The 70,645-nt window shown below is 49.7% G+C and overlaps 1 protein-coding gene across 1 annotated transcript; it reads right to left on the reverse strand.

Moving 5' to 3' along the window:
* Nucleotides 1-20,293: 20,293 nt before the first annotated feature.
* Nucleotides 20,294-28,457, reverse strand: CXCL14 (C-X-C motif chemokine ligand 14). Its single transcript, XM_060143656.1, has 4 exons — nt 28,194-28,457; nt 27,914-28,019; nt 24,045-24,158; nt 20,294-21,485 (listed from the first exon to the last, which is right to left on the reverse strand). The coding sequence occupies exons 1-4, from the start codon at nt 28,255-28,257 to the stop codon at nt 21,470-21,472; spliced, it is 300 nt and encodes a 99-aa protein (XP_059999639.1). The 5' UTR covers nt 28,258-28,457; the 3' UTR covers nt 20,294-21,469.
* Between the last annotated feature and the right edge of the window lie 42,188 nt (nt 28,458-70,645).

Consider the following 70,645-nt stretch of genomic DNA (forward strand, 5'->3'; position numbering starts at 1 on the left):
GGGGGCGGGAAAGAGGAGGGACTCCTCAAAGCAGAGTGGGGGCTGAGCGGTTGCTGGGGACAAGGCACACCTGGGTGGGTGACCATCAGCAGAAAGAGACCTGGGACTGGTTCCAGGGAAAGCCATTTGCAGTAACAGAGGCCAGAAGTGCACCTCCATTGTTCCCAGGAAATGACCCACGTGGCATGTTTAGGGTGGGAATGTGAGGGCCCCTGCCCTCCTCTCAGACCCTCAGCAGCCCTCTCAGTTGCTCCCCGCCATCCCCTAAGTCCTGACTCTGCCCACTGAGCACTGGCAGTGGGTCTAGCTGAGGGTTGGGTGTAGAAGAAGACCCCATTCCTGCCCTCAAAGAACTGGTAGTCTGTCCGGGAGTCGGAACAGAAGCATGCAGAGCAGCCAGCGGTCTGCATTTGCATGCAACTCTGCCTGTATGCGCTCACCCGCTCAGCCAATCACCCGCCAGTCGTTTCCGGAGAGCCTCGTAGGTGCAGGGGTCGCTGTATGTAGTGCTGGAAAACCCAACGGAGCTGCTCTTCTGGAACTTTCCAACAGGAAAACAGACCACAGTCACAAAAATGAAGAAACATTTAAGATGACAGCAGGGGGTAACGAGTGCTAAATAAACAGGGTGCCATTGTGAGGAAGAACAGGAGAAACCTACTCCAGCTGAGGTGGCAGAGATCTTTGAGGAGACGTGGAAGCTGAGACTTGAAGGATGAGAAGGAGCCAGCCATGGAGAGAGCTAGAGGGAGAGCATTCCAGGCAGAGGCCCGAGCAAGTGCTGACTCGGGGGCAGGAACAAGCTTGTATTGTGTGAAGAACTGATGGAAGACCAGGGTATGTTAAGAAAGCCTTCAGGAGTGAGGTGCAAACCTTGGACAAACAATGCATCTCAGCATAACATGAGTAAGAACAGGCGTCTACTGATCGCTCACCGGGTGCCGAACACTGTGCTCATGTTACACCTGATTTACTCCTCACACCAGCTGGATGAGGTGTGCACTGTCATACTCCTAGTCATGCAGAGGTCAGACAGGTGAAGTCAGTTGCCAAAGGTCGTGGAGCAAGTCAGCGGTGTAACTGGGTTTTGAGCATAAGTCTGATTCAGGACCCCAGGTTCATAACCATTAGGTGATTCTGTCTCCCAATATGTAGTACAAACTGCGCACACCTGCTACATGGAAAGGACAGAGAAGGGAGGAACCAGAGAAAATTGTAGTCACGGCCTACAGTGTAGGCTGTTGGGAAGATCATGTAGAGAGAAGTGTGGACAATCATATACTGAAAAGTCATTATTAAAGCTATACCGCATCCTAAGAAGTTTATTATTCTTTGATGAGCAGGGCTTCCTTTAGAGCATCTTAGCTGTCTAAAGGTGGAAAACAGCGCTACCTGTTGGTGAAAAAGGGTGGTGGTTGTACGACAACTCGAGAACACTTGGATCCATCCCTGGTGAAGCGTTTCTCGGTCACCCCCAGGATGTGCAGGCTTGCACTGGGCTGGTGTGTGAGGATGTGGCAAGAGGAGTGGGCTGAGGGCTGGAGGGAATGCAGGAGAACTCGGAGGCACATCTTTGCCTCCAGAATAGAGAGGGCTGAGTCGGGAGTTTGGGCTCCCCACTCTGTCTTCCTCATGGGCACACCAGGGGATCTCAGAAAATAAAAATGGGGATGTGGAAAATGTGAGAGATCTAGGAAGTCTCGAGAAGCTGGGAGAGGCTCCAGCAAAGAGGCAAAACCTGAGCAAGCAAGTATTTGTGCATAACTGTGAAATGTTGTAAGTTCTTCACTGCAGTATTGTTTGAAATTTAAAAGGTGGAAACGACCCATGTGTCCATCAGTAGAGGGTTGGTAAATATGTTGCATGCATATCACGGAATGCTACACAGCTGTAAGAAAATAATGAGCAAGCTCTTTATACAGTGATATGGAAAAGTCCCCAAGGTGTATAAAGAGAGCAAAACAAAACAACAGCAAAGATTAAGGTGTAGAACAGTGTGCACAGTATGCCATGGTTTATGTAAAAGGAAGAGGGGATATAAAATATTTATCTTGTTTGTCTGAGCCAAAGGAAACTCTGGAACATGCACAGGAAACTGTTAACACAGCGGTTGCCTGAGTGAGTGGGTGGGAGACAGGAATGGGAGGGAGAACAATCATCTTATATCTTCTTATTTTTTTAATTTTTAAATTAAGTGTATAAATCCCACATTCGGGTTAACTTTTTTTAAAATAAATTTATTTATTTTATTTATTTATTTTTTGGCTGTGCTCGGTCTTCGTTGCTGTGCGCGGGCTGTCTCTAGCTGTGGTGAGCGGGGCTACTCTTCGTAGCGGTGCACAGGCTTCTCATTGCAGTGGCTTCTCTTGTTGTGGAGCACAGGCTGTAGGTGCGAGGCCTTCAGTAGTTGTGGCACGTGGGCTCAGTAGTTGTGGCTTGCGGGCTCTAGAGCGCAGGCTCAGTAGTTGTGGTGCACAGGCTTAGTTGCTCCACGGCATGTGGGATCTTCCCGGGCCAGGGCTTGAACCCATATCCCCTGCACTGGCCGGTGGATTCTTAACCACTGCACCCCCAGGGAAGTCCTCAGGTTAATGGTTTTAAAAAGGAAAATTATAAACAAACAAAAAATAAAATGGAATTCTGATCGCATTGCGGCTTAACACCACTTCTCCTCCCCTGGGTCTTTGCTTCCTTGGGTCCGGAGCTGGTAAGCCCTTGTGGGCCACGTGCAGCCCAGAGTTGTAGAATCTGAGAGAGGAGACCTTTTATCCGATGAACTGGAAACCTGTAAACCTTGTATGTGTGAGACAACTTGTCCCTTGAAGGATTGTTGTTAGACTTTGTTCATCCGTGTTTTCCGATTCCCACGAGATTCACAAAGTTGCATGCATGAGCTTTCTGTGCTTTATTATAATTAGTGATGAGTCCAGGTAGCTGTTCATTTGGTTGGTCTCTATTATTGACTGAATTCCTACTAGGTTTGGGTGCTGGGCTGAGCCCTGGGAGTGTCCCAGAGAAGCCTTGGCCCCAGGTTCTGCCCCTGGGGGGGCTCACCATCTGGTGAGGAGATGGGAATGTGACCAGCGCCACGGTGGCAGAGAGCAGGGGGCTAGTGGGTGTCCCCCACTTGAGGGAATCACTCAGATCTGCCTGGCAGAACTAGGATGAAGGCTTCAGGGCGAAGGGAGTACTTACGTGGAGACTCAGAGCATGAGTGGTGAGCAAATGCACCCCTAACACAGAGAATCAAGGAGAAATGGCTGTTTGTTTTTAATGTTCAGCATAAGCATGTGTTATTTTTCAAGGGCTCTATGTTCATTTTAAAAAAAGAAAGATGTGCCTTCTGTTTCTTCCTCGTAGTCTCCATTAAAATTAGTGTAAGAAACCGTTTTCTCTGCACCCTGGTTGTTGCTTCCGGGTTTTACGGTGCAGGGGTGTGGGTGGCGTCAGACATGGCCCTGATCTTCCTGCCTGCACTCTACCCCCTCAGCCCCTGCCCGTGTCCCAGGCCTAGCTCTGTCCACCAGAGCAGATCTGACATATACGACCCTGTGGGGCCTCGGTCACTGGGGACTCAACTTCCTGTTGTTACATAGGGTGCTCCTAGGCTGCTGTCCCCCAGCCCCCGCTGAGGCCTCATAACTAGGCTGTGTACCCTTTGTGACCTCAGTTGACCTGTTTGTGAAATAAGAAGGCTGGACAAGGTGAACTACTGGAGGCCTTCCAGAACTCAGCCCCTATGACCATGATGCTGAACACGGGAAAGCTCACATCATTTCCCAGGGAATGGGGTCCAGTATAGTCAGGCGGCCATGGCCTCCCTCCACCTTTCTGTCACAATAAAGATGATCTTTCTCTGAGGCTCAACCAGAGACAGCATAGCTCCACAAAAGAACATTCAAGGGAGCTGGGGACCATTATGGGTCTAGGCTGAGACCTGTCCCCTTTCTGGGCCTCAGTTCCTGGCTGGGGTCACCAGGAGGCTGATGGGTCAGGCCCTTTCCAGCTCCAGCTTTACCAGAAGCATCCCTGGTCCCTCGGTGGCAGGTGTGGAATCTGGGTCCTCTAGGCTGGCCTCTCCCCTCGGCCTCCCGCATGTGCTTTCTCAGACATCTTGTGTGAGTGAATTAGAGCTGTGTGCGTCCCAGTTCTCTGTGCAAGCCTCTAATCAGTGCTGCAAAGAGAGGAGCTGGGGAGTCGGTTGGCCCTGCCTCCCATTCAGGGAGGGGCTGCCATTTAAATTTGAACGTTGTCTCCAATGAGTTTACAATTACAAACAACTGGCTGAAGAGAAGACGTGTAGCATACAACTTTGAACTTGCCTTTGTTTCTAGATCACAGCGTTATTACAGTATGAATTAATGTTTTTAAAAGTCTGCCCCAAATCTTATGGGTCCTGTGACAAAACTTCATTAAGTATCTTGGCAGAGGTTCAAAGCATTGGCTTATTAAATGTAGAACAGAGATGCTATAGCGTCTGTTTCGGTATTTTGTCCTGTTGAGGACCTCAGCCGGTGGATGTGGCTTTGTCTGAGGGCCGCCGAGAGGTTCCCTCCTGACCAGCCGAGGGGCTTTTAGGAGTTGACGTGCAGCCACGGTCCTGGGCGGGACCTGGGCTAAGCTTCGCAAGGTGACTCTTCCTCTGTAGGCACAGGTGATGAAAGGGAGTGAGCGTGGAGGAGGCGAAGGTGTCGAAGGTGCTGGGTGAATTTGTGAGTGAAGTCTGCGTTTGGAGCCCTGCGTTCACTTGGGGAATCCTTTGCCACCTCCAGGGAGCTGTTGGAGCAGCCACAAGGTGGAGCTCTTCGCCCGCCTCCCAAAGGCATCTGCTCCCTCCTGGAAGGCTTTTCCAGATGGGAAGGCCCAGGGGGTCCAGAGGTGGGTGCAAAGGACTTGGAAAGAAAAGCGCTTAGAGGGCACCTCCCCAGTCCCTTGACAGGGATTGCAGTGTCTCTGCCTTGAAGGAAATCCCCTCCTTGGCACACAAACCAGCCCCATTCTGCCCCAATAAGTTAGTGGTGGTTTATTCCATCTCAGTCCAGGGCCGTGAAGCTCAGCGGGGTGGCAGGGTTCCCAGAGCCAATCGGAGGCAGAGTCCAACTCCCAAGTCCATGTCTTCCCCTGATGCAGATCCTTCCCTGTATCATGGGGACTTGAGCATCGTCCCCAGCAGGTCGCTGCATTTCATTATTCAGGGAGGAATCTCTCCTTAGCAGTTGGTGTTCCCTGAAATCATGCACTGTGGCAGCCAGTTCCTGTCCCATGAAATAGAGAGCTCTAGAAAACCAAATGTGTAAAGCATTGCCCTTTAAAAGAACTTGCTCCTTTTAAAAAAGATAATATATGCACAGGAATTAAAACTAAACAATATGAAAGGGAGTCTAATGAAAAGAAAGTCTCTGTTGGTTGACCCCAGTTGCTCAGCATCCTTCCCTGGAGGTAACCATTGTTACCAGTTCCTTGGGGGCTCTTCTGGAAATATACATATGTACTTGTGCTTAGAATATATTCTTTTTTAAAACAATTGGGGGTGTATTGTTCTGGATAGAGGGTGCCCCCAGATCTGCTCTACCTCTCATTCTTCTGCATGGTGCCCCCCAGAGGCTGATCATTATGGACTTCACTGGGGCCCCCGTCACCCTCTGCTTTCAGGTGGGCTCAGTCAATGGCAGGAACCAGCCAGAAATGGTAAAGTGAGAATAGGGTGAGATTGGGGTATTTCTTTCCCGTCTCCTATCCTCCTGGCTGGTCTCTCTCCAAGGCTCTGTGGATAGCCCTCCCCTCCAGCTACACTGTCTGGGTTTGGTAACCATTCCTCTCTCACTCCTTCAGGGCTCAGTTGCTAACAGCTCTGCACTGTTGCTAAACCCAGGGGACTGCATTATCCCATTTGACTTTCCTAAACTTTGTCCACTTTTTTTTTTTTTTTTTTTTACAAATTCTCTCTGGGGTATGCTGGTAAATGTTTAATAAAAGTGGCTCTTTGGGAAAATCAAACCAAACCAAACCCTGATTTGTAGCATTTCCTGATTTCTGTGGTGTAAATTCTCCCACTATCCAGTTACCAACAATTTAATAATCAGCTCACAAAAATTCTGAACATGTAGCAATCCATTGGTTCCCATGCTGGTAGAGCTGGCCCCAGCACACCACTGACTCTCCTTTGTTAAATTATCGTTGTTATCAAACCAAACTTGGGTCTGCTCACCTGGATGAAGTAAAGCCAATCTACTGACACCGGGTTGTGGTGAAGGAAAGTGCAGTGTTTATTGCAGGGCAATAAGCAAGTGCAGCTCGTGTTCAAAACACCCAAACTCCCCAGTGGGTTTCAGGGAAGCATTTTTAAAGGCCAGGTGAGGGAGAGGGGTCCCAGGGTCTGTGATCAGCTCGTGCACAATTCTCTGATTGGTTGATGGTGAGATAACAGGGTGGTTAATTTAACATTATCAATCCTCAGGTGCCAGGAGGTCTGTGGGATGTGTGCTCATGGTCATCAAGTAGTTAATTTCTTCCATTTGGTGGGGGTTTTAGGATCTGTAAAACAACTCTGGAAATGTCCCTCGGATACTATTATCTAGGTACTTCAGAGAGGAACTAAAGCAGAGGATATGGGGGAGGGATCTGTCCCAGGAAGGCCCCATAGGGTCCTGGTCGATTACATCTGTAATTGCCCCATTTGAGTGTGCCATTCATTTAAGGAGCGCTGATCAGATATTTTGTAGGGTGCCAGAAATGGGCTTTTTTTTAAAAAAATTATTTTATATTGGAGTATAGTTGATTAACAATGTCATGTTAGTTTCAGGTGTACAGCAAAGTGATTCAGTTATACATATACATGTAGCAATTCTTTTTCAAATAGAAATGGGCATTATTTTTTCAAGGCTTTGATGTCTAGCCTTTTTAAAAATTTATTAAAATTTATTATTAATTAATTAATTAATTGGCTGCATTGGGTCTTAGTTGAGGCACATGGGATCTTCGTTGAGGCACACAGGATCTTTTGTTGTGGTGCGCGGGCTTCTCTCTAGTTGTGGCACGCGGGCTCCAGGGCGAGTGGGCTCAGTAGTTGTGGTACGCAGGCTTAGCTGCCCCGTGGCATATGGGATCTTAGTTCCCCAATGAGGGATCGAACCTGCATCCCCTGCATTGGAAGGTGGATTCTTTACCACTGGACCACCAGGGAAGTCCCGAAATGGACTTTTTTTTTTTAAAGAAGATGTTGGGGGTAGGAGTTTATTAATTAATTAATTTATTTTTGCTGTGTTGGGTCTTCGTTTCTGTGCGAGGGCTTTCTCTAGTTGTGGCAAGTGGGGGCCACTCTTCATCGCGGTGTGCGGGCCTCTCACTATCGCGGCCTCTCTTGTTGCGGAGCACAGGCTCCAGACACGCAGGCTCAGTAGTTGTGGCTCATGGGCCTAGTTGCTCCACGGCATGTGGGGTCCTCCCAGACCAGGGCTCGAACCTGTGTCCCCTGCATTAGCAGGCAGATTCTCAACCACTGTGCCATCAGGGAAGCCCCCCGAAATGGGCATTTTTGATGAAACTATTCTGTTGACTCTTCTCTCAAATGGCTGAACCACTGCCATCTTTGGATCCCAGGATCCTTGAGCTGGGCTTTTGTGTGCAGTTGGTTGGCTGATGGGAGTGATAAAGAAGAGAGTCTGGAGGACCACTTTGGGGAGAGAGGTCGTAGGACATTTGTATGGGAACAGCTTGTTTGGGTGGCTCAATGGAAAGAAAGCCTCTTGAAGAGAAGGAGCAAAATCTCCCATGTCAGCACCACAGTCTAACCTATGCGCCTGCAGATCTTTTCCTCTACTGAGCAGGGTTTGGAGAGGGGCAGGGGTCAGGACGCTGGGGCAGAAAGAACTCAGACTGTAGTCTGATGGTGTTGGCTCAGCTCCGACTTTGCCACTTGCTGGCTGCACGGTTCTTTACCGTCTCCAAGCTCCAGGTTCACATCTGCAGAGTGGGGATAAGCTTTCCTCTTCTCCAGGAAGATTGAGGATTTGCTGGAATCCTCAGGCGGGACCCCGCACATTTTAGCTGCTCTGGAAGTGATTGTTTTGATGATGATGATTGGCCCAGAGAGGAATTCGCGACCCAGAAAAGGCATGAGGTCTTTGCCCTTAGAAACTGTTTATTCTTCATGGAGTTGGAAACAGCTCCTTTCCTACCTGGGAGCGGGTATTTGGAGAACCCAGGCACCTAAACCTGCTTTTGGCTTTTCTTTCAGGATAAATATGCCATTCTAGGACAAGTACAATACATTAAGCCAAAGCGTCCACTGAGTGACTCCTTCAGAAACATGCCTGGCACCTTATTGTCAAGGAATGCAGTTAAGGCTTGTTTGTAAAACTACAATGCATGTATTTCTTTGTATTTAGAAACCTGAATTTAGCAATCTATGTATCTATATCTATCACTTTTTCCTGAGTGTATTGAGCTTTTTCAAAAATGAAGGTTTCAAGTTTCTGAAAACCAAGCTGATTCTACCAGAATGGGGTAGAAAACGGGGACCGCCCAACTCATGAAAATCTTCCACCGACCGTTTCTGAACTTGCAGGAACAGTGTTGCGATGTGGAGGAGAAAAGGGATCCAACGTTTCTTCCGGGGATTAAAAGTGAGTCCAAAATTGCAAGAACTTAGGAGAAAAAGGCTCTTGTTGAGTTTCCCTTTGAATGACCGAGCTGCTTTCTCTCTGAGCGCTAAGTGTTGAGATGCAGCGTCCTTACTGCCTAGAAACCCAACAAAGACTGGCTTGGTGGCTGCTTTGAGGTTCCTGTTCCATGTAGAATTTTAACCATGAAAAGACACAAAGATTGGTTTCTTCTGAGTCCTTAACTGAATACCACAAAGGGGGACAATTAGTGGGGAGCTGGGCTACTATCTCCCACCGGCTGTGCTGCTGCCATTTGGAACCTTGGGCCCCACATCCCAGAGCCATGTGGGGTACACCCCAGCCCTTCTCCATCTCCAGGGTTTAGAAATGTGCCACAGATGTAGCCGTCCAGGTGTGGAGAGTGCTGGGCTCCAGAGAGACCATGTGCCGTGGAGTGGAGAGAATGGATTGTTATTTAGTTTTGTAGCTGCTTTTACTTGCTAGAGGTCCTAATATGTAAAATGGGATAATACTTCCTGGATTGAAGACCTGCCATTAGGATAAGGTGAGATAATCATAGATAGTGTTGGCATGGAGTAAGGGTGCAATCATGGTAGTCATTTATGCAATACTGTTATCCCCATTCCAGGCTTTATGGCACAGATACCCTCTGCCCGACTTTCAAAGCCCCCCAGACCATTCCCAGCTCTGTATCCTCTGATTTGACTGAGCAGGTTTCCATGATTTCTCCTGTTCATCTTCCTGTTACCTGTGTGGATAAGGGGCCATGTCCCTGACTGGAAGCACACCTCTTAATCTCTCAGAGCCCAGCTTTCATAGAAATAAAGGACTGTAACATCTGCCCCTGGGGATCACTGTAAGGGCTAATGTAGACAATGGAAACAGTACCTAACACAGTGCCTGATCCCTGGTAGGTGCTGAATAAAGGCTCTTTCCTTTGCCACCACCTGGAACATGAGCTGGAAAGGACAGTTAACTGTACAAAGCAGCTCCGACACAGGCTATGTGCTGCCCATACATGTGACTCAGGTGAACTTCTCAATGCCTCATCTGTTCATGGAGTGTGACATAGTGGGTATGTGTGTGGACTTTGGACTTGGACTCCAGGGTTCAAATCCTTCGTCTGTCACTTTTACTAAAAAGTTACACATTCCTCCAAGCTTTCGATAACTCACCTTTAAAAGGGTTTGCAAAAAAGTATCTAGGGGTTCCCTGTTGGCGCAGTGGTTGAGAGTCCGCCTGCCGATGCAGGGGACACAGGTTCGTGTCCCGGTCCGGGAAGATCCCACATGCCATGGAGCGGCTGGGCCCGTGAGCCATGGCCACTGAGCCTGCGCGTCCGGAGCCTGTGCTCCGCAACGGGAGAGGTCACAACAGTGAGAGGCCCGCGTACCGAAAGAAAAAAAGAAAAAAAAGTACCTAACATTTAAATTGTTTTAGGATTAAATTACATGAAGTATGTATAATACATAGCCCATAATAAGAACCGAATAAATTATTGTTGGTCTTCAATGAATGTTTGAATAAATATTTCTAGAGTTGGCATATGAATAGCTTGTCTAGCTATGTATATTTAGTGAAATCAATGTACCATAACATACTCAATTGTATCTTAACCTTTTGAGTATGCTTTCACTTTTACTTCTTTACTTTCACCTGTAGTAAATAAAGCTGCAGTGAACATCTCCATGCAAATATTAATTTCCTTGACCGGAATTCTTCTCTTAGAAATGGGATTATTGGCTTAAAGGGTTTATTCAACAGTTCCAGAGGATATTTTCATTTTGCCATACAGGCTGCAAAGAGATATTTAACAATACAAAATGCTCAGGAAATGTATATTATACTCAGCAGTCACGTCTTTTTGATCTTTTGGTGGGCATCTTTCTTCCATGTTAGCTTTTCATTTTAGCTAGGTTGAAAAATCCATGGCTTTAAAATTTATTATAGTATGTAATTATTTCAGTTTTTAATTCAATAGAGCTATTCATAGTTATTTGTAATTTTAAGACTTATCACGTGCAAAATTAATGTAAGCGTTATTTATTTTATGCAACTGGACCTTGTTTTTTTTTTTTCCCTTTTTGCCCTTATTAACGTGTTATGTCTCTTGATACAAGTGACAGAGACTTGACTCTTAACTAGATTAAGCAAAACCAGAATAAGTTGGCTCCCATAACTGGGAAGGGAGGGCGGGTACAATTTCAGGCAAAGCTGGACGCAGGGGCTAACCCATGTGGTCGTAGTCCTGTTCCTCTGTTTCTCTGCTTTGATTCCTTCTGTGTGTTGGCTGTATTCTCAGGCAGGTTTTCTTCAGAGGATCCCAAAGATGACCTCTGATGCCGTGAGACCACATCCTTATGACTTGTGATCAAAGAGAAGAGAAGCCTGTTTCTTCACCTTCCACCTAGTAAATCTTGTTAAGGCCCCGATTGGCTTTCTTGGGTCTTGTGTTCATATCTCAGCCAATCAGTGTGCTGGGGAGGAGAATGCTGGGCTCTGATTGGCCATTCTGCGTCATTTACACCCATTCCCTACTCCTGGGGTCAGGTGGGGGTGGGTATCATGATGTGCAGGCCCTCAGGCTTTACAGGTTGGGGAAGGGGCTTCCGAAGGAAAAGAGCAGGACGCTGTTACTGAGCAAGTGCTTACGTTAAGCAGCATGCAAGGTGTGAAGTAACCACAAGATGGCGCTTTCGATCTTTCGCCTTCACGTGGCCGTTGGGCCCAGACGGTCCTTCCCTGGGTCTTTCTTCCTGTCGCTTAACCCACAGAGATATGGGTTCCACAGTGGAACTCCTGCTTGATGGTTTTCAGAAGAATTGAGGCGTTGCCGCCCGTAGGAAAAGGAATGGGCCTAGTAGGGGTTGTATGCCATGAGGTGGGGGGAAAAGTGGTGCGGTGTGGACGGAACTGATCCAACACCCAGGTGGGGGGTTGGCTCCAGTGGTGGTGTTTGGTTATTTTCTACTAAGCTTCTTGTCTTTAACCAGACTCCTCAGTACAAAAGTTCTGTGAGTTCGCTTGAGAATCTGTTTTATGAAAAAGACTGAGTTAGTTAGGAATTTGGCTATCCTCTCAACAGCACGTGAGAAATCTCAAGCTAGAGGCTTCCTGAACCTTCTCCGTCCCAACACGCAGCCCCCTGCATTGAGGAGGCCAGCTGTGCGGTGGGAGAGTGGGGGCACACTGGGAGGGCCCACTGCTGGGCTCAGGGGTGGATAGGGGCATGGGGAGACGCAGGGGCATGGGGAGACGCAGGGCCATTCCTCCCAGTCTGCTTTCCCATGACTTGGGTGAGTGAATGTCCCGATCTTAGGGCCAGCATGGTCCTGGGGGCTAGGGACCCAGAACTTTCTGGTCATGTGTGGACATTATATCCTATATAATGGATATATAGGATATAATGAGGGCTCGGCTCCAAGAAGCATTCTCTGTCACGCTAGCCCCCAGGAACCACGGTGACCCTTTCCCTTGTTTTCCCTCCCCTATTAGTCATAAAGCACCTCCTCAGTGCCAGGTACTTGCTGGGGGCTGGGGATTCAGAGACAAAACCTATTCACTATTGTCACAGATCCCACAGCCTAGTTGGAGAGACGGCCGTTCAGTGTGGAAATGCGGAGGGTGTAGTGAGATAGTGCGGCTCAGAGACGCCTAGGTTGAAATCCTGGCTTGGCTGTTTGGTAAGTGGATAATGTAAGGCAGGTGATGGAGTTCCCACCAGGCTTTTCTTGTTTGTAAAGTGGGGATGATTGTATAGACATCAATGCCTATTTCATAGAGTTGGTGTGAAGAGTGAGTGAGAACACGTGTAAGGCACCTTGCCCTGAGCTTCAGACGGGGAGATGCGCTGATCTCTTTGATTTTCTTATCTTGAATGGGACGTGCAAATGTTTCAAAGTTGAGAGGCAGAATTAACGCACTGGGTGATAAAATGTGAGCCAGACTCTCCCCGAAGGTTTGGAGTGCTAGGGAAGAAATCGGTGAGACTAAATAGTTAATTGGGACAGATGTAAAGTGGTGGGCTCGGGTTCGAAAGATCAGTTGTCCAAACCCGAGGATGGAATGCGGTTCTGTGTGGCTTGACACTCTGCTCTTGTATGATGAGGCCTTGGGGATTATTTAAATGCCTGCCTAACGGATGTGATGACGTGGCTAAGAACAGTAGCACAAATACGACGTCCTGACAAAGGAAATGAGCCACAGTCATGCAGGAAGTGGTTTGGGGAGGGTGGGTGCCCTGGATGGCAAAGGACCCAAAAGCCATCACCTGGAATGACTGAGTGGACAGACAACTTTAGCCCGGAGAGGGTCAGATGTGTCACAGCGTGGGCCCTGCTTTCCAAAAACATCAAGTGTTGGCATCTGAAAAAGGTCTTGTGCTTCCTCTGTGTTGCTCCAGAGACAGAAGCCTCTTTTAGGGTCCTGATTTAAGGATGAATTTTAAAACTTTTTAGCACTTGGACTTTTCCAACCATAGAGTGAGCTGCTTTACGAGTTGTGAGGCTCCTGTTACTAAAACGTTCAAGCAGCCTCTGGAGGCCCTATCTGGGATGATCTAAGGCAGGAATTACTCACACAGGTCCAAGGAACCATAGGATTACTTCAGAGGAATATAAGAATTTCCTGAAATTGTTTGCAAGATAGTCCATGCATTTCTTTCAGGGAAAAGTAGACAGAGCATTCATCAGCTTTTTAAGGGGACCCAGTGTCCAAAAGCACTTAAAAAATTCACAACTTCAAAGAAGTTTGGATACAAGGTTAGAATAGATTCTAAGGTGTTTTCCCTCCGGGATTTGAGAGTCTTTGGATTGTTAAATATGTTCTTGTAACATGAAATTGTTGTTATTATTATTGGCTGTCATTTATTATGTGCTTTGTATGTGCCACACGAAGTTTTACATATTCTACTTGAATTATCTCATCTAGTATTTTTTTAGAATTCTTTGAGATTACACACTGTTATTACATCTATTTTACAAGTGACGAAACTGAGGCATGGGAATTTGCCCAGGCTCACAGAAGGTTCCAACTTCCCTGGATAGATATGTGCCCCAAGTTTGGCCCTTTTATGCCTCATAGATGTGATGTTACTCCAAGTAGGTCCACACAGGGTACAAAACTACAGTGTTCCCTTGGATATTTTAAAGGCGGGATGATAATAGTAAGCAGCTATTGATACCATGTATCAACTGCTTACTTTCTGTGTTGAGACATTTATCTCATTTAATGCTCACAGTAGCCCTATAAAGTTGGGACTAAGATAAATTAAGGGGTTGGGAGAATGAAGTATGGTCACTCAGCTTTTAAGGAGAGGAGCCAGGGTTTGAAAGAGCCTGTATGGCTCACAGCCTGCATTCTCAGCTCTGTAGATATCGGGGATGGACACTGGGCTGGGGCCTGGGCCTCTTCTGTGTATCTGTCCCAGGAAGAGCTCTTTGAATACACTTGGGGGAAGTGCAGAAAATCCCTTAGTAGCTGAGGTGAGTCAGCTCACATAGAGTGGCAGCTGGACATATCCTGAAACCTCAGAGCAGGAAGCCAGCCCAAGGGCTGAACATGGAGAAGACAACAGTCAGTGAGCCTCAAGAGCTCAGGTGCCCCCCCAGAGCTGCCCAGGCTCCAGGTGGCTCAGTGAGGCTGAGGCTTTAGCATGTCCTGCGTCTTGGGACTCTGCCCTCTCTCCCACCCTAGCTCCTCCCAGGTTCAGGGAAGGGAGCAAGTCAGCAGCCTTGTGGTGGGAAAGCATTCCAGACTTGCCCAAAGCCGGCATTCGAAGGGGTCATGTGTTTGGGACTGACATAGGGGGAGGGAGTTGCACCTTTGGGTCTCCATGGCTTTCCCCAATCTTCCTGATGTGCTTCGGCCCTCCCCAGGCTCCCAGGAGAATAAGATGTCAAAGGTCCATATCCCATTACTACTCCTCTGATGTAGCTAATCCCCCCCACCCCCAACTTATAGCACATGCCAACCAAATTGCCAAGGAAAGGTATTCCTCAGTCCTCTGGGAAGTGCAGCTGCTTGGTTGACTTTTGTTCTCCTGAAACCAGAATCTGATACTTTAATTGTCTGGGGAATACCATGTGGATAGACACACAGAGAGGGGGACAAGGATTTTTATTTGGGGCTTTATTCAACAGATGGGACTCCAAAGTGCCATGTGCCCCCCAGTAAACAGTCCATGGGCGTAAGCTCCAAGCTTTGTCTAGTAGGGGAGGGAGGCCAGGGTGGAACAGGGAAACCAGGAGATGGCCCAGGAAGATTCTATACAGTGCTCTGTGGACTTCAAGGGTCACCATTACTTCCGAAAGGCCCACACTCAGATTGTCCAAGGGGAGAAGTTGACTAATCATTTCTTAGACGCCACACAGTCCTGCACCCTAGCACTCTCCTGCTAGGCCTGTAAGTGGGGTGATCATATAATTTATTAACCACACTAGAACTCTTTTAAGAGCATGGAAGGGAACCCTCTTCATAGTTACCCTGGGACAACTGTCCTAGACCTGGATTATCCCAGGAAACCAGGACATATGGTCACCCTACCTAGGAGTGTCCAAACCAAGACTTAACCCTGCCCGAGACCACTTGGCCACTCTGTGACCTTGGACAAGTTACTCAGCTTCAGTAAGCCTGAGGTTCTTTATCTGTAAAATGGGACTCACCACAGAGTTTGTTGAGAAAGCACTCAATAAATATTGGTTGTGGTGGTGGTTATTATTTTTATTAAACTTTATTGCCCCTCAAAGTATGGGGAATCAGCAGGGCTGGTATCTTAGCAGCTGTAAAGGAATTGAAAGATGTTCTTTCTGTCATAAGTTTCTTGGTTTATAATACTTCGTGGCTTTACTGATGCAAATACTTAACTCCAGTCTGTCTTTGCAGGCCATTATTTCAGGGGGACAAAAGCCTTTATAATGTAGAGATGATACCTGTGTGAGGGCTGCTTTCAAAGAAGCAATGGGTTGGAAGAAAGAGCCTGTTGCTTCACCTTCCGTTTTGTTCCTGGGGAAATAACCTTGAATATTAGATGAGCGTCTCATCTGCATCTAATTAGACATCCTACTACTGTTCCCAGAATATCAACTCTCTTCATTGTGAAACAGGCTAATTATTTTAAATCCAGCTTTGAATTCATTTTTTTAAACCAACCTCCTGATGGTTTCAACTTGTTTCTAACCAAAACGTTGAATTGAATTTGATATTATAGTCATTTTGCTTGTTCAGCGTATTTGGCGGTGGCTGGAAGAATCTCTGGCTGCTTCTACTTAAGCCGAATTCGTGTGTATCAGATGTGGGGCAGAGCAGTGATTCCACAGTTGTGGGGACGGCTTTGCTTTGTCGGATGAGTGGGAGAAGGCCTAGGGGAGCATGTGTGGCTGTAGTCTTCAGTTTCTGAAAGACAAAATGAGGCATACCCAAAACAAACCTGGCCACGCTGGTGGGCCATGGGGCCCAAGTTCACTAGATGATCAATATCTACTCAATAAACAGTAGGTGAGGCCTGGGTGAGGGCACAGCAGTCTCCTGTGGGCCGGGGTCGGCAGGACCTCTAAGACAGTGCATCCTTTGGGGGCAGAAGCCCTGCTCAGAACACTCCAGACGTGAGGGTTCAAATTCTGTGTCTACTACCTGCTAGCTTTGTGAATATGGGCAATGTGTATTCACGTTGCTAAGCCTCGGTTTCCTCATCTGTAAAGTGGAGCTAAAGGACAGGTCACCCCCCCCCAGCCACCCCACCACTTCCCACCCCCGGCCCCTGCTGTGGTTGTTACCAGGATTCCATGGGATGAGGCATTTAAGGGTCTCAGCACAGGGTCTGGCTCACAGTAAGTAAGGACTATACCAGTCCCTGTTGTCACTGTTCTCACACAGCTTCGGGGAACTTGGAGGGCCCTTGGCTGAGGTCTGTTGGCTCTTTGCTGCCCTCTGGTGGTGTGGCTCAGCATGGCCTGGCGTGGAGGAAGCTGGGAGATGTTACCTCCAGAGAAAAGAAAATTGCTTTAGGTTTTATTGCTTCCTTAACGACCTCCAAGATTATCTATTCAACTTTTCAAAAGGGGAGGACAAGGGAGGGCTCTAAAAGCAGTATGGTGTCTTCCTCGGTGGGAGGGTGAGCAGAAAAGCTGTGGTGGGCTTCCTTGCCAGTGAGGCTGTGGAGGTCCCAGCCATGGTTCCCTGGCAGGCTGGGCGGGAGGCGAAGAAGGAGAGGAAGGGAGATGGATGAGCTGGGAGCGGAGGTTGGAGCTGTGCCTGGTCTCCCTGGATATTCAGCTGGGGCATGGCTGGTATTTCTGAGGCCCCTCTGAATTCCCTCACATTCTCCACTTCCGGCCCTGGCGCTCTCTGTTTCTGCTGGCCTGTCTCATCGCATATGGACACAGGGAGCCACGGGCCACGTCAGGGACAGGATGGAATCAGGACTTCCTGTCATTGCCTAAGAACAACTTACAATTTGCCATGAGCTCTCTCCAGACTGATAGGTCTTGGTCAGGGGTTGCCCCCTCCGAGACTGGGTGAGGTGCCTCTTTGGGGTGTCCCCAGAGCCTGCTGTGTGGCCCTCTGGCTTAGTGTTAGACCGACAGGCAATTTCAGGCAGTGTCTTCATCTCCCTTTGGACTGGGAGTTTCCGGAGGGGTCGTCCCCAGCATCCAGCAGTGTGCCACAAATGCTTCATGATGGAACAGTGGCTGGGTCACGAATGATGAACTCTGCCCTTGAAGATGAGGGACGGCGCCTCACCAGCCTTCATTCCCTGTGGTGGCCAGCACAGGGCTTTGCATGTAGTGGTGGCTCAGTGAATGAATGCAGAAAGTACGTTCTCTGGGAGCTCCTTACGACGAAGATTAATTCATGGTGTTTGAGTACGTCCTAAGCGCTATCAAAGGTTCCAGGAGGTTTTTGCAAAGAAGTGTAAGGCATAGTCCCTGGCTTCTTAGAACATATCTTGTTAGCTGTTCAAGTTAAAATAAAGGTGTTAAATTATAGTACAAGTCATGTAATAACTCAGGGCTCAAATGGGCCATCCAGATGGGTGTTAGAGTTGATACCTGAGCTATAGGGCTGGTGCCGTGGGCTTGTGATGTGAGAGTTGCACAGAGCCCTGTGCTGGGGCTTCATGCTCTGCTGTTGCCATCTTGAAATTCCTAAAATTTGAACAGAGGGCCTTGCCTCTTTAATTTTCACCACACCTTGCGATTATGTAGCTGGTCCTGACCCCAGTTATGTAGGTGGTCCTGGCTGCAGGTCCAAGGTGACCAGGAAAAGCTTCATGGTGGAGATTTGGCCGGGTGAAGATGAGCAGCAGAGCTGGGCTGGAACTCTCTGAGGATGTGTCCGTCCCTGTGTTGAGTCTGGGGCAACAGTGCGTCCCTGCTCAGGACCTGCCTATGGGAAGAGTCGGGGGTCAGGGACCTCCTGGCTTTTGGATCCCAAAGCATGCCTGTCTGTGAGGAAGTGGTGGCTCTGAAGATGGGGCCCACATGGGGCCTGGTCCGCCCGTGCACAAAGGAGCGTGTTCACCCCTTCCCAGGGAGGCCTGGAAGAGCTACTTGGAAAAGCGGCCTGGCCTTGTTTGCTACACTAGAGTTACTCTCCTTTCTGGAATGTGGTGGGTGGACACCCATAGGGCTGCTGGGAAGCCCAGAGGAGAAACACAACGGGAAGCAGTTCTGTAAGCGGGAAAAAGGGCATCTTCCCTGGAGCCAAGCATAGTTCCTGGCACTGCAGGGCCCTCTCCTGGTGAAGTGTTGGGGCTGAGAACCCATTCTTAGTGGTCCGGCTAGTGCTTGTCTATTGGAGGACAGGGTCCAGGTCATCCAGGAAGCATAGCCAGCCTTTGTTCTCCCGGGGCACACAGCCTCCGTAGGGGACGAGACGTTTACACACAAGACCTCCACTCCTGCTTTCTGACACACCGGGGCTCGAAGTCCAGCTCTCCTTCTACTTACCATCTGCGTCTCTCGTGCAAATTGGGTCCTTTGTCTGGGCATTTACAACACAGCACTGCCGGGAGGGTGCAGAATGAGCAGCACGGCAAGTGCCCGGGTCAGTGCCTGGCACACTGTAGGGGGACATTGTTACTGTTACTAAGAATCCAATCTGTGTCTTGGGAGGTCAGAGAGGGAGGGGACTCACAGGCCAGCAGGGCTGGAGGAGGAGGTGCTGCTGCTAGAGCCACAGCTGGGATAGAGGAGAGCCCTGAGCGAGGGCGCCTAGCGCATCCAGAGTGAGTGGAGGGTGAAGCCTGCAACTCAGGGAGCAGCATAGAGAATCCTGCGCCCCCTGCCGTGGTGTCGGCAGATGGGGAGGCCTTTGCGTTGTCAGGGCCAGGTGTGGGGAGGGTGACGGGGCTGGGGGGAGGGCAGGGGGGATCCTTCAGCCGAGTTCCTTACGGTGGCTCGCCCTGGTGAGGCCCCAGCAAGGTATGCTGATCTGGGGCCAAGCAGGGGTCAGGGTTCCCGGCGGAGAGGGGCCCGGCCTCTGCTCTCCCCTGCCCTGGAATGTGCCCTCACACTGGGGCTCTCCTTTATGTCTGCTAGTGTCCGGGCTTTCCTGTCCAGTCTCCCTTCTTCCTCCATGATGAAGGGAAAGTGGGACCACACCAGGCATTCACAGTCTCCCCAGCTCAGCGTGGCCTCGGCCCACCCTGTCCTGCTCCTCTCAGCAAAGAGGCTGCCAGGCTCAGCCATTGGAGCTGTGTGAAGAGTGACCCTGGGCAGCTTTCCTAACTTCTCTGGTCCTCAGTTTCCTCAGGCATATACACTTGGTGGGACTTGGAAGCGCCAGGAGATGATGGAAAGGATGCAGTAGCATCTTGCTGAGGAGGTGCTAGGGCAGGGTACTTGCTGTGTGTCCCTGTAAGCGCTGGCAGAGCCAGGAAGCCATCCTCGGAGGTGAAGGGACATGGGTGCCTGGCTGCTGGTTCCTGGCAAAGCAGACAGGAAGTGCAGATAGGGTGGAGGCATGTCCCCTTGGGCAGTCCTGTGGAGCGTGTGGGATCCAGGCGGGCACAGAGGGGCCTGTTTCAGGGCGCGGCTGACTGGGGTATCTGAGGTGTGGGGCTGTGGGCAGTTTGTGCAGAGTGCAAAGTGGCTTGGTCTTGTGGATGTTGAAGGAGCTCACATCTACCGAGCGCTCGCCATGCCGTGGTGTCCTGAGCACTTTACATGGATTGCCTCCTTCAGTCCCCAGAAGCGCCGTGAGGTGTGTGCACTTATCATCTCCGTCCTGCAGGAGAAGTGGACCTTCAGTGTCGCCTTGGCTGTGGCTCCCACACAGCCTGGCTGCGGAGCCCTGTAGGTGGGCACTTCCTGCCCTTGCCTGAGCCCCACTAGAATCCTGGGGCCCTGGACCCCAGGGGTCTTGACGGGTCCCGCATCTACTGCCTTCCCTAAATGAGGATGGCAGCGTGACCCTGTGGTCCTATAGGCGCCGACCTGGCTGTTCTGATGAACCTGCCCCAGGTGTGGGAGCCAGGCAGGGAAGAAGCATCCGCCTCGAAGCCTGGCTTTCTGTCTTCAGGACATTCTATAGAGGTGACGGTGTTGACAGGTATCGGGAAACACAAGTTTTCCTCCCCAGTGCATCTGCCCCTGTTTATTCAGGATGTGGTAAACATTTGGTTGTCATCCTGGCTTAATTAAGTAGAAAAAAAAGTCAGTACTCTAAAATTTTGGTACATTTCAAATATGTTTTATTACTTTTCTTTTTGTCTTAGAAAGAATATCAAACCTGCATGCAATGCTAACCGTTTCTGACATTTACATAGCATACGCCACAATATGCAACACGGCACGTACTGAAGGGACATGTGTAGAGGGGGCCTTCCTAAGAGTATATTTACAAAGGGAAAGGCGTGTGGTCATCTTAAAGAGGGCTGCACCGAAGGAGGACTGCACTGTTTAACACTGAAGAACTACGTGGGGAATCACAGATTGCTTTAGTACTGCATGTTCCATTGCCATGAGGAAAAGAAACATGCTTTGAAGGTTTTCCCTCGTCAACAGCATGTGTATCTGTAGCTGTATATTGTACGTGTATTTGTATATTTTTAAGTTTTCTCCTAAGATTTTCGCTACAGCATCAGTAACTCCACGTGGTTTTGAAGCAGTGAAACTTTCACAAACGCTCAGGTTGGAGAGAAGACCCAAGGACCATTCCTTAAGGACCTTCCTTAAGGACCATTTATTTGCCTCGCCATCGCAGGATCTTGGAAATGTTTCCTGGAATGTGTAAAAATTAACCCCGGGGATGAAGCACATTTCTGTGGCAGCCAAACTTGAGTTCCTCAAAGAACAGATGCAGAGAGATCTGCTCCTGCTTGCCCGACAACTGGGGCCATTGGGACCGCTGCTGAGTCCCCCTGAGGCTGTGACCGACCATGAGCCCAGGAGAGCTTGTGGCGGCTGTGCCGAGGCGCCAGGACCTCTGAGCGGAAGCTTCCCGCGCTAGGAAGGGAGCAACGCTGCTATGAAATGTCTCAAACAAGTTCCCTGTTCCTCCTAGGTGCTTATAAAGCTCAGATGTATAGTGATGTCTGGACAGATACAAAAAAGCATTTTTTTTTTTTTTTTTTAAATAAAGGAAAGGCATGAGTTTCTCCCCTCTTCGGTAAAAAGCAGCTTGTGACGAAATCTGGAACACAAGAGAGAAGGGTCTCACATCTGGAAGCCTTTTTGCACACAGCTATAAAATGTAAAAACTGACCCCCGGTAAAAAGTGCTTTGTAACAATATTTAATTTGTGTCTTATGCCTGTGAGAAAGAAAGGGTTTGTTTTTTTAATCTGCAAAGCCCTTTGCTTGTGTCCCAACCGGTGTGAAGCTTTCCCGTCAGGGGTTTTTCACCCTATTCTTCGTAGACCCTGGGAAGAGAAAACACCCATTTCAGTGGCTCAGGACGAGGCAGGAAACGCACAGGCCAGTGTCTGAGCTTCTCTGCACCTGGCCTGGGGAGTGCCTCTCCCAGGACCGCAGGAGCCCAGGAGAAGCAGGGGACACTTCAGAGGAGGCCAGCACATGGGCATAAATGCTCACCTGAACCTGGCTCTGTCCTTTCTACACAGCCTCCACCTCTGCAGTTTCTTTTTATCCTCAAAGCTCTAGGAAGCAAACCTTCTTGGTATATGAGGAAACTCAGAAACAAGAGACTGAAAGTCTGCCCAACGAACACTGAATGTCAATGGTGGCGTGGATGGGGGGAGGGCAGAGGCATCCCTTCCCTCCATTTAGGCTTGTGTCTTTCTTTGTATTTAGCCCAAGAATACACGTTCTCCAGAAAAAAATGCCAGTTCCAGAAGCCGCTGCCTGAAGACTGAAGGGCGGTTAGTGGGGCTGGGGCTGCCACAGAGTCCCGTGGCTCAAGGTCACTTCCTCTAGTAGTTACCAGGCCTGTGAGCGCTCACAAGCTGACTTCCCCCTCACCTCCGCAACCATCTCTGTTTAGATACTTAAATCCCCTCCTTTCTGCCGCATGGCTGCCGTGGGACCACACGTCACATCCAGGTCGTCCCCTGCTCCTTCCGCCTCGTTCCTGATTTCTGAGTAATTATGCACCAAAGTCAAATGCCTGCTGCTGCTGCTTCTGGTGGCAGCCGGAAGCTCTGGCTCTAAGCTCCTGGAAGCCCTCTAGTCTCGCCCCACAGCCTGGGCTGGCCGCTGCCTTCTGTTTTCTCTACTCTAGGTTCAGCATTCTCTCTCTCTCTCTCTCTGTCTCTGCAAAGAGGACTTCAAGATGGTTCCTTTATCTCCACAAAGACATTTTCAACCTGTACAGAGGGAGGGGAGGCGAGGAGGACAAGGGAATGCCCACATCCTCTCCCAGGACACCTTAGCATTCCAAGAAGGAGGGATGAACTCATTTTGTAAGGAAGTGATGGGAGGCCTGGTAGCAGAGGTGCCCTTACCGCTCTCATCTATGGATTTTGCAGCAACAAAAAGAGCGGGGCTGCATGGACCCAGGCTTGCCTCCTTTTCATCAAAGCTGTGGCCCCAGGTGGAGGGGTGGGGACAAAGGCTGGATCTCCCAGCAACATGATGAAGACTTGCCCGCGCCTCTGTGAACCGGCCCTGCAGTCAGCCTCATTCCACTTTTGATGATGCAGGGCCCAGAGGGTGACTGGACAAGAGGTGTCCCGTGTTTGTCATGTGAGCTGCCTGCCCTGACCAGAAAGAGGGCTTCATTTCCAGTAGATTTATGGAAAATAATCTCTTGCTCTCATCACTTTCTATTTCAAGCAATTGTGGATGAGGCAGTTTTGGAGGCAGCACAAAAGGCTCAGGTACTGGGGTTGGGCCCAAGTGTCAGCTGTGGGAGAGCTGGTCATGGGCTGAGCTTAGGGAAGTGCTGGGGGTGGCGGGGAGGAGGGGCGATGGGAGGGTGGCGTGGGTACCCGCTGGAGGGAGGGGAAGGTGATGCCAGGAGACCTAGCTTCCTGACTTGTGCTCCCAGACAAGTCACTCCCCCCAACTTAGCCTCTGTTGCCCCCTCTGCAGGATGAGGTGCAGGCACCAGCTCCTGAGGAGCTCACCTGTGTGTGTGTGTGTACGTGTATGTGCATGCTTCCCTGGTCATGCTCTGCAGATTCAGGTGTAAACAGGCTCTGAGTGTGTGAGGAGTGGATCTGCTCTAGGACAGGCTCACCTTTATGTAGCATAGGGGAGCCAGGAACTTGCCTCCCGCTCTGAGGCCAGACATGGGACCCCAGGAGATCAGAGATGGGAAGCCATTTTCTGATAATGGGAGAACAGCCCAGACCCGGTTGGGGTTAGGGGTCTAGTTCAGGACTCTGGTCATCTGGCCACTGCTGCCCCCTGAGGGTAAGAGCGGTTCTAATTTTAGAGGGTCAAACCCAAAGTCCCTCCCTGCACCTGTACAGGAAGGAGTTTATCAGGCTTCTGGGCAGCAGGGGGCATGGGGCACCCTGAGGGGAGACTATGTTGTTGGCAAGGAGTTGTCCTCATCATCTTATGGTTGTACCCACAGTTTTATAGTTAATAAACCCAGTCACTTAAGCAGCTATGTTTCACCAAACCACACAAATCACGGAGAGAGAGAGCCATGCTGGGCATTCACCCAGCCATTTGACAGAGGGAAATTGGGGGTCAGAAAACTTAAGTTACTTAAATAAGGAGAGGAATTAGGACTACCCTAACTTCATAAAAGTTAGAATGAGGCAAACTTTAGTTCGCAAAAGGATCAATTTTCGATGCTTACAATTGTCCAAGAGAGCAATAAGTGTAGCAGTAAGTTAAGTGGTGAGTTCCTCATTCCTGGGAGTATGTAAGCCATGTCTGGGTATCTGCTTACTGTGGCAACTGTAGTGGGTGTTCATGCCTTAGATGGGGCTAGATGACCTAGAAGGGGTCTAGACTCTGGATCTGGCAGGGTGGTGGGAAGGAAGGTGAGGGGCAGTGGGGCATACCTGCGCTTCTCATTCCAGGCGTTGTACCACTTGATGAACCGCTTGGTGCTCTGCAGCTTGGGGTGCAGGCAGTGCTCCTGACCCCGGTACCTGGACACACTCTTGGTGGTGATGCTGAAATGGAGCAGGATGGGATGGAGGGTTGAGAAGCCTGAATGACAGCCCCTCAGTGTGGCCTGTGGGTGGCCCTGGTCTGTCCCAATCAGAGCACTGAGAGACTGTGGCCTCCTCCCTCCTTTCAAGGAAGCCTACCCATATGCTCACTCCCTGGCTCTTTGGAAGGTTCTGGTTGTCCCCTTAATCTGACTCCACTTTCGGGTCTAACCCTGTGCAGAGTGATGGGCTCTCACTTTTCCCCCTGGAGCCCTCAAAGTCTGGGACAGTCCCCCACCCCCGAGCCTACCCCCATGCAGGGTGTTGCCCACAGCACTGATGGCTCCCTTGGGGAACGAAGGTCAGGGGACTCTTCCAGCTCCTCTGAACCTGGGATTGAGAGGTGGAGAGAGCTAATGCCAGCGAAGTATGCATGCCAAGACCTCATCCTTGGATGTGAGGAGCCATGGCAGGGCTTGGATGTGCCGTGGTCTCTGTCTGATCTTTCAAACCCTAGTTCCCCTGACCCTCTGCAGATTGTTCTGGGGCTGGGCATTTGTTGACCCTGAAGCTAAGTCTTGTTGGCCTTGAAGCCCATTTTGATTCCTGAGCATGAGTCCCAGTTATCTCACCCTTGGGCAGGAAAATAAGACTGCCCTTCAAGTCTCTTGTCAGCCAGTGTTCCAACACCATTGGAGGTCTAGCCATGTGGTAGAGAAGCAGGTGGCTTTATACAGAGCGTAGGGCCTGGGTTTGAATCCCAGGTCTGTCTGTGGGACCTTGGGTAGCCTCTCTGAACCTAGTTTGCGCATCCATAAAATGGGTATAATAATAGGACCTACCTCTTAGGGTTACTGGGATGATTAAAGATATAATCTGTGCAAAGTGCCTAGCACAATGAATAGTTACTGTTATTAGCAATTGTCGCGGAAGATGGGATGGCCAAGAAGAAGCCTTAGTGTGTGAGGTCCAGCCTGGGAGGGAGGAGGAAGGGAGAGGCTGCTGCCCAGAACTGCTATGCCCCTCTCAGCCAGGGCTGGGCCAGGGTGGCAGGAGTTCAGAGGAAGCTTCTGGGTGGGGGAGGAATGATGGTGTTCAAAAATGAGGGTCAACCTAGCGAACATGGAAAACTGGAAGGTGAGAGGTGAAGATGTCACTCCTTGGGAGGTGACACGCAGGAGCGAGGTATGGTGGTGGACTGGCTGCTGGGCTGTGGGCTGAGGGGGCAAAAAGGGGTGGTTGGAGGTTGGGATGGGAAGAGTGGGAAGGGAGGGACAGAGGTCAGCCAGCACCCCGTAGGCTCCTAACAGTGAAGTGTCAGGATGCCTGGGCCAAGGTCTGGAAAGGAGCAGGGTCGCCATGAACTCTGAGTCTCCCAGTTGATGGGGAGAGGAAATCGAATCTTGCTACCTGAATGGGGGCAGAATATTTCTGGGCAACCTGTTCTCTTCGCTCCCCTGTGCTCTGAGTTTTCAGGGCCTTCACCATGGCCTGAGCCTCCCAGGGCAGGGACAGGTCTTGTGGTAATGCCAGATGACTGGGCTCTGCCTTCGCTGGCCCTCTCTATGAGACCTGTGGCTCCCTGGGTCCCTTCTCCTAGGTCTCAAGCATGGGGCCGGGCTTCAGAGTAGAGTCCAGGTCCCCTCCCCCATAGTACCTAGTCGCTCTGCAGGAATTTAGCCCATGCTTTGCTCTCTGCCTACAGTGCTGCCTTTGCACTTGGAATAAAAGGCTGTAGCCAAGCCAGATAAAAATCCCCTCCTCCGTAAGGTCAGCGTACAGGCTGAGGATCCCAAATCCTGAAGGTTGGGACAGCAGGGGAGGACGCTCAGCCCTCCCACCACGGTGCTCAAATGCTCAGTCATAACACGGGGACTTTGAAACTTGGTTGTGGGGTGAAGACGTGAGGATTTCTGCCCCCAGCAATTGTGCAGAAATTCTGGGTCCTGTCCTCAGTGGTTCTGGGATACCGAGGGTTTCAGCAATAACTCGGGGTATATGAAACAAATTGCCCCTTCTAGAATCTTGGCTCTACTGGATCCTTCTGAGTGCACGGACTCCCACTTGCAAAGCAAGCTGTGTCCCAAGCCTCATCAGAGATTTCTAGGTGACTCAGGGTGAACTGGAAAACTTCCTTTAGTTCAGCTTTGGGGCTAAAAACCGGCTTTGGGAAAAAAGCACTGGTGCCTCATGTGATCTGGAGAGTCTTAGGAGCTTGAGAGGGGAGAAGACCTCCAGCCCTTCAGGGAGGGAGGGAGGGTCCTGGGTATGGGGTGGAGGTTTAGAAGAGGGTGACTGTGTGCGGATCTCATGAGACCCCTGCAAGTTTTCACAAGGCTACATAAAGCCTTCTCATGCACTTGCCTGGCTGTCAGTTTTCTCTCTATTCTGAAAAGTATAGCCACGAAAAAGGGCAAGCCTGTTTACTGAGGGTTCTGTCCTTTTGAGATGTCACTGCACCTCATACCCTGCTCCTCCTTTCCTGCAAGGACTCAACAGCTCAGCTTGGTGTGTGGAGCATTTTTCAGCACTGAGAGGAGTGCAAAGTTAACGTCCCTGTCATTTTCACCCCAAGAGAGCTGAGAACCCTGAGGGGCTTGTAGCTCCTCCCTCAGCTGTGTGACCTCTAGCTCCCACCCAAAAGGATTTTCTAGCAGTTTTTCTGGACCTGGGTCTGCAAGGCAAGGGGCAGGGCAAAGGGGCAGGGACAGGAGGCTAATTTAGGTGCCCAGGAAGGAAGGCAGAGGTGTTTAGCTCAGGCCCAGTGATTTTCTGAATTTCCCTAACTTCAGCCTGACTGCGCAGACCCCAGGTGGCAGTGGAGGGGGGGGGGCGGTGGGAGCTGCCTTTGCAGACACTGTGTGGAGGCCTTTGGGCCAGCGGGGCCAGTGAATGGAAGGCACTTGCCCAGACTGAGAATAAAGTGTGTCCTGTTTCTGGGGGAGGGGAAGAGGGGCCAATGGTCCGTGGCAGATATTTGGTAGCTGCTTTGCCAAGGGCTCCCTTCCTGGCCAAGAGCGTATTGATGGGGAAACAGTGGTGCTGGCCTCAAGTGGTTAATTGGGAAGGCAGGGGAGCAAAGGAAACGCAGTGTTCTCTCGCTCTGCCCCACTTTTTAAAATATTCCCCGCATCCCCACCAAGCAGGGCTTCACCCTCATGGCACGTTAACTCCAACAGAGCCCTTTCCACAAGACCGCTCAGGAACCCACAGGAGTCCAGCTGGTGTTGGAAGAGTGAGGATCGTTCTCAAAATGCAATCGCTAGAAGCCAAAAACCAGACGGCCACGGTCCCCTGATCAGAAAAAGGCCCTGAAAGGAGGTTCTGAGGACGTCAGACAATGTTTGCTTTAATTCTTTCTCCAGTAACAGTAAGGCAGCACGCCTCACAGTTTGGGTTCCAGTTTAATAGTTCTGGGTGTATTCTGAGTGATTTCAATCTGGGTGTTCTAAGTTGGCACACGGAAGCCATTTAACCCTTGATCACCCTAGAAAGGGGGGGCAGTGCAACCCCTAGGCTACCCATTTGAATCCTAGCAAGGGTGAACTCCTCGGAGGGGCTGTTTCCGGAGCACAGTACCGTGACCCTTTTTTCAAACTCTCTTCCAGACTGCCGTGCCAGCGTCCTAAGGACTCGCTAGGCAATTACAAAGGCTCCGCCAAGGGCTTGACAAAGGCTGAGAGAAAGGCTTGTTAGCCCGACCCAGCCCCAAGCTGCGCCGCAGCACCCGGTTAAGAGCTGAGCGCACACGCTCGCGGCGAAGAGCGAGAACTCACATAACCATTTTCTCCTCGCAGTGCGGGTACTTTGGCTTCATTTCCAGCTTCTTCACGTCGCTGTAGCGGATCTTGGGTCCCTTCCGGGAGCACTTGCATTTGGACCCTGCGAGAGAGCGCGCGGGGGGCTGCTCAGTTGCGCGAGGGGTCTCCTTCGCAACTCATTGACCACCCTCGGTGCCCACCCAGAACCCCAGGGATCCCGGGGAGCTTAGCAGTTGGCGTTGGGGGTTCCCCAGGACGGGCCGGGCTGGCGCCAAGGGACCTCCCAGGCACTCACCGTCCACGCGCGCGGCGCACAGCGCCAGGAGCAGCAGGAGCAGCGCTGCCGTCAGGACCCTCATGCTGGCCGAGGGGCGCGGCGCGGGAGCAGGGGCTCGGGTAGGGCGCCCGCGCGTCCGGGCGCCGGGCTTGGCTCTTTCTACCCGGAGCGCGCCTCCCGGCTCCACTCGCTCCTGCTGCGCCCGTCGGTGGGAGCCTCGCGGCTGTGGCACCCCGCAGCGCTCTGCGCTCGGCTCCGGGCTGTCTCCACAGTCTCCCTCCGCCCGCCCAGGCCTCTTTTAAATCCGCTCCGAGCTCATTAATATGCAGAACCACTCGGTGACTCACTGAGATTTCTCAACTCGGTTGGGGGGGGGGGGCGGAGACCTTCCCCGCCCGCCGCCCGCCCCGGACCGCGATCGCAGCAGCGCACACTCAGAGCGACGCGCGCACTTGCACATTCAGACTCACATCCGCGACCCTCTCGCTCTCACACACGCTCTCCTTCATACACTTGCACACCCAGGCTCCAGCACGCACACAGAGCCAGAGCCAGTGCTCGGGCGCCACTTCACGGTGGCGAGGCTGCTTAAGGGCACTGCTTTTATGATTCTCGTGGTTCCCTCTGGCCTGCTGTTGCGAGCCGCTGGGAGACCCAGGCCCGAGGCCCAGATTCTCGAGGAGACTTGAAAGGGTTTTGGGGCAGGTGCCAGGTGTGAGTGCCAGCAGGCCTGACTCCTAGAGCGTGAGCTGTCCCTGTTGGGCTAGCAGCACTGGTGGCCAGAGCACAAGGCCAGGTTTGGAGGGTGGTCGCCGCAGGATGTGCAGCAGCAAAGCCATGGCCTGTGGTCCCTGGAGCTGGCTCAAAGAGTGTGTGTGTGTGGAGCTTTGGCTAATCTGGAAGGAAGGCTTCCAAAAGTCTGTGGGCCTGTGGGGGTGGGGAGAACCAGGTGGGTGGCTCTCTTTACTGTCACATCATTCTCCAGAGTTAGGCAGTGGCTGGGCAGGGAGACGTGACAGTGGTAACCATCTGGATGAAGTCCATGTTCTAGACATTGTGCCAGGATGTGTGGTGTGGCGGTGTGGGCCCAGGCATGGTGACAGAAATTCCTGCTCCACTATTTACCAGTGCAAGTGACTTAGCCGCTCTACACCTTGGTTTCGTCATCCATGAAGTGTGAGTAGTCACAGTGCTGCTGTGAGAATTCCACAAGATCATACCTAGAAAGTGTTTGAGTGCCTGACTAGCTGTTGGTGCCCTGGAAATATTACTTATTGGCATCATTATTTTATATATGTCTATTATGTATGATATATATATGTTTATATATATATATATAGTTTTTTACAAGTCCCTTTCCAAGTTGGTATTTTAATTTCTTTACTTGATGGGCGCTGGAACAGGCTCAGAGAGAAGAAATAACTTTCCCAAGATCACAGAGCCAGGACACAGGTGACTGGGCCAGGAAGGGCCCTGGTCGTGTGGCTGCAGACCTGGGGCTCCTGTCCCTGGGCCATTTGACTTCCTTCAGGCATGTGTGCCCTTCACTTTTTGGTGAAGCACTTCCTTGAAAGACCCAGCAACAGGAGATGGAGTGTGTCAGACTCCGAGGGTCCCTGGGCTTGGCTTCCGGACCAGACCTGGAGCCAGGGCAGAAGCTGCCAGGTTCTGCCAGCTCACACAGCTCTGTGCTGTCGGCCCAGCAGCCCCCTGGGAGCTCAAGTGCCAGAGAGGATCCTGGGGTGATGGGATGGGCAGGCTGCTGAGGATTAGAGTGGGAAGAATCTCTGCTGTCTCTTCCTACTTGGAGAGCCTTGGCTGCCTTGAGGGGAAGCTGAGCCATGAAGAGCCAACAGAGCCCGTGAATTGGCTTCAGGCCATGTCCTGAGTCCTGTGCAAGCAGCTGTAACTATACTTAAAGCAAGGCCAACAGATGGACACTTGGGTTTATGCAGAGGATAAGTGCAAGGGAGTGATTTTGGCATTTACATTAATTTTTTAAAGTTTAAAATTATTTTTTCTTAATACAAAATTAGCATGTTTGTTACAGAAAACACAGCAGAAGAAAATATAAAAAATACACACACAATTCCACCCACTCAGCAATCTACACCAAGATGCTACAGTGTTATCTTTGCAAACCCTTCTGTCTTTGCTTACATGCGAGTGCACAAATGGGATCAGCATGCATGTCCTGTTTAATAACTGGCTTGTTTCACCTATCGCTATGTCAACAGCACTGTTCCATGTGACTGGTTGTGCTTCTACAATATCTCTTTTAATGATATTGTTTGAGGCCATACAGTATAATGGCTAAGAACTTGGTGTCTAGAGTCAGACTGCCTTGGGTGTGAATCCTAGCTGTGTGACCTTGGCTTGTAACCTAATCCTTTTAGGTATTGATTTTCTCATCTGTGAGATGGGAATGGTAATTGTACCTACAGCATCGTGAGAGTTAAATAAGATGGTGCATATAAAGCTTTTAAGGTGGTCTGTTGCACAGAGTAAGTGCTCAATAAGTACTATTAGTAGTAGTATTTTGGTTGCAGTGTATTCCATTGTACAGATGCACCATAATTACTTTAAGTAATTACTCCCTGCTGGACATTTGGATTATTTTGAATGATATATTTTTACAAGCAGTGCTGTGTGACAAATATTCTTGTAGCTTAGTTTTGCAGTAGCCCTTTAAAACTTGAATTATGTCTCAGAAATAGAATCACTGGGCTGTGGGGCATGTGCATTTTAAGGCTTTTAACAAATTGCCCTCCAAAAAATACAGTACTTTGTTATTCTGCAAAAGGAATTTCTTTCTTTCTCTCTCTCTCTCTTTTTTTTTTTTTTTTTGGCTGTTTTGGGTAGCGGGGGGCTACTCTTCCTTGCGGTGCGCAGGCTTCTCACTGCAGTGGCTTCTCTTGTTGCTCTAGGCCACTCAGGCTTCAGTGGTTGTGGTGCAAGGGCTCAGTAGCTCTGCGGCATGTGGGCAGACTCTCAACCACTGCGCCACCAGGGAAGTCCCAGGAATTTCTTTAATACCAAGCTTTTGCAGAGCATGTGAAATATATATCTATATATTTAACAATGTTATTTTTATCACATTTGTTTCAAGAATATGCTGATTAATTAAGTGGGATCTAACAGCACTAAGGATCATGGGTGCTGTGCTGTAATAGGAAAAAGTAGTTGACCCTAAAAATAGGGACCAATGTTTCCCAACTTCCTGGGCCAGACCAGAGCTCAGACATTCCAGTGTTTTGTCCCCATTTGTAAGCCTTAGTCTGTGTATGCTCATCTTTGGTTTGCAAAATACAGCCATTGTATCTTTGCAAACAGAGCTTATCCCCATTTGTGTGAGCAATTCTGGGGCTGTGGGTCTAGGAGAGGATGGGGGCCCCTGCTGCTGGTGGGTCTGTGGGTGAAGCTGCTCAACTGGGAGAGGGAAGGCGGGGCTTGACCCTGACTTCACGCACAGACTTTCTACTGAGCTCAAGTGGGGAGTCTGAGTAGGTGGAGGTTCACATGGGCGAGGTAGTTCTTTGCACGTACAAAGGCACCACGTGATTCAAGTGGATCCCAGGGGTATAGTGAAGGACTACACATGCGTCCTGCCCTCTGGAGCACAATCCAGTATGTATGCGTGTGTGTAGGTGTGACGGTGCCAGAAGCTGTTTACAGTCATGCTGGGTTCTATGGAAGAGGTAGACGCAAGGTGTGGGGGGCACAGTGGAGGGAGGAAGTAGTAGGAAGCCATTCCTTGAGGGCTCAGACCCTGGGGATTCGCATATTTGTCACGTTCACATTGATTAAGCACCCACTGCATGCCAGGTTCTGTGCAGGGTGCTAGGGATTTACAATGAGCAGAGGCAGACGTGTGCCTGTCCCAGAGGAGCACAGAGTCTAGTGGAGAAGATAGACATTAATCAAATGACCAGAGACACCCATGAGATTACCCCAGAGCTAGGAGTGATGAAGGGAAGCTGGTGTTATGAGACTCACCAGGGGATCTGACCAAGGAAGTGCCCATTGGGTTGGCATCTGAAGGATGAGAAGGAGTTCACCAGTTGACAATGGGAGGGAGGGCATTCCTGCCCCTTTACAGTCCCTGCTCCTCACACAATGATCTTCTGGGGGAGCCCCTGCTCAAAGCCCTTCTGGCTTCTGATCTCACACAAGAGTCCCACTCAAGTCCCCAGCAGGGCTCTATGGGGCCTCGTGACCAGCATCTACCACTCTCCCCATGGCTGTGCTCCACCACACTGCCTTGTCTTATCCCTCAGACATGCCCAACCTGTCCCCATCTCAGCATCTTTTTGCTTGTTGGCCCCTCTGCCCAAACTGCTTCCCTAGCCAGATGTTGGTGTGTGACCCTCTTCTCCTTACTGAAACTTCAGCTTGAATATTCCCTTTTTAGACCCCATCGCACTAGCATCCCTGCTACCCCAGCAGTCACTCTCTGCGCTGTTGACCGATTTTAATTTTTACGCTGTATGTACAACAACTTTACATTGTGCTATTTGTGTTTGTTCTGGAGTGTGTTGTGGGTCATCCTCTGATCTCCTCGTTCTGTGAAGTAGGTACTGGGTCTGTCTTGCTTGTCCTTTGTGCCTGCAGCCGTGTGTGGCACATAGTAGGGGCTCATTCCATATCTTTTAAGTAAATTTAAAAAAGCATGTTTCAGGAAAAAGCCCAGGGGTGTGAGAGAGCACTGCTGAATTCAGGCTGTGTAGACTACAAGGTCATGGGTGTGTGTGTGTATGTGTATGTGTGTGTGTAGGGGGTGGGTAAGGGTGGCCATTGGCAAGGCCATGTTCCCAGGAAAGCCAGCTCTTCCCCAGGGCATTGGCTTTAGAAAAGAGATCGCTGAGAGGAAGAGGAGGTGAATGAGCAGGAGTGTGGCTTCAAGGAAACCCCTCAGGTATCTGGACACCACCTCCTAGGTCTACTGAGAATTTGCATCTTGACTGGTCAAGGCTGGTTTCCTGCCCTGGGAGCTGGGAGACATTTGGATTCCTCTCCGCCCCACCCCAGTTCTTCCCAGGACTGAACTTCTCAGAGCGAGGAGTCCCTTTATGCTTTCCTGACAGTACAGGGCCATCCTAGACTCTAGAACTGGAAGGGACTGACACCCCATCTAGCCATTATTGTACAGATGAGGAAGCTGAGGTCCAGAAATGGGGTGGCTTCACACAAGCCTTCCAGAGCATGAATGTCAGCCTGGTCCTGCCCCCAACTTCTTAGAACATAGTGAGATCCTGGGCTCCAGAGACCTGTTTGGTCCTGTCACCACTCATTCCATGTGGGAACCTCAAAATACCTGCTCCTATTGGGTAGTAGAGCTGCTAGCTGAATGCAAGCCTGGTGGGTGCCCCTTCCTCTCTAGCCGCCCCCTCTGCTGGAGGTCTGCATGCCTCTCTGAGAGTCCAACCTATGGAACCTGGGGCAGTCAGCTGCTTCATCTTTGCTGGTTCTTCTTTAGCACAGTCCTGCATACTGATCCCCTTCCCAGGGCCTTGCTCTGAGGTGGAGGGGATGTAGGGCTAAGGTCCCCCAAGTTCTTTACGCTTGGAATGTTTAGGGAACCTGCGCGACATAAGCCCAGAGGAAATGGTGCAGGGCATAGCCAGGCGGTGTTGAATTGGGCTCCAGGCAGCCCTGTGGCAGCAGAGGGTTAACTGAGGGTGCTGCGGATTCCCCGAAACACACGAGAAAATGCTTGCAGCAAATATGACAAACCAACAATGAGCATTTATTCATTCAGTACTACCTCACTGAAGACAAGCATCTTTACTATGTTAAGAATGCCAGCAAAGATATTTTCAAAGAAGGCCCTAATGTATAAGTGAGCAAAGGACATCAAAGGACAATTCAGGGGGAAAAAAGAAAGAAAAGCAGTTATTAACCAGCTCATAAAAAACGTACCTCCTCATTAACAATCAAGGAAAAGCACATTAATGCTGTAGTATCATGGCAACTGTGTTTTGGTCCTGCTCAATAATGAAATATTTATTTTAAATAGTAACATCCAAAGCTGCAAATTGAGGAAAGGCCACTTAACCTTTACTGGTGGGACAAGATTTGGGGGAACCATATTTATAGTATGTAGCCAGAAGGTTTGAAGTAAAGTATTTCATCCTTTTAATCCACTTCAGAAAATCCATTTTAAAAGTTCGTAAAGGAGCAATGCCACATGCAAAGATATTCCTTGTTAAAAATAGTTAACCCGAATGCCCAACACTGGCGGAATTGGTTAAGTAAACAATGAAAGCTTCAAATGAAATATTATACTGGTATGAAGACTCATGATTACAGAATCTGTGGAATTCCATGGAGTAAATGCTTATGCAGTAAGTAGAGACAACATAAGGTCATGTAAACACTGTGACTGCAAGTATGTGAAACAGCCACCGCTGTATAAAGGATGGCAAAGAAAGAGATACAAACGTCTTTCTCTTTGGGTGGTAGGACTCTGGGCATCGTTTAAAATCTTCTCTCCTTGTTTTCCAATTTATTTGAATGTTCATATCATAAAGGTTCATATGTTCATATCATAATTCCTTTATGAATGCATGCAGGAGCATTCACTCAAAACAGTGAGGCCTGGGGCAGCCTTAACTCCATTTGGCAGTCCCCCATGCTGGGCGACGGGCATGTCTGCCCAGTAGCTGGCACCGCAGAATAGGTACGTGGAGTCCTCGGCGGTGCAGATAAGCACCACGCTGAGGGCCCAGGCGCCGTCTGCAGCGCTGTCCCTGCTTCGCTTGGCATGGCTCACTGACCTGTCCCAGCAGGCCTCCCGCTGCCTTGTTCTGCCTTGCCTGATCACTGCTTCCTGTTGGCAGCGGGGTCTTAGCTTCTGTGGAGGTCCTGCCAAGCCTTGTCTCCTGACGCGGGTCCCGGCGCTGCCCCCAAGCCTGCGCTGCCCCTGAGCCCCTGCCGGCCTCCAGCCACACCCTCGCCCTCTATTCTTCAGTTCCTGGAAAGCTCTAAGCTGCTTCCCAACTCAAGGCCTTTGCTGGCTGTCTGCTCTGCGCAAAGACTCCTGCCTTTGCCCCTGAGCCAGACTGGTTGCTGTTTTACCTCACGAATCTGCAAAGAGGTCGTTTCACAGGGACACCTTCCCTGACTGGGCACATGTGACCCTCCCCGCCCCTCCACTGTCCCAGTCTGGGAGAGCCCATGGCTGTCAGCACGCTCCATAGCCCCATTTTCTCTTTAGTACAACTCCTCACATCTACAAGTCTCCTTCAAGGTTTTCCCTATCAGTCTATGAGCTCCAAAGGGGAGGGTGGCTGTCCGTGTCTTTCTTGCTTACTCCAGTACCCCAGCACCAGCTCAGGGCCTGGCACACAGTAGGTGCTCAATGCATGAATGAATGATGAATAAATTAATGTGTATCACAGTTAACTGCAGTCTAGTGAGCTCTGGAGTCAGACTTTCTGGCTTAGAATCCTAGACTACCACTGTGCCTCTGCTTCCTCATCTTTAAAAAGAGGATAGTAATAATAATATTACAAATGGACTGTGGTGAGAGTTAAATGAACTAACATAGGACAAGCACGGAGCATAGTGTTTTGCTGCACAGTAAGTGCTCTGTAATTGTCTGTTCTTGTTTTGTTTTATTATTATTAAATCTCCTAGACTCACCCGCCCACCCCCAATCTGTGGGTTTGCTTGGCTAATTCCTTTTGCTTCATATGTATAAAATGCTTATATAACATTTACTCTGGTCAAGGACTGTTCTAAATGCTACACAAATATTAATTTATTTAATCCTCATAATAACCACATCACGTAGGTTATACCCACTTTACAGATGGGAAACCGAGGCACAGAGAAGGTAAGAAACTTGCCCAAGATAACCGGCAAGTAGCAGAACTGATCTTTGACTCCAAGCAGTCTAGCTCTAGAGACCTGCTCAGAACAGCCATATGCTGTCTCCTAGCGGGAGGGAATGGGGAAATACTCCCTCATCTTTTGCCCAGATCTCACCACTGCTTTCCTCTCCCTGTGCTGCTGACCTCTGGTCCTGAGCTCTTCTCCGTGGAGGGTATCCCAGAGTTCCCATCCAACTGGGGTTGCCAGTTATAGCAAACACAAATACAGGATGCCCATGCAGTATTTGGGGGCACATTTATACTAAAAAAGTGTTCATTGTTTACTGGAAATTCACATCTAACTGAGATTCCTGTATTTTAACTGGTCACCCTATATCTAGCACCAGAGGGTGGCAGCATGGTTTTGGGCCACTCACCTTCAAGTGGTGGTTTCAGACACACAGACATGGAGTGCCCTGGGGTCTGCCATGGTAGGGGTGGGAAGGGGACGGATAGGCACAATTGTGAACTCTCTTGGAGGGCAGAGTGGGCCTTTAGGCTCTCGCGGAGAAGGAGGAAGATTTCGTACAGGCAGGCGATGATCAAGGAGGACTTTACAGGTGGAGGCAACAGTTTAAGCAACAGCTCAGTGAAGGTCAAGGGCGCGCTAGTCAACAGGGCATGGAGAGTGCAGGGCAGGGACTGCGGTGGGGGAGGGTTGGAAGACTGAATACGTAGATCATGGCCAAATTGTGCAGGGCCTTGCGGGGGTGCTGAGGAGTCTGGGCTTCATCACCTGGGTCATAAGGATCCGCTGGAGAACGTCAAGCAGGAGGGCTATATGATTAGGTTTTGCCTCTTAGGAAGATCTGTTGGGTAAAGAAGGGATGACAGAGCTGGAGGTAGGAGGCAAGAAAAATCTTGGTCAAGGGATGTCCTTGACCAAAGAACAGGGGATAAGCACGTTGTATACTTATTCCTGGAATTCTTTGCCTTTTTCTGAAAAAAGTAATGCATAGAGGGAGAATAAAAGATGGTTCTCAGTCCTGTTTGTTATCCAGAGGGAGATGTTTGTGATGTTGGTGTTTTCATTTCTACCAAGCCTCTGTCAGTGGGTCTCTAGCACCCAGAGGAAGGAGCACAGCAGAAGGAAGGATGTGATTGGGTCTGGGGTGAGGGTGGGGTTGTTCCTAATTTGCTTCTAAATCAGTGTCTCGGGCAGATGCAGGAGGACAAGGTCGAAGGCATTGCTCAGAGGATGTACCTGCCAGGTGAACATTAGCCTTAATTAATCTTGTGTGAAGAACACTCTTCAAGCAACTGTCTGAGATACATCGCAGTTTTCTGTCTTAGCAACTAGTCATTGCTTCTGAACACATACAGGTTCCTAACAGTGAGCGATTTAAGGCTGTAAAAGAATTGTCATAAACAGCTCCCTGGAGCCAAGAGCACGCCCCAGATTTTAAGCACATAATGGAATCATATCAAGAAGCATGGACGGGCGGCAGGAACCATAAATCCTCCAAGTGCAAAATCTGTCCATTGTGAAACTTGCACAGAAGGGAAACCAGATGTGGATGCTGGGGAGAGAGGCAGCAGGAGGGATCGAGGCAGCGGGAGCTCTTGGGGCTGGAGATGCAGAGGAAAGGGCCCTGTGCACAGGGAGATGCCGCCCACTGAGAGCTGGCAGAGGCTCAGGCCTGGGAAGCAGGGCGGGTTTGCCCCGGTTTGTGTGGCTCGGGGGTCTGGCATGAAAGGGAAAAGGCAGAGGCTGAAGCTAACGGTGCTTGTTGCTGCTTCTTCAGCTGGACCAACACAAGCATTTTATAAACTTTTCCAGAATTTGTGCTGTTGAAGACACAACACTTGGAGCAGTTCTTGAACAATGGGTTTGAAATATTACAAAAAGACTAACTTTGTTTATCATGTAGAGGAAAAGAGTAACTAACGAGGAAATCCCTTTGGATGGGGTACAAGTGTGTTTGCCCAAGTGGTCCTCCTTGGCCTGAGATGGAGGAGGGGGGATATATTTTATTCTGATGTACCAAGTCCTTTGACAACATCAAGGTAAACACTTGCTGAGCACCCACTCTGTGCCAGGCACTGTGCGGGGCTGCAGGGGCTGCAAGAAGTCTGGTGGCTCCGCAAGATGCCTGAGGTGGAGGGAGGCAAAGGCCAGCGGGCTGGGAGGAATCCTTGAAATGGGCTCCTGATATGAGTTCTGATTTCAGAGGGGACGATGGGGCAGTCCCATTCAGAGAGGGGGGCAGGAGGGCTGTTGTAGAGTAGGTAGGCTTGAAATGGACCTTGAAGGGTAAGAGGGATTTATAGAGGCAGAGAAGGGGTGACAGAAGGGTGGGCCACAGGGACAGAACAACAGCGGTAAAGGCCTGGAGGCCAGAAAGGGTGTGATGAGTCAGGGAGTAGCTATCAGATGATAGAGCATAAGAAGAGGGGTTGTGGGCAATGGAGAGCCTTGAATGCTGGTGTCACGAACTTATAATTAAGTTGGCTGGAAAATTGGATTTGGTACCTGGATCTGTTTGAGATCACTTCAACTACCATCTCTGAAAGAATAAAAATAAAAAAATAAATAAAAAATAAAAAAGAGCAAACTTCCTAAACGAAACAGCTATACTATTCTGAAAACAGTACAACAGCACTGAAGAGAAGAAAGGGTACCCTGGAGCCTTCTACTTTACCAAGAGCTAGTCCAGTCTGGGCCCATGCAGACTTTCACATAATTACAGTCACACTGTACAATCGTGTATACTTGTCTTTCTCTGGTACACATTATGTCATAACCACTCCTGCCCTATTTAATCCCCTCTTTAAATGGCCTAGGGAGGCTTAAAAGGACCCTGGGGTAAAATAGACTTTCTGAAATATGAACAATTCCCAGCTTGGTGGTTTTAGTTTGCGGTTCTCAAAAAGTTTCTCCAGTTTTTATCTGCAATGGTTTGGAGAGCCCTTGAGGCCTTTCTCCTTCATTTCACTTAAGCACATATCCCCATAGTGCCAGGAAAAGTGACCCTGTGTCACCACTTGCCCAGGTTCCCAGCAGGTGGCTGGGTTGAGCTGAAAAACGCCACATAGCAGGACTGGGATTCACGGTGGGGCTCTGGGAATACCCCTTCATACAGCAGGCATCAGGCCCAGTCCCGCAGGGCCCCAGGTCCAAAAGTCAGTATGCTGAAGGGCCAAGGCACTGAAACAACAGTCTACCAGAACTTGGTTTCTGGTCACTACTAGTGACATTTATGGGTGTTTGGGTCTTGCCAAGGCTGTGCGTTTTCAGTGTATTTGGTGGTTGACACATTCTTATGTAGTTTGAATTTTGGGTGTTTTGTGTGTTGCAAAAAGGAAAACTTTCTAGATGAATTTTCAGTCCAGCCTGTTAGTTCTCCTGACTCTGTAAATCCCCTGATTGGCTCTGTGAGAGGCAGAGAGAGGGACTGCATTTCTGGGAGTGTCTGGACAGTAGGGATTTGGGGTGTTCTCACCCAGGGCTCACACATATCCCTCCCACACCCATGGCAAGTTAAACCACTTTCAGGGAAAGTTGTCCTGGGGATGTAAGGCTTCTAACTCAGAAGAGCTATATGGACCTGACTCTCATCAGGCGGGACCTCTCACCCTTCCTCCTCGCCCACCCATGGGCAGCCGGGGGTCTGCCGTGGAGAGGATGAAGAGCAGAGGAGGGCCACCCCACCTCTGCCCTTGGCCCTGGGCGCTGGCCAGCCTGCCGGGACCTGGGAACTGCTCCGTGGTCCCTGAACGCCTTTGCTCCACGTCTGGGTCTGTAAAACTGCTTGGAGCCCCCAAGAATGCACCACACTCCGCTTGCAAAGGAGCCCTTTATTTGTAGATTTTTTTTTTTTTTTTTTTTTTTTTTTTTGCGGTACGTGGGCCTCTCACTGTTGTGACCTCTCCCATTGCGGAGCATAGGCTCTGGACGCGGAGGCTCAGTGGCCATGGCTCACGGGCCCAGCCGCTCCGCGGCATGAGGGAATCTTCCTGGACCGGGACACGAACCCATGTCCCCTGCATGGGCAGGCGGACTCTCAACCACTGCGCCACCAGGGAAGCCCAGATTTTTTTTTAAATGAAGTCACCTGGTGCCCTTAAGCTCTGAGCTTCTGAGAGGGCCGAGGGCCTGAGCTAGTGGAGGAGAGCACAGAGCCTGCTGGGGGACTGTAAAGCTCGAGCATTTCCAGGGCTGCTGCTGGCGCACCCGCACTCTCACCTCAACACCCGGGCTGGGGGCTGTGCTGCCCCCCATCCTGTGAAGGAGGGTGGGAAGCTTTGTGGGAAAGACAACAGCCTGGTTTTGTTGGACCTCAGATTCAGACACTCCATGGCCCTCAGCTGGGGTAGCCCACAAGGGCGTTTGCTGCAGGCTTACTATGTGCCAGGCCTTGTGTAGTGGTGCCTCACACTCACTGTCTCTTCCAGTTTTCAACCCAGCCCCATGTGCAGCACACTCCCCATCGACAGAATCAGTGATCTTCCTAAAGTTACTGAGCATCTGGGCAGAGCTGGGCTGACTCACATCTCCTTGACTCCAGGACCCACGTGCTGCCACAAGCATTATACTGCCCACACCCGGCCACCCACCCCCCACCCCGCCCCATGCCCCCAGCATCATCTGACGCTAAGGGAGGAGCTTCCAGGGTGTCCAGGTGACAAGGCTCCAAAGCTCTCCCTTACCTGCAAGGTGGCTACGATTCCACTATTAGACTGCACTGCTCTGGGCGAAGGCATGGCCTCCCCCGGTAGTGATGAAAGTGCAAAGCATTAGAGAGTCACACAACACCCTTGCAGCCATTTTTGTGCCACCCTGCAGGGCAGGCATCCAGATCCCACTTTGGGAGACAGAGAAGCTGAGGCCCAGAACAGAGAAGGGGCTTGCTCAGGTCACAGGAGTGGGGAAGCTTGTTCTTGGTTGTTTGCCTGATGCCTACCACAGGAGCTGCACCACCCAGATGTTCATGGAATGGTCCTTCTGTAAGGTGGAGGGGGACTAAGGCCCACACTTGTCTGTCACAGCTGTCTCCCTTGGCCCCCTCTGATTTCAGTGGTAGCTGTGTTGGGCAGTTCCCTGCCTCACTCGACCTCAAGTGTTCCTTGCATCCTCCTGATTTCTCCCCCAGAACCTTCTCCAAGCCTACGGGAGCTCCCATTGCCCTTATACCAGTAATCCTGGAAGCCTGGAAGGGTGGGTGGGTGGCCAGTTTATGCCTCTAGGGGCAAATCCCAGCCATTGGGGGGTGGGAGCCGGTAGATAAATGCTCAGCTCTGCCTTTCAGGGGGATGGTTCTGGGGGTACTCTCCATGTTTTCAGAGACCCTGGCAAAATGGAGCCCCCATTGCCTGTATCTGTGACCTTGATAACACACACTGCAATGACCTCTTCTCCTCCAGTCTCACCCTCCCTGCTCCCTCACGTCTGCTTCCTGGAATTCCTTCCAAATGAACCACTCATACCCAAGTCCTGGTCTCAGGCTCTGGGAGGGGAGAACCTAAACTAAGAACCCCCCTTGGCTGACCCTGCTGCCCAACTCTTCAGGGCCAGTGGAGAACTCCTGGGACCTGAGAGTGACAGCATGAGGGACCCTTGGAAACCACCCAGCCCTGATTGTGTTAGAGTGGGAGACTGAGTCCCGGCCCTTCACCCCTGTGGTCTCAGTACTAAGCCTAGGCTGCTAGGAACAGATGCTGTCTGTGGCTCCGGGAGTGCTCTTTCTCTCCTGGTCATCTTTGTCCTGTGCTGGAAAGGTCCACTGTTAGATGTTCACACCTTTGGCATGTAGTAAGCACTCATCAGATTAGTGCTGTGGCACTGTAGGTCTAGAAGGCGTGTGACACGGATGTCTACTGCTAAATGTAGGCCATCCTAGGAGAGGGTGTGTGAAGGGCTTAGTGGGCAGTGCCAGAGGGACCAGGACAGGGGAGGGGCAAGTCTTGGGGGAAAGAAAAGCTACAGGGTATGAGAACTGCAGGGTACTGAGAGGAAGAGGAAGGCAAACCAGAAATGATGGAGTGAGAGTGTGTGTGTGTGTGTGTGTGTGTGCGCGCGTGTGTGTGTGTGTGTGTGTGAGAGAGAGAGAGAGAGAGAGAGAGAGAGAGAGAACATGCACATGTGCCTGAAATGGTCTAGACATGACCCTGGGAAATGGGAACTTGGGAATTGGGAAGGTAGATGAGGGCCGATTGGGAGGGGCCAATTCCCATGCAGATACTGGAGAGTGGAGAACAGACGTATTTGGGGCTTCTGGAAACTTTGAGACCACCAAAGGTAGAACCAGAGAGAGCACAGGGGGTGTTGGGGAGTGGGAGGGAGAGAAGCCTGGTATAAATATTCTTTTACGGGCAAGAATGTTGATGATCACCTGGTCCATCACCCAGGGTCCCAGAGCTCTAGCAGCAGCCCCGGGGGAAACTCCCCACCAGAACCCAGCAGGCCTCCTGGTGAGGTGTCAGGCACTCAGGTCCAAGGGCTCAGAGCACTGTCTAGGCTCTCAAGGTTGCACTATAAGAAGAGCTACTCCATCCAGGTCTGCTGGCCCCTCTTCCCTCCTCTTTTTCTGATGGACAAGTTCCCTCCTTTTCTGGTCACGGCTGATGTAGTTCTCAGCATCCTCTATTCCGGGGGCAGAAACCTGGGCTTCCTGGTCTTGGAATCCACTGGCTAAAGCACACAGCAGGCCCTCAGCAAGATGCTGGTCTGCCAGCGGGCTGACTGCTTTGTTCCTGAAGAAGCTCGCCGTCAGCTGGCTCTCTGTGCTCTGACCGAGTGTCAACCTCAGTCACAGCCCACGTGTCCTAACCTCAGGTCAGCACTCACCACGTGTGTATTATTTCTAACCTCTGGCAGATCCCATCCAGAACGGAAAATGAAAAAGGGGCTTTGATGAATCTGGGGAAGCAATTTCATTTGATTAAGCTGCATTTGCAGTTGATTAAGCAGCAGCTGCAATTTCTGGCGCCACAGACAAAGTTCCAAGGGCTTCCCCCCAAGAGGAAGACGGAGGACGGCATCTTGAGGGTCTGACTGATGAGCTAAAGCCATTGCAGTGGCCTGTTTCTTGGGAACATGACATCCAGGGCTCTGAGGGGTAGTCCTCACTCCAAATATTCTGTCTCTGTTTTAAATATTGGTCAGACCTTGTACCTTGATTTTGGATCTTGGAGATGTGATCAATGTATCTTTGAAGTCTGATTATAGCTTCAGTTATAATAACTAACAAACTAAATGATGAACAAATGTTCTGAAAATGAGAGGAATAGTTAATGTGGAAACCAGTGTTCACTTTGGAATTGGAGCCTGGGAGAAATGCCAGAGTCCTGGCTTTATAGCTTCTGGTACCAACCCTCCCTGGGCTTGGGCTGGACCAGACTATGAGCTTTGTGACTGCAGGGACAGCATCTGTCTTGTTTCCCTGGTACGGTGTCTGATACACAATAAGGGCTTAATAAATAATTACTGAGTGAATGAACACTGCCCTGGCAGAATGGCCCCAGTGAGGACCAGGCTCAGTCTAGAATCTCTCAAACACTGTGACTTCAGTGGGTGAGGAATTGGAGGGGTTGCCACAGTGACTTCATATTTGGTTTCTGAGGACTTGAATTTTAAAAAGCCAGCTTTTCTTACACTTTGGTGTTTGCTGGGATGGATATCTGTTTAGTTGCAGAATTGCTATTTATTTAAGTTTCCCTTGGGAGAAAGTGGCTTCAGCTGGCAAGACTTGGATAGAACAAGAGGACTGGTGGAAACCCGACACATCCCAGACCCCCCAAACCCTGTGACAGTACAGACTGCAGCAAGAGGCCACGTGATGCAGTGGGGAAGTCTGGGCTTTGGAGCCAGACAGCACTGGGTTCAAACTTTAGAGTTTTGCCGGGCAGTCGTGATATACGTGATAGTGGGCCTGTTGTGTGGAGACAGGCGAGGAGGGGGTGGAGAGAGGAGGGGCTTTGGATTCAGATGGGCTTGGGCATAAATCCTGGCTCCCCCTCTTTTAGCTGTGTGACCTCTCTGCGCCTGTTTCCTCATCTGAAAATTTGGTGTAGCAATAATTATATCTACCTCATAGTGATATTGTGAGGACTACATGAGGAAATACTAGTACAATGCATGACACAGTGACTGGCACACGCTACACTTTCCATAAATGTTAGCTTTCATCATCATTCATTCATTCAACATGGTTGCATCTATTCACACAGGCATCAGCATAAGGCCCCCGGCAGGCACTATCAGTAAGCACAAGGATTAAATGGTCACTTACCTGAAGGGTCCCTCTGAGGGGGGGACCAGTCTCCCCCACTCTGGAACCCCCAGAGTGAACATCATCAGATGCTAGATACCATTTTTTGGGCACCTTCCACCTGTCACTCAGCCAGGCCCTTATCCTCGCCAGACCTGCCTCACTTAAGGAGATCCGATGCACTCACTGGAGGCTAGGGCTGAAAAAGTAAGCTGAAGCAATCCTTGAATTATTATTTATAGCCAAGTGGTTACCCAATTTTGTAGATTTTTGTGTGGAGAGATATTTCATATAAAAATTTTTAAAAGATTCTCTGAACATTCTATATATTTGATTTCCATGATGAGAGCCCTAGCGGTATTTTTCAAGAATATTTTATGTAAAAGAGACAGGCGATAACTGTTTATATTCAGCTGGTAACCATAGAGATGGAACTCCACCAGACCAAAGTATGAAGGTAGTTAACTCCCTGCAAATTATAGCTGTTGAACTTATACACAAGACACATAACTTCACTCATAGGCTAAGCAGCCTAGGAGAAATCTCTGGAGGGAGGAGAAAGATTAACAAGGGCTCACCAGCAAAGCTGTGTCCCCCTGTCCCCACCAGAGGGAGGGCCTTAATTTGAGCCCAAAGGGTTAGCCTCTGTAGCCCTCAAAGTCAAATATCTTGAATCTCTTCCTCTCACTTCACCATCCAAGTGGTCTCTGTGGGGAAGGAAGTGACCTGACAAGCTCAGCTGTGGAGTTGCCAAGGAGTGACTGGTCATCAGCCCCCTTTGCCCATAATCTCCAGGTACCATCCTCCCCATTCTTTTAGAAAGAAAGGGGAAATTTTCTCATCTGTGTCATCTGCTAAGCAAGATGACTAGATTTTTGACTTTTAACTAGCTTGACGCACCTGAGTGTCCTCCCCATGTCTTTTGCACCAGTCTTTGGAAAGGGTGCCCATCCCAGCAGACATCCCCTCCCCTCTCTTCTGTCTGCTCCTCCCCCTGCCCATTGGAAGCTCTGAAAAGACATGCCCACGTGGCATCCTCCAGGAGACAGTGTCACAATCTGCTTCCCATCAGTGCAGTGTGGTATAGTGGTTGGGGGTGCATTTGGCAGTGGGCTGAGATCCAGCTCTGCCACTTACTAGCTGTGCGACCTTCCATGAATGACTTAACATCTCTATGACTTAGTCCTCTTTTGAAAAAAAGAGCTAATAGTAGGTCTGTTGTGAGGGGATAATGCATGTAAAAGCCCCAAGTGTAGTGCTTAGCACAACGGAGCAGGGCTATTATAACGCCAGTTTGCAGTAGGGGAAACGAGTTCACAGAGGGTAAGTGACTTGCCCAAGGTCGTACTTAACCTTGGAAGGTTATTTTGTGGATTAAATGAGCTAATGTGTTTAATGCCCATAGAGGACTGCTAGGCATATATATATATATATGTCTCGATTCAATACTGGAAACAGAAACCAAGTTACTGACTTTGAGCAAGAATAGATTTGATACAGGGAATGAGGTCCTACAACACTGTTGGGAGGGCCAGAGGAGCAGGTCATGATGGGCCTCTGGAAGGATTCCTGGGACAATTCAGAACTGACCCTCCAGGGTAGGGCTACCTGCTTCTATCGTGCCTCTGACACTGGAGTTAAGAGCACAGGACTCATTCTTATAGCTGGGATCCAGGTACCAGGAAGCCAAAATCAGGAAGCCACGACTGCTGCCACTGCCACCACAATAGCCTCTCAACAACCAGGAAGCTGCAGAATGAACGCTGGAATCAGCCGCAAAGAAACCCCAATTTTCCAGGACCTCGCTTACTGATAGAAACAGCCAAAAGTGATGGGAGGCTAGCCTCCACCTCCCTTCTGCTTTCCAGATCTGGTGTGAGTGCATCCAAGTGGCAGAACCTCGTTGAATTCCTCAACCCTAACTGCAAGAATGTGGGAGACCTTTTAGCTTTCCAACCTCCCCAACTAGAAGGAGAGTGGAACAGAGGTTGAGAGAACCAATACAAAGTGCCCATTAGTATGGTTGCAATTGCGCAAAATATTTGATGATACTATCATCATCATCATCATCATCCTGGCCTTTTCAGGCAGCCTGGCTTCAGGACTCACTAATTTGATCAGCCCCCATGAGACACTGTTAAGGTTTACCTTTCTCTTTGGGGGCCTCCGCTGCCCAGTGGTTCTCCCTGAGGAACCATTTCATGTAATGGTGTCATCATGTCTCCCTCCACCATATTGCCCGTGCCGGGAACTTGGGTCCCTCTGACTTCCTCTTCTCCCTCACTACCAGTGTGCTTGCCTCAATCAACCACCAAGCCTTGTACAGTGCCTGCAATGTCATACCCATCCCTTCACCCTATTGCCACAGTCCTAGGTCAAGTCTGCATCAGAACCTCTGAGCTGGATAGTGTGACTGCCTTCTCCCTGGTCTCACAGATTCCAAGCTTGTCCCTTAAGCCGTTGTGCACCTGACAGCCTGCACATCTTTCTTAAACACAAATCTTGCCACTCACTCCCCTGCTTCAAACTCCTGAGTGGCTTCCTGGTCTCCAGGTGGAACCATGTTCAGGGCCTGGCCCCAGGGCCCTTTTGCCTGATACCTCTAGTCTCATGGCCTCCTGGCCTCATCTGCCTTGCCATACTCCATTCAACCTTCCAGGCCCTGTGGTTCTCTCAACACCCCATGTACTCACATGCCCAAGCCTCTCTACTCCATGTTGCCCCTGGCCGGGATGCCTTTCCTACCTCTGCCTCTGGAATCTCTGGATCATCCCGCAGCACTCCCTTGAGGCTGCCTCCCGGTGCAGTCCACCATGACCTCCCGGGCATGTTCCCTGCTCCTATCCCTTTGCAGGGTTCCTCTGCCCCTTTAACATCAAGTATGATGGCTCCCCAAAGAGGGTATTGGGTGCAAGACCCGAACTTTCTCATTTGCATCCACCATCCCCATCTCCCTTGGTCTGTTGCTGGCTCAGCCTCTCTGTCAGTTACGAAACCTCTTCCCTGACTGTTACTCCATGTGGGTTTCTTCTCCACCTGTCCCCTGGTCAGTTCCGCAATGTCCTCAGGCACCTGCTTTCCCTGAGCACCAGGCTCTGGCGGGGCTGCAGATGGTGTATCTTTAGGTAAACTTGAGACCTGTACCCTGGGGATGTATAGCCAGGGAGGAAGAGAAGACAAGTCTAAGTGACAGTAAGAGAAAAAAGGGGCAGGTTCAGTGCTACAAGCAAGGACTGGAAGGTGCCACGGGGTCTCCACAGGTGGGTAAGTAGGAAAGGCACGCGGAGATGGTGACTTAGGGGGGCTCTGCAGAGCTGGTCCATCTCAGTGGGGGACTCTCCCACTCTCTAGTCTTCTTCCTGGCCAGCGGCCTGCTTGGAGCCCTACCCCTTACAATCTCTCCAGAACAGTTCTATCTCCTGGTTTGACATTTTCCCGATGGCTGTCTTGTAAGCAATGTTCCAGTTTCCCTGTTACTGATGAAAGAGCTGCTCCTTTGAACCGCAAACCTCAGCTTCGTCCTGGGGGGCCCAGAGTTTGGTGGTCTTGAGATTACAGCGATGGCCATTTTCATTATATACCAGGAAGCACTGGGTGCCCCACACAAACTTTCAGCCTAATGGCAACCTGGTGAGGCCTGCAAGAGTGCTAGCCCCATTCCGCAGAGGAGGATGTTAAAGCAGCAGCTAGCAAGTGGCAGAGGCAGGACTGCCGGCTCCAGACGGCCGAACTCAAGAGCATGGACTCTTTATCACTGGGTACACCTTTCTCATGATGGTGGTCCTGCAACGGAGCTGGACGTTCCAGGGCAAACGCTGCTGAGAGGTCAGAAGTGGCCACAAGAAGCTGTCAGTGACCTTAGCAAGACAATGTCAGGGCAGTGGTGGGGACAGAGCCAGCCTGCAGCAAAGTGGAGGTGGACAGCAAGGGATTCTAAGCAACTCTTTGAAGTACCCTAGCTTTGATGGGAGGAGAGCGGGCACCAGGCTGAGGGAAGGTGGAGAAATGGGCTTTCAGGAGAGTTGTGTCCTCTTGTTTCTCTGTGAGTGAGCAGGACCTGACCATGTTTAAGGGGAGGAGACAGGACAGATGGAGAGTTGGAAATGTTGCCAAGAGATAAAGGCTGATGAGAGAGATACTCCCCGCCCCCCGGAAGTGGGGAGAGCAGGGACCCAGAGCCCAGGGGTGAGACTGACCTCGGGCTGGAGAGAGGTGCTGAGTTTGGGGGCAGGAGGCCATGAGGGGGCCACGGGGCACCATGCAGGTGCATACCCAGGTGGCAGGTATGAAGGAAGCGCCTGTCTATGCATTTCTGTCCTCAGTCCTAGCACTTCCCCTTAGCCCTTGTCCTCCTGTACTGCTTATTTTATCTTTCTGTTGTTTGATTTCCCCCACTAGGCTGTAAGCTCCAAGAGGATAGGGTTTCTGTCTGTTGTGTTCACTGCTATATCAACCAGTGCTGAGGATATTGCCTTGCACATGTTCTGAATATTAAATTAATAATTGTTGAGTGAAAACTTGGGTATTTTCTCCATGAGGTCAGGGTAGGTCTGCAGCTGGTAGGAAGGCGGCAGGATGTGGGGGAAGCTTGAGAGCAGAGGGTGGAGGAGAGCTGTGGTGAGTGAGAGTGTTGACTTATGGGACTGCAGGAGCACCCCAGGCAGCTCACAGTGAGACTTGGGGTTCACCGGAGGGCTCTGTGGCAGGGTCCAGGTCAGGAGTGGCTCCAGGGTCAGGGCTCCCCCAGGCGGGTGAAGGACGCTGAGGGCTGGGGGACAAAGGGTGGGGTATCTGAGCTGGTGATCTGGAAGACAGAGTGAGTCTGGGGTTTGACAGCGTGCAGGGTGCGGCGGGCTGGGAGGCATGTGGCTGAAGGCCACCGGCAACAAGGAGGTCAAGGAGTCGATGGCATCCACGGAGGCTGAGGTCACCATGGATGTCCCCTGCCCACATCTCCAGTGAAAGGGGAGGTGTGGAGGAAGTAGGTAGATGACCTTTCCTAGGAAAGGAAGACTAGACCACAGAAGCCTCAGATGGACAGGAGCTTGGGGTGCTGACAGAGGAGTCTGATCGGGAAGCAGCCCTGGGAGTGAAGACAGCTCGGAGCCACCTACCAATGCAGAAAGAAGTACCTCCATGCAAGAGGGCCGTGGGGAGGTGGTGCCCACGGGGGAAAGCTGGCTCCAGGTGAGGTCCAGGGCAGAGAGGGGGAGAATACATGGTGGAGTTACTATAACCGCTATTAATTTCACTCCTTGAACCATGGTGCCAGAGGGACTACATGCTTGGCAAGGGCCCCTCTTGCACAGGGACAGCCAGAAGGGCTCACACCTGAAGGATCATGCGTACTTCTCATTTGGGGGACCGCTGTCTGATTACATAGCTGTGCACATCCCTCCCAGGCTGTCTGAGTTGGATTCCTAGACCTGATGGCTCCTGGGGTGCCCCCTTCCGACCAGGTTCTGGTGGGGAGCCTTTGGGGTTTTCTGTATTCAGAGCACCTATTGCTCTCTTTTCTTCCTCTTCCTCACCACGCACAGGCAGGGTGCTATCGTGCTGGGTTGGGCTCTGCAGGTACCTCTGCCCCTTGTCACTCATCAGGGTCTAGAATCGCTTGAGGCAGATGGGCTGCTGGGGAAGCTGAGGCTGGGAGGACACAGCCTGCACTGCTGGTATTAAGGGTGCTTTCGCCTCTCCGGCTGTGTGTTGCCCCTGCCCAGCCCTCATTCCTGACCACAGACCAGCCCAATAAGTTGCTTGTCACTCCTTCCTTCCAGCATTCATGCCCTTGTTAATTTTATCTTCCTTGACACCACCTGTGGCCTGTGTCTGTGCTGGGAATCAGAGGGCACAGCCTCAACCCCGGCCTCTAGCACTCACAGGCCTGTCCAGAATGGGACTGCCTCTTAGGGAAACTCGTGGAGCTTCAGAAACTTGGGGGAAGTCAGTACATGGCAATGACCTTGGGAAGAGGAGTCTATTCCTGTCTGTCCGTGCCAGGACGTATCTAAGGAAAAAAAAATCCATTTGTATTTCTCCATTTTCCTTTCTGCCTTGGCCAGCTGCCTCAGGGCTCAGTATATCACTCAGCACTTGTGCTGTGTTGGAGTTGTCAAGGATACCTCTGCTGGGCTCTTTATACAGCTTCTCCTGCTGGGAACTGTGTCTTTGGGTGTGGTTTTTGGTTAAAAGTAGGTTAAAGTAATAAGGTAGATGAGGCCCTTCCAGGGCCTTGATGCTCTGGCGCTGATGTGGCGATGGCTGGGACGCTCCATGTGGAGCAGCGTAGGGAGTAGATGAGTAAGGCGGCCCTCCTTCTCCATGCGGGCAGGGTCCTCATCCTTGCCTTCTCCGCTGCCCCATGCCCAAGTCCTGAGGACGTCGGTTTGTTGATTTGAGGATCCCCAGCTCAGGGACAACGGTGCTGAGGTACCCTGAGGAGGTGTACTCCAGGACCCAGCTGGACTCCCCCAGATGGAGTGGCTGGGCTGGAAGGCAACACCTCTTCTCCTCCCCTTCACTGGCTGGTGCCTGCACAGGGTCGTGCCCCCATGCTCTCTCCGCCACTAACCTCGCACTCGCTCCTACCCCTTTGTAGCCCCCACTTCTGCCCTCCTGTTCCCCCTGCCTGGAGTGCCTTCCCCTGCAGGGACTGTCTATTTTTTCACTATAGTAGCCCCAGCACCAAGTGCAGTGTCTGGTACATAGTAGACACTCAAGTGTTTGTTGACTGACTGACTGACCGACTGAATGAGTGAATGAACAAATTATCCCTTCCCTGGCTTCGCAGAGTTGGTCACATAGGTGGGAAGTCAAAAAACCAACCACAGAAGAAGGCACCAAGAGCAAAGGGCTGACTGCTGGGGGTGGGAATGATCTGGGGAGGTTCTGACCGCTGGCTGGAGTCACCCATCTATGGGGGGCGGGTGGGTCATTTAATGGCTTTGGGCACCAAGGTCTTCGTCTGTAATCATGGCCTCTGGCTGCCCAGTGTCCTTGCGGGGCTATGGTGGGCGCCACGTAGAAACTGTGCATAGTGTTTTATGCACACGGGTGGGGTCGTCACTGCTGAGGGCTGCTCTCTCCCATGGTACTTTCTGCTGCCCTGCCTGGGGAATCTGGCTTTTCCTCATTCTCTGCCTTCCTGGACATGGCTGGGAAGCTTCCAGGAAAATGTTCTTCTACCCTTGCGCAGGCCACGTGTGCTGGAAGGTTTTGTCTTTACCTTGTCTAACTCTTAGAAGAAAGTGTGGTTCTTCCCTCTCCTCTTCTTGATGGGAGCCCACAGGTTATACAGTCTTTGAAGAGACAAACCTCCCTCCCCATGCTTTCAGCTTCCTCGCAGCTCTGCCTGGTGGGCTCCCAGCTCCACTGGGCCCTCGCCCTCTCCTGCTGGGCTGTAGGGACAGCAGGCTGCTCAGTGGCCCCTTCAGTCTGTCCAGCGCCCCCAGCTGCCAGTGCAAGGGCCCAGCTGGGCCAGAGGAAGCCCTGCTACTGAGTGCCCAGGGATGCCGCGTGTGCAGGCTTTGACCTGAGTTTGAATCCAGCAGCGTGTTCACTTGCTCAGTGACCCCAGGAGGTAACGTCATGTGTCTGGACCTTGGTTTCTTCTTTTTGTAAATCTGGGTCCGCCCTGTGGGTTTATTGTGATGAGTGACTTCCGTGTCAATCACCCTGCCCAGGGCCTACCACTTAGTAGGAGCACAGAGGATTAGTGCTTCCAGAGCCTGGCCGGCATCGATCCATAAACTTTCTGCTTCTGACTTTCTGTAAAGGGTGTATACAGAGCCAGGGCCCACAACCAGCAGAGTGAGGCTCTAATGGCCAGAGTCAGCTCTGATGGACAAAAGAGGATTATTGATGTCTAGCTCTTCATACACTAGTGTGTGCTGCTAAAGGGCCTGAGAAGACTCGAGCCTAAACATTGCCCCACGATTGCATTCACTAGGGTGCTGTCCCTAAACCATTACAAAGGAAGTATTCAGGCGTTCCATATCCAATTTATCATGAATTCTGGACGAGATTTGATTCAATGAGATTTTTACTGAAGGTGGGTGGACTTATGAAGATCTGCGGATGAAGCCAGCTTCCAGATTCATTCCCCACACCCCAGTCACAGGAAGGGGGTTATGCACAGTGCTTTGGCCTCTTGTACCTCTACTCCCTAGAGCTTTTGAGTTATGGGGTTTGGGATTCTATTTAGCTGCTAGTAGGTGGTTTGTTTTTTTCCTGTTGCAAAGGATTGCTCGTTCTCAGCTCAGCTTTGTAGCCGTCAACCGCCTGCATGCAGTTTTCTGAGTAAAGATCCATTCCACCCAGTCTGATAAATCTTTCTGTCTGATGGTTAGGTGGTCAGTTACACAAAATCAAACACCACTGTCTGTCTGTTCAGCCCTGGCCCACAGGAGGCCACTGCTATGGGGGCAAAACAGCTGGCGGAAGTAAACCTGTGGGAACCCGTGGGAAGGAGCATAGGCACAGCAGTTCCCTTGGTCAGATCTCCACTGACCAAGTCAAGTAGGCTCAGACAAGCCCCCCAGCCTGCAGCCCGGGCCCAGATCCTGACCTGGGACTAACAGCTGAGAAGTCCCCCTTTTGGCCTGTTTTGGGCATAGATTTCATTGGTTAGCTCTGCACCCTAAGACTCCTCTTAAGAATTCTAGACTCCAGCTCCCTCATCCTCCACCTCCCCCTCCAGCCCCACAGCTGCTATGGGATTTTTTTTCCAAAGATGTTTTTTGGAGGTTGAAGGTGAATGACTTCAGGCAGATGATTAGCCTGATTAAGCTTAATGCCTCTTGCAATTACCAGGCTGGCTTTGAGGAGAATCCCATTCTTACCTCGCAGCCCCAGGGCTGAGTGGAAATACTGAAGTGTCAGGCCCACCTCCCAGCAGGCCCGGCCCTGCCCTGGCCCGTCAATCCAGATTGCCCCTCCCTGGAGCTGGGGCTGCTGGTTGGGGAGGGGGTTCTCTGGGGGGCACGCCAGCTCAGATCCCCAGGGAGACTTATCCCTTGAAGCTGGTAAGCTTGGGAGGTAACAGCCAGTTTCCTGCATACTTCACTTAGGACCCAAGGAAAGGGGGCTTCAGAAACACGTGTTCCAGCCTCGTTCCAGTCTCTGGCAGGACAGAGCAGCCCAGAAGTGCTTGATGAAAGGAGAAGGTGGTTTCTTTAGAAATAAGATGCTAATAGTTCTCTGGGTGCTGGAAGAGGCCCCCACAGCCCCTCTTCCAGCACAGTGCCTTGTGACGGTGACCAGGCACACCCTGTCAGGTTGTCTCAGCTGTGAAGTGGGAGAAGGAAGTGGAGGGTGACCAGTTCCTTGAGGGTTCTTATGTCACAGACTGAGGCCTGGCTGGCCATTCCTCTGGTCCCTTCCTGCCTCCACCTCAATGGAGAGGCAAATGAAATGAGTAGGGAGGAAAGCAGAGACTGTGGAAAATGAGACAAGAAATGATACACGGCTGTGACTTATGGAGTCCTTGCTAGAGGCTAAGTTCTTTGATGTGCATTATCTCGTTGAATCCTCACAGTAACCCTGTGTGGTGGCTTTCATTATTATGCCTATTACACAGAAGAGGAAACAGAGGTTCAGAGTAGGTAAGAAACTTTTTTTTAAAATTTATTTTATTTATTTATTTTTGGCTGTGTTGGGTCTTCGTTTCCATGCAAGGGCTTTCTCTAGTTACGGCGAGCGGGGGCCACTCTTCATCGCGGTGTGCGGGCCTCTCACTGTGGCGGCCTCTCTTGCTGTGGAGCACAGGCTCCAGACGTGCAGGCTCAGTAGTTGTGGCTCACGGGCCTAGTTGCTCCGCGGCATGTGGGGTCTTTCCAGACCAGGGCTCGAACCCGTGTCCCCTGCATTGGCAGGCAGACTCTCAACCACTGCGCCACCAGGGAAGCCCCAGAGTAGGTAAGAAACTTGACCAAAGTCCCACAGCTATAGGAAGCGGCAGGGACGAAAGTCCATCCCAGCCTGTCTGACTGTAGAGTCTGTGCTTCCCATCCCAGTGAACAAGGCATGAGTGGATATTGACCTGAATCAACAGATAAATTAAAAATAAAAACAAAACAGCCTTGTACTTGGCCCAGGGCCGGGTACTTCAGGTTTATCTCTCTGTCTCCTTATGCCTCACAGACATCCTGTCAGGCAGGTATGAGTGCCCCTGTTTTAGCGATGAGAAATGAGGCTCAGGCAAATCAAGTGACTTGCCGGAGCAAGTAGGTAGAGAAGCAGCCATTCCCTGGGGCACCGAGGCGCCGGAGGCCAGGGGTCACACAGCTAATGCTCTTACAAAGGGTATTTCTTTGGCAGTGTTTCCCCCGTTCTCTATAAATAGCCTGTCCCAGTGGGTCCCACCCCAACCTTGAAGTCAACCGTTGAGGCACCTGATATTCAGGATCCTTGCCTTTACCTACAATCGGTAAAAGAATAACTCAAACTTCTGAAGGGAAGGGACTTTGAAGTGGCACTGCTGCAGTCATGGGAGACCAAACCAGAATATTATGGAGTCCAAAAGTCAGGTTTCAAGAGACTGCAGAGGCAGCCAGCATGATGGTCAAGGGCTTGGCCTTTGGAGTGAGACAGCTGGGTGTGAACTCCAGCTCTGCCACTTGCTTGCTCTGTGATCCCTCAGTGCCCCCAACTGCAGATGCGATAATAATAATTCTTACCTTAAGGCCTGCTGTGAGGAGTTAATGCTTGTGAAGCACTTAGAACAGTTTCTGGTACACAGTAAGTGCTATGTGGGTGTTCATGAAATACAAACATTCAATGCCATTGGAAAATGCTCTTGAGTAATTTTAGGTGAGAACTGTGGGATGCAAAATCATATACATTATGCCACTAATTTGATTTATATATTTATGCTTTTATGTAAATGTTAGTAATAATTATCTCTATGTTATGGAAATGTGGATGGTTTTTATTTTCATTTATAGCATTCTCTCTTTTCTCTATTTTGTGCAATGAACATCGATTACTTCGTAATTTTAACAAATCCTATTAAAACTACAAATCAAAGGCTGTGCCCCCGTGCCAGGCTCTCTCCTCACAGCCCCACTCCCATTATAAGATCAGTTCTAAGTAGTAAGAGTAGTGTGAGTCTCTGAAAGGTTGGGAGTTCTTGTTTGGAAACATCCAAAGGCTTTTTATCTTCTGATAAAAAGGTGGGAAGGTTTGGGAACTGCCTGGTTGACATCCTTGTCTGTGGCTAGGAGGTACCTTTTCTAGGGTCTCATCCTCCCGGATGGCCCCCATCCCCTGCAAAAATGCTGCAGGTGTCCATGTAAACAGTGGATACTCTTGGTTGAGATTACCTTGGTACTTGCTTTCCAGAAACATGAGCACTTAATATCTTTACTGTCATTGCCTGACTTTCTTGCTTGGAGTTTGACCATCCTGAAACACATCTTTGAAATTGGTAGTGAACTTAAACTTGAAAATTGTGCTGAGCTTGAAGCCAATGGAAAGTCTCGGACTGGGTGCGACTCTTCTGCTTTGTCTTGACTGCTTCTTGGCAAAGATGCTGATTTTACCACAGCACCAGAAATGAGCAGAGAAATATCTGTGTTGCCAGAAAAAATGCACATTTGGGGAGATAGACACCTGGCTTGGGGGGGGGTATTGTCAAAGAGAAGTTTGCTGGTTGAAGCCAGTGTTTCATAAAATACATATTATTTTCAGATTTAAGATTCAGCTCAAGAAATGTGTGTTGAGTACCCACAGTGGGCTAGGTTCTCTCCTAAGCAATCCACTGCAGAGGGCTGTGAGAACAATTTCAGCCCCAGGGGAAAGAAAAAAATCTGACCCTTTAGCCAGGGTGGACTGGCTCAAAGATCTTTCACCTGGAATTGTGTTCACATGCAATTAAGTCAGGCCTGGGCCTGTGTCTTGGCAGAGACCTGGTTGTTTGCCACGGTTTGTACTCTATCAGTCTTACATTTTTCTTCCACAGAAAATGTCCACGTTTTCAGGACTGAGGGCTGTTGTCTGAGCTGTAGGTCTGCCTTCACAAAGCAGTGGAATATGTTAATTTGGGTTAAACTCAAAATTAATGTGAGCCCTCAGAAATTGTAATAATTTGGTAGGAGCTGACTGTTTTTCAACTTTTCATTTAAAATATCTGAGAAGCATTTATCTGCAGACAAACCATATCTGATTTTTAATCCTGTAAATAGACACATGACACCACTGTATATCTGCGGAGTAAGAGTACTTCAAGGTCACCCAGTGGCCATCTGGGCTCCAATGCAGGCTCTAGTCATCCTCAGCACTACCTGTGGGCCAGCAATACTGTCGGGTTTGTTTAGGAGGTAAGAATCCAAGACTCAGAGAAGTTGAGTGGCTTGGCTGGCGGTCCCTATCCTATGAGTGACAAGCTCTGAACTAGAACCCAGCTCTTTTGACTCTCAAACACCCAGGATTCCATTGCCTTCCCTGGTACACAGGTCATGCTGTCTCCCAGGGCAAGAGAAATTTGCTGGGGTGTGTGCTCAACAAAAGATCAGCAAGGGATTTTTTTGGAAAAATAGCGTCACTACCCAAGGTGCCTTTTTTTTGTAGCCTCTGAACAAACCTCCCTAACCATAAAGGAGAGGTTTTCCAGGCCTGGAAAAGTTGCCTTTAACATGTACTTGGTTTGCTTTTATAGTTCAGAGGCACTATAAAATGGATGAAATTACCACTGTGGCTCGTGAGAGAAGTGAATTAGAATTCCTTGCTGGCAAAACCCGCAATTCTCTTCTGTTCCCTCTGTGTTCCCCTCAACTCCTCTCTGCACCATGTGTCCTGGCTTGACGACTCCTGGACTTGGCCTGGATCCCAGGACTTCTAGGTGTCCACCAAGTTGGCTTGTCTCCTTCTCCTTCTCATGCCTGGGGCTGCCTTCAAAGGGACTGCTTCTTAGAAGCTTAGGTTCCTGCATTCACCATATTCACTGGCTTGGGTTAACATGTTCTCCAGCTCCTTTCTTTCTCCGATTTTTTTTTTTTTTTTGCACTGTAACACTTGAATTATCAATGGGGAAAAATTAGGTGTAAAAGGCCAAGCTTAATCATGACCAGTTATTAAGTTCTAAATTGATTTGTAAATATGTCTAATCCTCCATCAGAGGAGATCAGCTCATTTCCGTGCAACTATGCATGTGTTCATGCATGCTCCTATCCATGTATGTACCCTTCCAGCCAAGCATTCAGCCATCCAGGCACCCATCTGTCCATCATCCATCCATTCATGGAATCTGAACACTTGCTCATGCCAGGCACTCTGAAGAGGTGAAGTATAATTGTGATGAAGACAGCACCGATTCTCACCTCTAGGAGGAGAGACCCCCAAAAGCCACACTACAGAATGAGACATGCTATGATCAGAGAAGAGTACAGTACACATTCTATTGGTGATAGCTTTGGAAGAGGAGTATGCATGCATCTGTCGCGTGTATATTTTTCTGCTTCTATATGAAATAAGTTACACGCACTGGATATTGTATTAGGTACAGAGTGAGAAATTCTTTAGCTCAGTATTTCTAACTGAATATTGATTTGTTAGTTCCTAGTAGAAGTTCATCTGTGACTTCCGAAGGGGCCCGTTTCTACTTTGGTAGTTATGCATTGGCCCACAGTGGAGGAAGGAGGTGGAGTTGGTTTATTTTATTTATTTAAAATTTATTTATTTTTGGCTGCATTAAGTCTTCCTTGCTGCTCATGGGCTTTCTGTAGTTGCGGCAAGCGGGGGCTACTCTTCGTTGCGGTGCGCGGGCTTCTCATTGCAGTGACTTCTCTTGTTGTGGCACGCAAGGTTCAATAATTGTGGCACACGGGATCAGTATTTGTGGCGCACGGGCTTAGTTGCTTCGTGGCATGTGGGATCTTCCCAGACAGGGGCTCGAACCCGTGTCCCCTGCATTGGCGGGCAGACTCTTAACCACTGTGCCACCAAGGAAGCCTGAGTTGGTTTATTTACTGGATGTGCTCAGGAAACTTGAGTTCAAGTCCCATCCAAGCTTGTTGCCTTAAGGTGGCATGCTTCTGGTTTGCCTGGACAGTCCCGATTCATGCCTGAAATCCTGGTATAAGTATTAAGAGTGTCCATTTTTATGCTCAAGACTGTTTGGTTTGGAAGATAAATCATATGGCCCACTTATCTATAAAAGATGTGAGCCAAGCAGAACACTACCCTCTGCCTGAGTGGCAGTGAGTTCTGCCATTATGTCTTAGGTTCGTCTCATGGTGGTGGTCAGAGTCTGATCAGGACCAGCTGTGAAGATCAAGGCTTGAATCTGCGTAGCTCAAGTCAGAGGTGAGCAGCTGCTGTCAAGGATCAAGGCCTTTTCTCACCATGAGGGAGGCCTCTGCAGTTGCCGTGGAATGTCTCCAAGTGGGCCAGCTAATGAGGTGGTCCCCAGAAAGATGTGAGGAAGAGCAGATTTCCATTGGGCCCACACCCCTCTTCTCCCCACTGCAGCCTTGGCCTTGCAGTTACAGGGCATGTGCTGAAGCAGGTCCATAAAGGCCAGGAGTGCAGTAACATGATGGGGTTGCTCCACGGTGGCCACCAGACTGATTGGTGGATGTGGGCAGACTGGGTGGGACGTGGAAGGTGTCTTCTTCTCCCCAGGCTGGCCAAGGAGGTGTGAGAGGAAATTCCTGAATTCTCCCTGATGTCAAGGTCCCTGACATCTAGCATGTGTGCATAGGACAGTTCGTGTCCCTCGAGGGACTTGCTGCTCCCTGGGACACATCCTTAGATCCTAATTAGAGGAAGGAGTATGAGTGGTTTTGGGCCCCTTATCTGTGGATATTTATAGAGTTGGGATCCTATTTGAAGTCAAGTCCTGGCGTTTTAGAAGCTGAGATTCAATCAGTGCAACTTGGCGTTTCCTGGAGGTGGAAGGGGCCTGGGTCTTTTTTAAAAATTAATTAATTAATTAATTTTTGACCGCGTTGGCTCTTCGTTTCTGTGCGAGGGCTTTCTCTAGTTGCGGTGAGCAGGGGCCACTCTTCATCACGGTGCGCCGGCCTCTCACTGTCGCAGCCTCTCCCGTTGCGGAGCACAGGCTCCAAACGCGCAGACTCAGTAGTTGTGGCTCACGGGCCTAGTTGCTCCACGGTATGTGGGATCTTCCCAGACCAGGGCTCGACCCCCTGTGTCCCCTGCGTTGGCAGGCAGATTCTCAGCCACCAGGGAAGCCCCCGGGGCCTGGGTCTTGAGTCACAATGTCTGACTCAAGTTCTAGCTCCACCACTGACCCAGTGAAACCTTGGACAAGTTGTGCTTCTTCCCCAAACCTGTTTTTCTGTCAGTAAATTGGGGTTAATCCTTACCCCGATGATCTCATAGCACATCATCTATCCCTCACGTGGGAAGCAAAGGAGCTTTGAAAAGTCATAACATTACTTTATTTACTCACCAAGTATGTGCTGAGCACCTGTCATGTGGCAGTGCATGGTAGGTGCCAGGAACACAACAGTGACTGAAACAATGGTAGCCTCTGCCCTCGCGGAGCTGCTGTTTCATGGGAAGAGACTGATGGTGAAGCAATAAATAGGCAAATAAAGTGGTTGGGTATGCTGTAAGTGTTGTAAAGAAAACATGCATGGTTCTGAGAGAGAGAATATACCTGGGTAGGAGAAGCAGGTATTTCTTAAATAAGGGATCCAAGAAGACTCATCTTTAGGGTAACATTTGCACTGAGACCTGAGCGTAGGAGACAGCTATGCAGTTGCAGAATCACGTTCCAGGCAGAGGGACATATGATAAGTCCCCTTGCCATGCCTGGCACGTGGTTTACAGATCACCTTTGTTTACAAGGATCACGGGAGGTAGTCTGAGTCCATCGGGTTAAGGATTAACCTCGTCTCCAAGAGAGATTATTAGGTGGAAACAGCAAGGCGCAGAACAAGGTGTCTAATTTATCATCTGTTTAAAAGGGATGTGTATATATTCATATGCCCACACATAGGCAGACATCTCTAGGAGACACCAGAAGCTGGTGCTTGTACCTGAGAAGTGAGGCTGGGGGGCTGGGGTAAGCAAGAGACTTGCTTTTAACTGCATATCTATTTGTACTGTTTGATTTTTTTTTTTTTTTACCATGTGCATATACTACTTTTCAATGAAAAACTCAGTTATTTAAAAGTATGGATAGTTATTTAAAGTAAATATCTGTAGGCCATTTGGTAACCAAAGTAAGACTGGTGTATGAGGAGGGATACGTAGAATCTTCCAGGTGCCAAGAAAACAAGCCAGGGCTGGAACTGAGGATGGGCCTGGGGCCAGCGCCAGCCTCCACAGCCCAGGAAAGGGGAGCATGATGACCTGGGCATCCACTCACACAGGCCCAGACATATCCATGGCCTTTCTTCTCACTGCATGTGACAGGGGTGCCCCTTCCCCTCTCTGACATTCCTTCCTAAGCTGACTAAATGTGTTTCTTTGGGCCTGAAAATTGCAGCCCCAAGCCCTGCTCATGTGCTGACTTTTATTATAATTATTTGTGTGCAGGTTAAATTCTCTTATAGGATTATATATCCCTAGAGTTCCCAGCGTAGAGCCTGATGCTGCATCGATATTTTAATGTGTAGAGTATATATTACAAAGATGATTCGCTTGCCCCAATAGGTTATCATTCCCCTTCCGTGCCCTTGCCCAGGTAGTGAGCACATTGATTACAGTAACTTTCATCATATATTAGGACGAAAACTTCCAACGAGTTTATAGAAAGACCACTGAATGATTGTAGAATGAGGTCTTTATTTAATAACTGTCTGCTTTACTCCTGTTTTGTTGTTGAAGTTCTTAAAGCATGTTTATGTTTACTTTCCTGCCTACGGATATAATAATGCTTCAGCTACCTGGAATCCTCTCCTCTCCAGAGCAGAGCTGACAGCCATTGAATACAGGAGAAGTTTAATTAGCAGTCAAAATGGCTCAAGATTTATTATCTAATAATACTTTCACTCTTTCTCATAAAGAAATTGCTTTTTCAGAGTTTACTTTCACTTTATACATAACTTTAAAGAGTAGAGTTTTCTAATTTGTATGTCTACAAAAAATTAGGATAAAGAGGAGTAGTAGAGACTGATACTTTGACAAAAGCAAGAAGTGACAACCTAATAGCACAGAAAAGAAACATAAAAAAGCAGAGATCTGATTTCAAGAAACATAGTGTTGGTGGCTGTAATTAACATGGGGGCAAGAGAATTCCATGTGTCTTAAAATATTACAGTAATGGACGTGCAGTCAGTAATTATGAATCCTCAAGGAAAAGTATGTTCTAAATCTTCCATTTAAAGAAGACAGAAGTCAATACATTTTAGAAAGATTCTTATCAGAAATAGTTAAAATTTTAAAGTGCTGTGGTGCAAAGAATGTTTCTATAACATGATGTGGACTATCTGTCTAAACCGTCTAGACAACAGTCAACATTGTACAAAACAGAGAAACAATAGAGACATTCCCATTAAAACAAGCAATATGATAAGACTGTTTCTCTCTCACCTCCTCTATTTAATATCACTCCACACAATAAGGCATGAAATCATAAAACGAAAGGTATAGCTATTGAAAAATAGAAATCAAAACTGTAATTATTTTTAAATTGTATAATTATCTTATGAGAAAATTTAAAAGCGCCAGTAGAAATATTATTAGCATTAATAAGGGTGTTCAGTAAGGTGACCAGGCTACATAAATACTTTATATGCTGTAGCTTTCCTATGTATTAACACTAGCCAGTTGGAAAAGTCTTAATACAAAAAGCTCATTTTAGGGCTTCCCTGGTGGCACAGTGGTTGAGAGTCCGCCTGCCGATGCAGGGGACACGGGTTAGTGCCCTGGTCCAGGAGGATCCCACATGCCACGGAGCAGCTAGGTCCGTGAGCCATGGCCGCTGAGCCTGCGTGTCCAGAGCCTGCGCTCCGCAACGGGAGAGGCCGCAGCAGTGAGAGACCCGGGTACCACACACACACACACAAAAAAGCTCATTTTAGTTGTCTAAACATATAAAATACCTAGGAATAAACTGAATAAGAAATATGTTGAACACTTATTAATTATGTATTGAAAGCTACAAAACATTAATGTAAGTTATTAAAGATGATTTAAATCAGTGGAAAAGTATGCCATGTTCATGAATTGGAAGTGTGCGTATTTTGAAGGTATGTGAGAAAGTGCTGTGTGAAGATTGAGAAAGAGTGCTATAGTTACGTTACCTAGATCCAAGTTCCAGCTTTACTACTTGCTAATGTGTAATCCTGGTCAAGTTGCCAGATATCTCTGGGCCTCAATTTTCTCATCTATAATAGTAATTGCCTCATAAGATTGGTGTGAGTTGATATGAGGAAAGTGCTTAAAGCAGAACCTGCTACATAGAAATGGCTCAATAAATATGAGCTGTTATTTTATACTAACTTCTCTAAATTAAGTTCTCAGTTTATGGGACTATTAAACAAAATTCTAAATGGATTTTTTGGAGAAACTTTACAAAGGTTATCTGGTAATTAAGAAGTTGGCAAGAATGGCCAAGGAAATTTTGAAAACTAAGAGTTGTAGGGGGATGTATATGTCTAGATATTGATGTGTATTCCAAGATCTTAATAGTCATAAGATGATGGCTCTGACACAAGAGTAAAAAGACAAATCAACAGAATAAAACAAAGCTTAAGAATAGACCCGAGTGGATGTAGGAGTGCAGTTTCTCATTTAGTACCTCACAGCATTTGGTAAGGAAGGGTTATTCAGTAAATATGCTGTGGCACAATTCATCTATTGCCAAAAAAAGCTTCTTACTCTGAGTCAGTGTTTATCAAAGTGTGGCCACAGGCTTCAGAATTCCTTGGAGCACTGCTTAAAATGAAGCTTCCTAAGCTCCACCCTATGTGGGTTGAGGGTACCTAATTCACATTAAACTATGGGAATCGCTGTCATGGACCATACATCGAAATACATTCCAGATGAATTAAAGGGATAAACGTCAAAACTGCCATCTTAAAGCCAGAAGACGATATGAAGGAATATTTACATTATCTTCTATATTTCCAATGTAAGACTTTTTACAGTTCAATAAGAAAAATATGAATGCACAATAGTAAAAAGGGGGGCTTCCCTGGTGGTGCAGTGGTTGAGAGTCCACCTGCCGATGCAGGGGACGCCGGTTCGTGCTCCGGTCCGGGAAGATCCCACATGCCGCGGAGCGGCTGGGCCCGTGAGCCATAGCCGCTGAGCCTGCGCGTCCGGAGCCTGTGCTCCGCGACGGGAGAGGCCACAACAGTGAGAGGCCCGTGTACTGCAAAAACAATAAAAAATAATCAGAGACAGAAAAAAATGGAAGGAAGGAAAGGAAATATACTAACATGTTAATATGCTTATGTCTGGGTGGTTGGATTTGAGCAATTTTATATGTTCTTTATACTTTTCAGATTTTCCAATTTTTGTACAATGTACACGTATTGTATTTAGAATGAGAAAAATGTTAGTTGAAAAATAATGAAACAGGTGAGACTGGCCAAGAGATTTTGAAAATGAGTTGTTATTTTAAGATGGTCATAATAAAAATACTGTGGTCCTGGATTTAATAGAAAGATCAACAAAGCAGACTAGATGCGTCAGAATCTGATCGTGCAGAGGAGCGGTGGGGCCTGAGGATGGACAGGCAGACGGAGGCGGGGGGCAGAGTGTGTGGGGCCTTGCAGGGCACCCCGGTTTCTCAGAGAGGCCAAACCCCTTTCTGAATAACCCCACACTGCAGACTCCCCTGACCAGGCACTAACACGGCCTGAGCCCCCAAGGCACCTGCTGCAAGATATTAGCTGCATCCAAACATGCCACTTGGGCAAAGGCGTATAGTGCTTGGCCAACCCCCCTTGATTCTGCTGCTTTGAAAGGAAAAGACTCCTGTATAAAGAGTGTGCTCTTGGGAAGCCCTGAGGTTGCCAATACAATTCCCTGGCCAAGCTTTCTCTCCTCTTACTCCCATCTCAGTACCCAGTCTAACCGCAGGACCCTGGCAGCTTGCTGGCCCAGTGGGTGGGGAACTCTGAAGCATCCGCCTGGTGCTCATGGCCAGGGAGAGTGCAGTCTCTGTTGGCCACTGCGAAATGGACAAGAGTGTCTGCCTGAGGACAGCAGTGTGGCTAGGGAAAGCTGGTCTCAGGTGGGTTTCAAGGAGCAGCAGAGGCCGCATGGCTGCTGGAGCCCTATAGACTGGGTGTGGGCTCTTCCGGCTGTTGGAACAGGAGCCATATGACCTTGGGCTTGTCCCTTCACTTCAGCAGTCGGCCTCGGGCTCCCCTTCTGTAAACAAATTCTCATCGGTAGTAAGTACCTTGAGAGGTCATGTGAGGCTTAAATAAGTGAATGTATGCAAAACATTTATCCCAGCCGGATACAGGGGAGGCGCTCAGTAAATCACAGTTATAATTATTGCGGACTTTCTATTCCTCCCCAGCCTTGCGGTGTGTGGTGCCAGGTTCTGATAAAATGTGCCTGGCACCCAGGCAGCAAGACTTCAGAGGCTGTAGGTTGTCATTATTACTGGTGCTACTGCTGTTGTTGCTATGGCCTCTGTCCCTGGGCATCCCGTGAGGAGGTGGCAAGGCTCTCCAGCCCCACCTTTAACAGGGCCTGCAGCTCTTGGATCTTTGTGAGAAAAGGCTTCCTGTGCTGATTCTCTTGTCTGCATGAGTGGCTCAGAGAATGGAAAGCAAGTAGGCGGGAGCCTGGGGCAGGTGTGGTTATTCCCTGAAGTGAGCACAAAGCCTGGCTTTACCCTGCTGTCGTTTGCCTTCCAGTGTTTGCAAACTCTGCTCACAGTAACCTCCTTAGCCAGGCCCTCAGGAGCTGCTGGGCAAGGTCGATGAGTCATCCAGAGAGCCTAGAAGCCAGGCACTGTCGCGGCTGTGCCCAGTCCCAGATCAAGTGGAGCAGAAATGTTGACATTTTGGTCCACAACGTTGGAAGGCAGGTGGAGCAAACTGGGGCCACTCCGAGCGAGCTATGAGCGGGAGACAAAAACATATTGGGTTGTACACAGACTTTTAGACAAGTCAATTATTTTTGTTTGGTTTAGTGGATATTAGGAAAAATAAAATGCACTGAAAGAGCAAAGCTAAGTTTAAATAAAGGAGAGCCATTTTAATGTTAATATGAAGAAAAGTATAAAATTAATAATAGCGCAGATGGTAAATAGATGGTGGCAGAAATTGGTGATGCCTGCTCAGGAAATGCTATTCCAGGGGAACTGGAATCCTAAGCTGCCTTTTGAAAAGTGAATAAGCCTTTCTAATTTATCTGTTCCTACGGGTTTTCTTAAATGAGTAGGGACAAGATAGGGGATCCTTTAAATTGGTGCAAACCTAGAGGAGGCTTTATCAAAAGTTTCCAACTTGGTGCTTGTTCAGAGCTTGTTTGAAGCTTGTTTGACTGTAGATACATGGAAAAGACAGGATGAGATTTTGGCTGTTATGGCTGACTTGGCATTTTCTTGGCTGGATCAGATGACAGAGGAGATTTCTGCCCTTTTTATATCTGTGGCCAACAAGTCAGATGCGTGGAAGAGAATTGTTCTCCCGTATCAGGTGAAGCGTCGCTGATGTGATGAAGTGGCCCAGCTTCTCTTTATGTGAACTGAATTCTGCCATCGAAGTGTGCCTGGCCCCAGGCTGGTGACACAGCCCTCACCCTTGTCCCCGTGGGGCTCTCTGTCCTCCAGGGCAGATGGTCCATGTGCTCACAGATCCTCACTATTTTTTATTCAAGGCAAGGGCTATTGCAGCCATAAGGCAACAGAGAAAGGAAGGGCCGCCTCAGTTTGGCAAGGAAGGGACTCAGGCAGGTGAGGGAGAGATCAGAAGTGATGGTTGACTGGTCTTGGAAGGTGTTTTCCAGGTAGAGAAGAGCCTTCCAGGAGGAGGAAAGGCATGGGCAAGGGCACAGAGGCTGCCAGCACAAGAAACCCCAAGCTGTGTGTCATGAAGGTTGAGGGGCTCTGAGAGCCAAATGAGGGGCTTGTAGTGGGGACAGCAGATGAGCCTGGCAGGGCTGTTGGGATTGAATCGAGGAGGCTACGATTCCCCTCTGAGAGGTGAACTTATTTCTAGAGCAGTTCCCTAGACTCTGGGTGCTCAGCGTCCTTCTCTCCCACCCTTAGATCACTGCTCAGTCTCTGGGATGTGATGAGGCCCTCTAGGCAGAATGGGGTCCTAACAGCACCACCCACCCCTGCAGTCTCAGCTGGGGAATTCTGCTCTGGGGCTTAGGGTTTAGTTCCCTTCAATGTGCATCTGATCCAAGATGCCTGGCATAGGCTTGATGGGATTTGATGGTTTAGGGCATTTTAAGGACTTTTGGGGTGCTCCCAGGTAGAATGGGGGGAAAAGATCATTGATGGGGAGGAAGGAAAGTGGGAGACAAACCAGACTCCCTGTCCCCCCCATGCTGGCTGTGACACCTGCCTGGTAGGGGAACCTCAGAGTCTCACAGGGTCAGCCTTCACATCCTGGTGAGGGGCAAGGGTTGGCAAACTCTGGCTGGGTGTGTGTCCAGGACAGTAAACCACTCTCTTGGCCACAGAGAGGATGGATCTAGCCAGCCCCAAGAATGACTTCCTTGATATGATCTGAGCTGCCACCACCCATCTGTGAGTTTCTAACTGCCCCATCTCCTGTGGGTTTGGACCCAGCCATGGGCTCCCCAAAGATCAACAGCAGATCCTAACACCAAGACTGAACCTTGATGCAGAAAACCTCAAAAAAGCTGGGGTGGGTTGGGGACAAGACTCCTTGGGGTATGAGGCTGAGGCTTCAAGAGCCAGAGTCTACCTGCCATCGTCAATCCTTTTACATTTCTCCGATGAAAGTTTGGACAAGGTGGGTGGCAATGAGTTTATTTAACATGTCAAATTCCTGAGGCAGATGCTAAAGTATAAACAAAGCTTTTAAACACCCAGCTGTTTCTCTGCATAGTGGGATTTCTTCCATATCTTCCTATAAACATTCATGGGTGCATGAGCTTTGCTTAAATGTCAGAGTTGGTTGTTCTCAGCATTACTGGCTTCCAGATTTTGATGTGTGTTTCTGCTGAACAGTGGCTTTTTAATGTTAGAACATTGGGCCCTCAAGCCAAAGCCTTGACTTATCAAAGGGAAAAAAAGAATCAGTTTTAAGGAGAATGTTGGGAAAATGTCCAGAGAATTCCAGCATGTGTGTGTATATATTTGTGTGTGCACACCCGTGTACCCATGTTTATGTATGCGTGTGTTTCTGCAGAGCAGGCTTCCTAATTCCTCCTTCTTGTGGACCAAACCACTCTCATCAGAGTGAATTAGAGGATGGTGTCCAGATCTGTATGTTAGAAGCATCCTAACAAGCCCTAAGAGATGGGGGTTGACCACATGACCCTGAGAGAGTTGATGTTATGGACTCATTGGAGTGTGTGGGGTGGGCACTGCCTGGGGGTAAGGGTGAGGGAGCTGGACAGTTCTGAGTTCTCCTGGCTTGGGTGATTCCCTTCACCTGCGTTGTCTTCATTCCCAGACTGGCCAGACCAGACCTGCCCTGCTTGATCAACGTCTGATCATCCAAGGTCCAGCCAGCCACCTTCCTTGGCTTGGCTGGTGGTCCTCTTAGAAAAGACTTCCAGAAGTAGCCCCCACTCATGGCCTGGCTTGGCATGTTGTGGGCGTGGCGGGTGGGAGAACCCAGGACCACAGCAGAGGAGGGCAGATGCTTGTTGTGGGAGAGACAAAAGTGAGCGCTGGTGCTTAGACTGTTGCTTTCAGGTCTGTTACACCCTCTGCCCCAGTTGGCATCATAGGGTAGCTGACTGCTCAGACTACTTTCTCAGGCTCTCTTGCCTTCTGGCTTCTGGCTGTGTTCAGCCAATGGGAGGCGCCAGTGGGAGACTAGAGGGTGAGAAGCAGGAAGAAGCCAGGGTGTGTCTGCCCCTCTCTGTTTAGGGCAGTACCTAGGGCAAAGGCTGCATCCCCGCCATGGTTCCATTTTTCCCAGACAGTCTCACTCTCTGTGGTCCCAGTTCTTGACTAGTGACCTTGGCTCCAGAGCTCTGGCAATGCCACCTCTTTGCTTTGATCTTCCAGCCTAGGGATGGTAGCAGATTCCTGCTACTGCCAATCTCTAGGTTGCTTCATCTTTCCCTCTTTCTGCTTTTGTGATTCCTTTGTAACTTGTTCCTTATACTGAAACCCTTCTATTAAAGTACTTCATGTGTTTTGTTTTGTTTTTTGGACTGGGCCCTGGTTGATCAAGGACACTCCCTCCTTCCTCATCACTCTTCCTTCCTTTCTCCTCCCATCTCCATTGGGCAGAGGGGTCAACATCTGAAGAAGTGAGCTGGTTGTGGTATAGGCAGTTCTATTTTTACTATATTGGCTAGATATAGTATATTTTGGTGTTTGTGTTGGGGGATGGGAGCATCATGAAATGCCCTCTTATTGCCACTCCTGTCATGGTGGGACCTGAAAAGTTATTCCTTTACCCATGTTCCTCCTTGAACATTTAGTGAGCACCTCTTTGCAGCAAGATGACCCTATATCAATGGTGGGAGTGGGGACTAGGGCCTGAGAAGAGGAGATGGGCCCTGCCAGCCCCGAGCCCACTGCACACTGAGAATGCTTGGGCATGCACACACGTGAGGGTGACACGAGGCACCACCCAATGAGGGAAACACAGAGAATTGTGGAGGACGAGAGCCCTCCTTTGGCACAGGGAATCAGGGAGGGCTTTCTAGAGAAGGTGGCAGTTGGCTGGGTTTGGAAGGATGAGTAGTGTGTGGGGAGATGATCATAGGGGTGTTACTCGTGAAATACATTCAGAGGTTAGAGATGGAGTCTAAGGCTTCCAATTCCTCTGAATAACTGCACATCCCCCAATTGCCCATCTGTGCCTTAGTGAAGACTCTCAAACCCTTTCCATGGAGGTATTACAACCACAGGAAAGGTCAACCCATACCCCCGAGGAACCTAGGGGTAATCCTTAAGAGGTTTTAGGCAAGTGCAGAATTCCTGAAGGCTCCTGTTTGGGGCTGGGATATCCTCTGGTGGAGAACCCTACCTGGGATTTAGTTTGCTTTCCATATACCTGCTTGAAGAGAGAGACAAAGATAAGTTATTGGAGGGTAGGAGAGCAGAGGAGGAGTAAGGCCAGGTTTAGGCCCCACGGGTAGCCTGGCTAGAGCATCCCACCAGCTTAAGGCAGCCTGAGGATGCTAGGACCGAAGGGATGTGATGTTGCCCAGATTTGCATCAGTCAATGGTTGACAGCCCCTTTTCTAGGGTGGGAGAGTTGCATGAGGAGACCTGTCCCAGAGGATAAATACCCTTAAACTGTTCCCAAGAATATGGCAAAGAAGAGGCTGGTAGATGTGGACAGACAAAAAGGGACCCTCTCTCCCTCTTCTACTCCCACCCGCCCTCCCTCTCTCCTCCTTTGGAGGGATGTCAGAGGCGTCATTACCAAGATAGAGGGTGGGATTTGAAATATATCATGGATTTAATAATGGAGATTTGTGGGATTTCATCTTGCGTGCTTCAGCCCCCCGAGGCCACCCCATGTCCAGATGAGCACATGTGTGAAGGCAAGGATATATGTCCATGGCTCTGGGGCCAGGAAGCTGCAGCTGGTGCTGGGTTAATTTCCAAAATAAGGCTGTGGTCTCTTTTCATAAAATCCTCAGCAATTAGAACAACTATTTAGCTGCGACTTTTTTTTTTTTTTTTTTTTTTTTTTTTTTTTTTTTTGCGGTACATGGGCCTCTCACCGTTGTGGCCTCTCCCGTTGCGGAGCACAGGCTCCGGACGCGCAGGCTCAGCGGCCATGGCTCAGGGGCCCAGCCGCTCCGCGGCATGTGGGATCTTCCCAGATCGGGGCACGAACCCGTGTCTCCTGCATCGGCAGGCGGACTCTCAACCACTGTGCCACCAGGGAAGCCCTAGCTGCGACTTTTTAAGGGTGGAAAATTTCATTATATTTCTAATTCTGTCTCGGGCTGCTGTGGACCGTCTCACAGAAATTCAGGGCTGGAATAAACCCTGTGCCAGAATCCCTAGCATTGTAACTTCTTTTAAGCAGCCTAGCTTAAAGAAAACAACCCTCCTGGACTTCGGACAGACAGCCAAACACCTGGGTTGGAATCTGAGTGCAGAAAACAGGCATGGAATGCCAAGAATTCAGCACCTGTGGGTAAGCTATTGCCTTGGAGGCCAGTATGGGCTCTGGAGACAGGACTCCACAGTGCCCCGCTTCACTGTCTGCCTCTCGGGTGTGGCTGGGTACAGAGGGGCTGGGGGCAGTTGCCGGTCTGATGTTATAGAAAGATTTGGGGCTTTGAAATCACATAGATTTGGCTTTTACTCCTAAGAGACACTGGG

The sequence above is a fragment of the Lagenorhynchus albirostris genome, chromosome 3, assembly GCF_949774975.1.
Source record: "Lagenorhynchus albirostris chromosome 3, mLagAlb1.1, whole genome shotgun sequence".
Classification (NCBI taxonomy): Eukaryota; Metazoa; Chordata; class Mammalia; order Artiodactyla; family Delphinidae; genus Lagenorhynchus; species Lagenorhynchus albirostris.

Bases quoted from the DNA above. Each gene is read 5' to 3' on its own strand.
- CXCL14 (XM_060143656.1), bottom strand. From the start codon at position 28,257: ATGAGGGTCCTGACGGCAGCGCTGCTCCTGCTGCTCCTGGCGCTGTGC. The intron at 28,020-28,193 runs GTGAGTGCCTGG...GCTCTCTCGCAG, and splicing joins GTGCGCCGCGCGCGTGGACG to GGTCCAAATGCAAGTGCTCC. The intron at 24,159-27,913 runs GTGAGTTCTCGC...GCTCCATTTCAG, and splicing joins TGCGAGGAGAAAATGGTTAT to CATCACCACCAAGAGTGTGT.